The 72,089-nt window shown below is 42.9% G+C and overlaps 2 protein-coding genes and 1 long non-coding RNA gene across 3 annotated transcripts in view; all 3 read right to left on the bottom strand.

Moving 5' to 3' along the window:
* Positions 1-6,479, bottom strand: part of ISOC1 (isochorismatase domain containing 1) — a 10,108-nt gene extending 3,629 nt beyond the window's left edge. Inside the window, exons 1-4 of the mRNA XM_080973047.1 lie at positions 5,650-6,479; positions 1,208-1,327; positions 863-1,066; positions 392-508 (exon numbers count right to left, since the gene is read on the bottom strand). Coding sequence (XP_080829173.1) covers positions 392-508; positions 863-1,066; positions 1,208-1,327; positions 5,650-6,096 — 888 coding nt within the window. The 5' untranslated portion in view covers positions 6,097-6,479. The remainder of the gene's footprint in view (positions 1-391; positions 509-862; positions 1,067-1,207; positions 1,328-5,649) is intronic.
* Positions 3,420-5,628, bottom strand: LOC308458442. The gene is made up of 2 exons (XR_013977417.1): positions 4,098-5,628; positions 3,420-3,847 (listed from the first exon to the last, which is right to left on the bottom strand). It is a non-coding gene; the product is annotated as an uncharacterized lncRNA (long non-coding RNA).
* Positions 6,480-13,439: 6,960 nt separating the features above from the next.
* Positions 13,440-51,942, bottom strand: SLC27A6 (solute carrier family 27 member 6). Its single transcript, XM_080972722.1, has 10 exons — positions 51,117-51,942; positions 44,032-44,238; positions 41,265-41,423; positions 37,354-37,478; positions 32,023-32,217; positions 23,618-23,708; positions 20,894-21,092; positions 19,853-19,950; positions 19,236-19,366; positions 13,440-17,093 (listed from the first exon to the last, which is right to left on the bottom strand). Exons 1-10 carry the CDS (start codon positions 51,595-51,597, stop codon positions 16,917-16,919), a joined length of 1,863 nt encoding a protein of 620 aa, XP_080828848.1. The 5' UTR covers positions 51,598-51,942; the 3' UTR covers positions 13,440-16,916.
* Between the last annotated feature and the right edge of the window lie 20,147 nt (positions 51,943-72,089).

Here is a 72,089-nt window from a genome sequence, read left to right as displayed (position 1 = left end):
GATCGACTTCCCCTCACAAACTTCCAAAAACAATTTCTTATTGAGCTTTCTCCATTGTTGGTCCGGTCTTAATATTAAAGCTTAGTAGTAAAAAACAATAGTGTACAAAACGATCAGCCAAAAGCTTAGATAAATAAAAGAGACTTTACATGTTTCCTGAATGCAGGTAAAGAGAGCAACTCCTAGATATCCCCAAAATGAATGACTTGGACAAAATAAGCAAGACATATGGATCTCATCGGATTTTCTACCGTTTTTGGTTACAATATGGTTCCCACTTCTCTTCCATGTAGTATGAATCCTAAAGTCTATCAGAAAGTTAGTGGTTATGCCCATCTTGTAACAGTTAAAGAGATGAATCTCATATACATCCCCATCTCAAAGTATTTACCTCTAGGGCAAACATTCTGTCCATCATACTTCTTGAAGATGTTGCATCGGCCACAATGTGAACTTCGAGACCTCTGCCTACCAATTCCAGAGCTGTCTGTTGGATACAGACATGAGTCTTGGAGAAAAACAAAAATTAACTTCATCAACTATCACATAAACAGAATATCAACAACTTCAGGACAAGCTAGCTGTTTGTGTATTTGTTTTCACACAGTTAGACAAAATGATCCGAATATAAGTGTATATAAGTGATTAGAGCAAGTTTAGCAAGCTGTATTTACAGATAGCATGTAACCTATTTGTTCTATTATGGAATAACATTGGTTTTCATATATCTGTTCTTCTCTATGTATATAAATATTTTATAGGATTATTGCCGTAACACTAAAAAATACAAAAACGTCACTTTTATCTAAATAATAATCATTTTTCAGAAAGTCTATAGGCAAGTTATGAATGCAGTACTTACTTCTACCCCAAATAAAACAACACTGCGAACTCCAGGAATCTCTGCTATTGCAGACTCAACTTCAGGCAATACCATAGAAAACTTTGTTTTTGGTAAGACAAGTTTAGCTGCAGTTAAATCTATTTCTTGCACTGTGCTTCCAAGACCTTTAGGATACTGTTCCGTTACAATAACTGGGATTCCTAAAATTCGTGCACCTTGAAGCTGCAAATGGAAAAAGCCGACACAAGAATTAAACTTTTATTTAAGCAATAAAATAGTCCATAACAATAAAAATTATACAGCAGCAGCAGCTGATAAAATTAGAAACCAGGTATGTTATACTAAGAAACCAGGTAAACTTACTAATCGTTGTCCTACGCTGATGATATCTCCAAAATACTTGATAGCAGGTCTAAATCTCTCTTGCATATCACAACAGAAAAACACAGTGCTTGAAGGTGTGAGGTTGCCCAATGTAGTTAACTGAAATAAAGGAAAAATCAGAAATCACAGGTCAAGCAAGTCCTATTTGAGGGGGGAAATTTTACATTGGCTAGGAGCCAAATACCCACTTTAGGTGAGCCCAAAGGGCTAGGTGTGTCCAGCAGGATATTGGACTTTTTTTTCTTTGAACAGCATGCTCCCATGTCATACAGTCAACTCACAAATCCTCTGTTTCAAAACCAAGATGTAACAGCAAGAGGAAAAAGAAAAATCAAAAGCTCCTTCAAGTGTGTTGAACTGGTTACACAATTCTTTGGATCCCAGTCATTATCTGCTGAGATAGCTCTGACATGCAGTCTTCCAGCACCTGAAGACATGTGCAATCTAAACACATTTCAAGATAAAGGTAACAGGCATTGACATTGAGATTTGCAAATACAGCAACACCGAACATGACGTATTGCAAATACTTGATAAATTAAAAGCTTAATTTAAAAAAACAACTAAGCAAAAAAACAGCATTCTAAAGTGAATCGCAGTGGGTTCTTCCCCTATTATGTGATCCCAAATTCACTATTTACATTCAGACTACTAGGACTGGAAAATTGTTCCCCATTCTAAGGAGCTGTGTCAACCCACCACTTTTGCCTCAGGCAGACTGAACCCTTTCTTAAAGTTGCTCTTTTGAAGTAACACACAGAGACACAGACACACACACCCTTCACCATAATGAAAGCCCCCCCTCCCCCCCCAAAAAAATCACAAGAAGTTTAAATGCAAAAAACTGGCACTCGATGCAGAAGGCTTCTCTCCGAAAATCTACAAAACAAGTTTTTCATTTCCCCAAAGCTAGCACAGGACACAGAACTGAAGGAGGGTGGGGATAGCACTCTAAAACCATCTTCACCATCCTTTAAAGCACTGTGAGTCTTTATCCTTACTAATGTCACTCTGAATACGGCAATAACCTCTGCTGACCTTTACTAATACAACCATGTTAACCCCTATGCATAATTCTGCAACTCACACTTTCTAATGTACATCTATTTAAGGAGAAGGGTTGCACCTCGGTAGTAGAAGTCATGTTTTGTGTGTGGAAGGTCAACCTTCAGCAGTTTCTGGAAAGACTCCTGTCTCGAACCCTGGAGATCTACAGCTAGTCAATTCCCAACTAGGTAAACCAATTGTCTGAGACAGCTTCTTTTGTTTCTAAAACATAGGGTGGAATCCAGGGAACTGTGAGCAATATTGTCCTCATGCAATGTGGCTTTCCCAGCTATTCCATCTCACTGCAGCCCCTTGCACCTTCCCAGGGGCTGCAGTTGGAAGAAATCAAAACTCACCTCCCTTATGTTAGTGGAAGTGGCTCTCCGGACTGCACTCGTAATTTTTCAACAGTGTGAGCAACTACTTGGGAATTATTTTATGTCCGTGATAAGCATACGTAAAGTTGCTTAAAAGATGAAAGTTTAAGCTGGAGCTGACTCACCATCAGTAAATGCAGTGTGGCTTAACTTTGAAAAATTCTTTCAAGTACCCTTTTTGTGCACACTGGCACAGTTTGTACATGACATTTAGCTAAACTTTAGAAGAAACTATGGTTTGAGATAAATGAGAAGCAAGCTGGTGCCTGCTGCTCAAAGGTTCCCTGGCACTGCAGACAAAGCAAGCCAGCCTGACTTCTTGCGATGTCAAAACACAGGTTTGTGGCTTATTTCCCTCAAACAAACCATAAGCAACAGGCCCAGAACAAACCTTTTGGTTTGTCTGAAGAGAAAAACTACAAGCCTCAGTTCAAAGGACAAGTCAGACAGAGCAGCAGCAGGAGCACTCTGAGAACTTGTTTCAAACTACGGTTTTAATGTGATGTCTGAACAGGGCTAATGAATGTGTGCTATCGAGTAAGGACAGCAAACCAAACCAAATATTTAGCATGGTCTCCTACACTCAGTCTGTTCGGCATCTTTCAATTCAGCCTCCCTTTCATGAGCAGCAGCACACTATTGATTGTTACTGGGACTTAAAGCTTGCAGCCGTGACAGGATGAGAATGCCTAAATACTGATCAAAATTGGGTAGGGACAAGTAGAGGAAATGAGCGCTTGCACCTCTATTTTGAGCAAATTTGTGGGATAGTTAAGTGCAAGTGATTTGAAGCAATATATTTAAACTAGTCTGTTTTTTCAATAATACGGTGCCTGACTCTGCACAAGATCAGGCTGTTATTGTTCCTCAAAACACGTTCCCTAACTGACAAAGAGGCATTACTGAATGTACAGTTTGTACTTGTATGCTGTGGCGGTGGATGAAAGTTCCCCGCATTCTCCTGAGGTTAGATGCCCTTACACACTTGCTTTCTAGAGACGTATTCTGCACTCAGCTATGTTTCCAAGTGGATGCTTTGCGTAGCTTTTTTATATAACTAGTCTCACATACCTAGTTCAAATTGAATGCATTACCAAATGGCCTTTCCTAAATCTGCAAACTCTTACTTTAATTTTGGACTGAGAATACTTTCCTTGCCAGCTTCAGGATAACATAAGTCCAAAAGAAGGCTCTCCTTCGTACAGTGGTACCTCGGGTTACATACGCTTCAGGTTACATACGCTTCAGGTTACACACTCCGATAACCTAGAAATAGTGCTTCAGGTTAAGAACTTTGCTTCAGGATAAGAACAGAAATCGGAATCGGGCTCTGGCGGCACGGCAGCAGCAGAAGGCCCCATTAGCTAAAGTGGTGCTTCAGGTTAAGAACAGTTTCGGGTTAAGCACGGACCTCTGGAACGAATTAAGTACTTAACCTGAGGTACCACTGTATTGCCTTTGAGTCCATTTCTGGCTTTCTGGGGCAGGAGGGCACTTCGTCCCTGGATTATCAGATGGGTGAGGTGAAAGGCACTCCCAATTCTCAGCTGGGGTTAGATGAGAAGCCCTTACCCTCATCAAAATTGAGTAAGCCGAAGTGGAGACGTGTCAGGAGAGTCATGCTCCACCTGCCAACATCCTGCCTTCTGGAGGTGGGAAGAATCCGATTTCTCCTCCCATCTTCAGGGGATTTCTTGCTACTCTGCCCAGTATTTTAAATGAGGAGATGGAAGCAAGCCCCACTGAAATCACTGGGTGGCGTGGTCTTAAAATTAAAAATGCTTTGGACCAGATTACCTGATGTGCTGTGCAATAGAGCCCCCCTTCACATCTCACCTGAGCCAGAAACACCTTACATGGCTCTAGGAGGAAAGCCCTCCTTTCTTTTTGCCTCTGCTACCCAAGCGCATACCAACACTTCTCTGATGAAAATAGGAAAGCCCTATTCCATGATGATGATAAAAAATAATATATTTATACCCCGCCCATCTGACTAGGTTGCCCCAGCCACTCTGTGCAGCTTCCAACTTATGTTAAAACCTAATAAAACATTTTTAAAAACTTCCCTATATGAGACTGCCTTCAGATGTCTTTTAAAGGTTGTCTAGTTACTTATCTCCTTGGCTCCGGGGTCGCATAACTCCATACCCTTCAACGTTTCTCTGATTAAAATAGGGATGTCCTACCATACCCGCCAATAAAAATAGGGACGTCCTAAGGAAAAGTGAGACGTTCCGGGATAAAACCAGAAACGAGGACGGCTTCTGTAAATCCAGGACCGTCCCTGCAAAATAGGGACACTTTTAGGGTCTGCAAGCACCATACTGGCATTGGCCTACCCTCCAAGGTTGGCGGTAAGGATCGCTACACATGGGAATAGCCAGGATTTTTGTTGGGGGGGGGGGAACCAATGTGACGGGTCAGTTAGTTATTTCCCGTGCTTTTTTTCTCGGGGGGTACGCAGACCCCTAAACATTTTGTGCATCTAAGTTCGGCCTCAACGAGGGGCAGTATTTTTAATATCAATAGGAAAATGAGAATACTCCTAAACATTTTTTAAAAGAAAAAAAGCACTGAGTATTTCTATTGTTTTACTTGATCTGGGGGATGGGGCAGCTGCCCCCCTCTGCGACGCCCATGTCACTACCCACTTCAGACCTGCACCTGGCAGCTGTTTTTATAAGAGAAAAGGAATGCGAGAGAGAGAGAGAGAGAGATTTATGCTTTTCTCTCTGGGCAGGAGGCAGACCTGGAGTTTGTCCCGCGTGTTTGGGCGGCAGGGAACCAGCAAGCTGCCAGCCGGGAGAGTTCACCACCTCCTCCTTCTGCAAACGAGAGAGGATGGTGGGGGCGAAGGGATCTCCCCCTTTCCGTGACGGGGAAAGTGAGCAGGGGAGACCCACCCCGCGCCCCCCAGCCACCCACCCACCCACCGCGCAAAGAAACGGGTCTGGGTGCGCAAGGCTCGCCCCGCTCCCGGCTCCCCCCCGCGCCCACCTGTATCTGCAGCGGCACCAGGCGCACTTTGCAGCGCTCGCCCACCAGGAAGCCCTTGGGCAGGTCGATGTACTGGCTCCACTCGTCGGAGAAGAGCTGCACCACGAACTTGCGGTGCATGTCCAGCTGGTCGCCGTAGAGGCTCAGGAACTTCTGGATCAGCACCTCGTAGCCCGAGCCGTGCGGCACCGTCGAAGGCCTGGCGAACACCGAGAAGCAGAACAGCACCGGCACCGAGCCGGGAGACGAGCCGCCGCCGGCGGAGCCTTCCACCAAGGGCTGCTGCTGCTGCTGCTCCGCCGCCGCCATGTTCGCGGGCAGCCGCTCCAGTTCCGCGCCTCCGCTGCTCCTCCTCCCGCTGCCGCTGCCGGTGCCGCCTCCCGGCCAGACGGGGCGCGCCGGCGGCTCCCAATCGCGGCTCCTGCTCCTCCTCCTCCTCCTCACCATGGGAGCCAGCCCTGCCTCGGCTCGCCTGGCCGGGGCGGAGCGCGCAGGTGGCCGCCGCGCTTCGCTCCCCCTCGAGCCTTCCGCGCCCGCCCTCAGGCCGCGTCCCCGTTATCGCCTCGCCGGGAGCCGCTCCGTCGTCTCCTTCGCCCCCCACGCAATCCACGCGCGTTGTGCTGGCTGGCGCGGAAGGATACGGGCTTGCGCTGTGGAGAGAGGGGGGGGGGGATCTGAGGTGGCCAGTGACGGTGCTTAGAGGCGGTGGCCGCGGGGAAGCAGGGCTATGGCGGCTGCTGCTGCTGCTGCCGCCTGGCAGTCTGAGGGGAAATTCGGGATGGGGTGGAAATACCCCTTCCCTCGTTTCCTCTGCTCTTGTGGTTTCCATCTGCCGGCACCACACCGCGCCAAAAAGAGAGAGAGAGAGGCTGTGCCACTTTGGGGTTTTGGCCAGTCAAGTGTTTTCAATCCCTCCAACATTTCCCTGATGAAAATAGGAACGCCTTATTCCAGAGGTTTTTGACTTTTGGGGTCCGTGGCTCCCCTGCCAGTGCCGGATTTACCCATAAGCTAAACAAGTTATAGCTTAGGGCCCCGCTCTCTTGGGGGCCCCCAAAAAATTAAAGGGGGAAAACTGGATGTACATTTCCAAAATGTAAGATAAAAAAACCAAACAAAATAAAACCTACATGCAGCAATAGTGTTTTGTGTTGTGTGGGCTCCTATGATGGAAGTAACAGGCCCCACCTGCTAGCTTGCTCCCTAAAATATCACTGGTTTGCTCATTTCTGTATATAGGGTGCCTACATTCTGCATGTGCAAATGGGTTTAGATACCTAATAGGTCCATAAATTACCATATAGCATATTGTTATGTACTGAAGTTCTCACCCTGGGCCAGCAGGAGGATACTGTAGATAATTTACACTCAAGTCCACATATGCAAATAAGGGATTGAAAGTGACGTTCAGTGATTGGATAGTTACAGAAAGTGGTTACTGTTGTGTTGTAGTGGAGTTCTATATAAGCAGGCTGGCTGAACCCTTCAGTTCTGTTCTGTTCTGGCCTGTGAATAAACAAGAGCTGTTTGAAGAATTGCTGTGTCGTCTGATATGTTCACCCACAACTTAACACATATAAATACAATAAACAGAGGCAATTTGTTGTTGACAAAGGACAGCTGGATATACAAGGTGAGTCTTTTAAAAGAGGTCCCGTGGAACATGTGTACTTTGTATCCACGGGGCCTCTTTTAAAGGACTAACCCTGTATAAAGGGCCCCATTACCTTCAGTAGCTTAGGGCCTCATCAAACCTAAATCCAACCCTGCCCTTGACCAACTGCTTTCTTTCTGTGGCACCCCTGTGGGGCAGTTATGCTACCCCTTGCCTGCAGAGTGGGCAGCCTCTTGCCCTTTTTCAAACACCCTCCCTTGGGGAGGGTTCCCTCAGCCTCCTCTCCATGGGAGTCCTCTGGGCTAGCGCCCCTGGTCTCTGAGCTGCCCTTCCTGCCCCAAAGAGAGGTGCCGCCTCGCACTGCCCCACAGGGGCCTGGGAAGCACCCCCTGGCCAGCCCCAGAGGCACCATTCGCCTGGGGAGCTTGTAGCCAGGGCTGCTGTAATAAACAGCTGTGGAAGCCTTTGGGAGGCAGAGATGCAAGAGGGCATTAAAGGAGGGAGGGAGGGAAGGAAAGAGGGGCAGAGGCCAATGTTGCCCGTGGCACCCCTGACCAAAATTCAAGGCATCCCAGGGGGCCACAGCACACTGGTTGAAAACCACTGTCCAGATTCCATTATTATTATTATTATTATTATTATTATTATTATTATTACCCTGCCCATCTGACTGGGTTGCCCCAGCTACTCTGGGTGGCTTCCAACTTACATAAAACATAATAAAACATTAAACATTAAAACTTCCCTATACAGTTCAGATGTCTTCTAAAGGTTATCTAGTCACTTATCTCCCTGGCTTGTGGGCCACATAATTCCATGTTCTTCAAGGTTTCTCCGATGAAAATAGGGATGTCCTAAGGAAAAGCGGGACATTCTGAGGACAAATCAGAAACTGGGGTGGCTTCTGTAAATTGGACTATCCATGGAAAATAGGGACACAGAGTCTGAAATTTTTGTCAGTGGCCAGCTTAATTACTCAACAAGGCTTATCCTAATGCTGATTGAGTTCATGACTGCAGCCAATAATTTAATGCTGTTATGACAGAAGCTCCTGAAGTGGTCAGCTGTATGAGCTAGTCATTAACCAACTTGAATCAATTCCAGTTCCTTAATTAAAATATGATAGTGTCAATCCTATTTCGCTCATTTGATTTAATCAGTCTTAATTTGCCATGTGTTACTTTTAAAGACTACTGTAGTAATTTAGCATTCAGGATGGCATAGTAATGACCAGCATTTTACAGTTTTATTGTACATCTATTGCAATTCCTAATTGCAAATAGAGTGTAATGTATTTTGTTGCTTCCCCCCCCCCCAACTTTTCTAGCTATGATGCTAAAATTTTGGATTGGATGCAATGTATTGTATCAGTGCAACAAGAAGTCTGGAATGACTCAAGAAGGGCTTGGTTAAACATAATGTACTGCAGAGGCAGTCTAGGGCTGTGGCAATATGAAGTATAATCCAATCCATGCTAACCAGCCCAGGACACCCTTTGCACTTGTGCAGTGCTATTTTCACAAGGGATGTTTAACTCAGGATCAACTTACCTGGAGCTAATAACCAATGACTCATACATCACACAAGATTGGCACCTCCCGTTCCCTGGGGACAGCTTTCCACAAAACAGAAATAAATGTGGGATACAGGATGGTGAACGAGATGAATCTTTTGTCTGTTCCATCGGGATTCATGTTTTTGATTTTGACAGCAGTTGAACTGGGAGCAAATGAGCCTCTACAATATTTAGGACAGATAGTCAACCAGCCCAGAAAAGTCCAAGAAATAGTGGTTCTAGAAGTGTTTCATATGGGAATACCTATCTCTTATTGAGCACTCTATTTCCAGGTCAAGGTGGGTGGTAGAAGGGATTGCAGACATTGCCCAGCATTAATTCAATAACATGGGTACCTATTTGACCAAACAGACTTGCTCCTCTGCAAATGCTGATATAGCAGCACACACATGGATATGTTTGTTCCTGAGAAAACACTTGCTTGCATCATTCATCTCAATTGATCGCTCTGTATTTGTCTATTGAATACATGTACTAAAATTTTTTTGCAGCAGAATATTTTTATCCAGCCCGCCTTCCTCCTAGAGTTTAGTTTCTTAATCAGTCTTTTCCACAAGTCAGTTAAATTGCAGCCATTGAGTTTAAACCAGCTTAGTTTCATGGTGTCTGGTCTGACATCTTCCTTACACACGTAAGTCTCCTACAAGTATATTTTTTGTATAGCAAAGTACATGTACATTATACTGTGAAGGTACATCTCTCTCCCCCCTCCCCTGCTTTCATATGTGATGGTGTCCACACAGGACATGTGTTTTCCCTTATCTGTCTTGTGAGAAGCAACCCTGACAAAATTTTGTTCCTTTGTCCAAGAAAAACTTATGCAATCTTGCTGAGATATTCTTTTCAAAAACAGTCTTGCCTCCTTTTTTTCTTCCTTCCACACATTCATGTCTAGATTCAGAGTTATTTGCTATTTTCTGCTTTAGTACTGCTGAACCACTGTGACCTACTCTTCTTCCTTCCATCATTCAATGTCAGCCGAGGTCTGAATTGATATCCTCATTTTGTCTATAGTCTCTGGAGACCTGTCAAGAGCTTCCTCAACAAGCTAAGCTCTGCTCAACAAGATTTTCTTCCACCCAGTTTCTTTAGTGTCCTGAATTTTGAATGATAGATAAAGCAGTGACTGCTGTCGAGCTTATTTCCCCAATTATTGTATATTCTATGTATTGTATCTGTTTCAAGCCTGTAAGTTACCTTACATTTGCCCTGCTAGCTCCACTGAACTTTTTAAACCATGTGAACTTGTCAACTTGTTCTACTGAATGGTACTTCTGCAAACTTTTCCTCATTAATTTCAGCCACTGTATTACCAGCTTTTATTATGAGACCACAGTTGTATTATCCTCTCCATCCAGGTAGGTATATTATTGTGATGGGAGCACCATTAGGTTCTTAAAATTAACATTGCCTTCTGTGCCCCAAGATGTGGCAGCTGGGCCTTGGTAGATTCTATACATTTTGTTTAATTGATTACTGCATTCATTATTTTGCATTGTATACCACCTTGGGAGTTCAATCTGAACTTGCAGAGCCACTGGCTGGAGGAGATTTGGATGGTGTGGAAGTATTCCTTTGCTAGCAGAGAAAAGTGCTGCTGGGAAGGCAGATCTGTGGCGGATCTCAGCACACCTATGGAAAGCTTAGTGGGTGTAGATCTACCACCGGTGGTTTCTACTAGCAGCAGGCCCTGAAACAAAACATGTTGATATCTGTTGAGTCCAATACCCCTTCATTCCCCCATCTACTGTTGGCAGAATGCTTCTGAATACAGTCGTACCTTGATTTTCAAACAGCTTAGCTCTCAAAGGCCGCAAACCCAGAAGTGACTGTTCCAGTTTGTGAACTATTTTTGGAAGCCGAATGTCCGATGGGGCTTCCATGGCTTCCGATTGCCTGGCAGGAACTTCCTGCAGCCAATCAGAAGCCTCACTTTGGTTTCCGAATGTTTTGGAAGTTGAATGGACTTCCGGAACAGATTCTGTTCAACTTCCAAGGTACGACTGTACTACTTTGCTAGGAATCACAAGTGAAAAAAGCACTATTGCGCTCAGGTCCTCTTACAGGCTCCCTATATGCATGTGATTGGCCACTGTGGGACCAGAAGGCTGAACTAAATGGGACTTTGACCGCATTCAGCCCTTCCTTGGCTTCTGGGCAGGGGGTTCAAAACGAAGTTGGAAAGGCTTTGGATGCAGCTGTAGCTCTGCCATGTCTCTACCCACCTACCCACTTCTGATTGCTGTGAATGTGTTGTCCTCAAATGCAGTTTCAAAATTCATAAACAAATAACTGAAGTTTGTTTATTGGAGGGATTTTTACCTTGCTCCTCAGCCAGAAAAGGGTCCCGGTTATGTTCCCACAAGGGCCAACAGTGATGCCGAAATCCAGCATCACCTGAGCTCTGTGACTGAAGTGCAAAGTGTTTGAGGACTGCGACATTCGCAGGGAAACCCAAAATGCTTGTTTACAAAGCTGTTGTACTACCAACCTTACTGTATGCTTGTGAAACATGGACCACTTATAAACGCCATCTCCAACTCCTCGAAAGATTCCATCAACGGTGTCTCCAAAACAATTTACACATCACTTGGGAAGACAGGCAAACTAATGACAGTGTACTGGAAGAAGGAAAGATAACCAGTGTCGAAGCAACGATTCTTCAACATCAACTTCATTGGACTGGTCATGTTGTTCGGATGCCTGATTGTCGTCTTCCAAAGCAACTACTCTATTCCGAACTTAAAAATGGAAATTTTTAAAGTGTAATGCTGGTGGTCAACAAAAGAGGTTTAAAGACTCTCTCCACGCAATTCTTTAAAAATGTAGTATAAATACCGATGACTGGGAAACACTGGCCTGCAAGTACTTCAATCGGAGAACAGCCTTTACCAAGGGAACATGCACAAGCTCTCTACAGTAGTTTCTAATTTGACTGAAGTGGTACAGAAATCAAAATTGTTCCTGAAATAATGTGTTTTGTTAAATCTGGCCTTATCTTTAAATTTTGTGCATCACTTTAGGCAAAAACCAAAATGTATTGTTATTTTTTGAACATGGAGATAGAAAAGGGAAGCACAGTTCTTAATTTGACAGCAGGCTTCTTGCCTCTAGAAATATATTATAATTGGGAGCAGGAGGGTAATTGCTTTAGGGATTTTGTGTAGAAAGCTGAGTTGCTGGCTCATATCAGACTCCTGAGCTTGAATTACTTTTTAATACATATTCCTGCCTAACACATTAGCAAAAAGAAAAACTCTCATGCATGCAATTGGTGTACTTCTAAAACAGCTTGCCTATTTAGTGTTAGACATAAAGATCCACCACGCTGATTGTTTCTGCAATTATTTGGGTTTTGATTCATTCATCTTCAACTACTTTGCATTTCTTATCATTTGAATTGATCTAAAGGAGTTTCATCATCCTAACAAAAACACATTTATATAAATAGATTGGAACTGGGGGAAAAGGAAGAAAATAAAGCATTAACAGAAGGGATTGTTACAAATGTGCTTTATATCTGATGATCGCATTGTATTTGTACAATTCTTACTTGTACTAAATGGAAATCAGATTATCTTCTAGCTTTTCCTTATAACCATAATGAAATGAATGGGGGAAATCCATTAAAACAGAACTACTGAACAGCCTGCAGATGGACAGCAGGATGTAACTGTTTAAATAAAACAGTGTAGGCATGATCCAGTCAAACATAAGCACTTTTAAGTCCCATGCTTAACTCTCTTCCACTAGAGTCAACACGACTCTTAACTTTGGCTAGATAGTGCCACAAGTATTTTCTTCTTACCTTGGGAATAAAACAACACATCATGGAGATATAAACTGGTATGCTGATATGCATAACATAGAATTACCATTAAGAATAGAAACTATTTGTAGAAATGTATTAATATTTGACTTGGTCATTATTCAATAATAACTTGACTCTCATTTTTATTGACTGAAAGTCTAGAGTTCTCCCAACCAACAGATCCGCTGTTCCATAACATGATATTTCAGGGAAAGTTTGCACATCATTAAAGAGGGGCATATTTTCCTCATAACTAATCTGGCAGTTTCTCTGCTCAGAATTTGGTGGGAATTTCCCATATATTCCCGAGCCACAAAATTGTAAACATACCATAAGTGAGAGCTGGACCATAAAGAAGGCTGAACGCAGAAGAATTGATGCTTTTGAATTATGGTGCTGGAGGAGGCTCTTGAGAGTCCCATGGACTGCAAGAAGATCAAACCTCTCCATTCTGAAGGAAATCAGCCCTGAGTGCTCACTGGAAGGACACATCCTGAAGCTGAGGCTCCAATACTTTGGCCACCTCATGAGAAGAGAAGACTCCCTGGAAAAGTCCCTGATGTTGGGAAAGATGGAGGGCACAAGGAGAAGGGGGCGACAGAGGACGAGATGGTTGGACAGTGTTGTCGAAGCTACCAGCATGAGTTTGACCAAGCTGCGGGAGGCAGTGGAAGACAGGAGTGCCTGGCGTGCTCTGGTCCATGGGGTCACAAAGAGTCGGACACGACTGAACAGTTAAACAACAACCACAACCGTAAGTGCATGATTAAAACTGAAACAAAAATACGTTACGTTTTAAAAATTCTGGTCCTTTATTATTTATGAAAGCAGCTTATTAATACATTTTGTATAATAAAAAAAAATCACAGGAACACAGGAAGCCTCATACCAAGCTGGACCATTTGTCCATCTTCGTCCCATACCACCTACTCTGACCAACAGCATCCTTTCTCAAGCAGAGAGCAGGAAACATCATCCTTTTAACCGGAGGTGCCAGGGAATAAACATCAGGCCTCCTGCCTGAAAAACATGTGCTCTACAACTGAGCTATGCTCCCACTCCTTTATGTTCTACCTTTATTGTTTATTTAAAAAAAACCAGTTAATGTGTGTGTAAAATGAGAAAGGAACTTGCTTTTAATAAAGTCAAGAAAAACAGCATTTACAGAATTGGTATTTTAGTTTAAGATCTCGGAGATCCATTGTTCATCACTTACAAGGAGTTAATGGGCACTTCTGACTTAACAGCACTGGGCCAAGGGTACGAGGCGTTTCTATTGCCTCTCATGCTCTGAAGAGCTTACAAAGCAATCACTGTAGAATGGTAGGAAGGGAAATGCAATATACTTCTTTTTAAAAGGTGCTGAAGTTTGTGCACGGGTGTCTTCTTACTGTCTGTGATTGCTAGTTCTATGCTGCACTCAGGGATTTTGGCCTGGATCCTAATTTTCGTTCTGTGAATGAAGCTAGATGTTCCCAACAGCCCCTTTCCTCTTAAACCCTCTCTATCCTCTGAATCTCTGCTTCTGAGGACTGGGGGGAAACAGCCGAAACAGAATGGCATATGGCAGGTGGGGATGGCTAGCAGCAAGAAAGGGAGGCTGTGTGGGCAGAAGAGCCTCTTTACTCACACAGAAATCCTTTGGATCCATGCCCTAGTTCAGGGGTAGGCAACCTAAGGCCCGGGGGTCAGATGCGGCCCAATCACCTTCTCAATCCGGCCCCCAGATGGTCTGGGAATCAGTGTGGTTTTACATGAGTAGAATGTGTCCTTTTATTTAAAATGCATCTCTGGGTTATTTGTGGGGCCTGCCTGGTGTTTTTACATGAGTAGAATGTGTGCTTCTATGTAAAATGCATCTCTGGGTTATTTGTGGGGCATAGGAATTCGTTCATTTCCCCCCCAAAAATATAGTCCGGCCTACCACATTGTTATGTACTGAAGTTCTCACCCTGGGCCAGCAGGGGGATACTGTAGATAGTTATGCAAATAAGGAATCAAAAGTGACATTCAGTGATTGGGTAGTTTTAGAAAATTGTTACAGTTACATTGTACTGGAGCTCTATATAAGCAGGCTGACTGAACCCTTCAGTTCAGTTCTGTCCTGGCCTGTGAATAAACAAGAGCTGTTTGAAGAATCACTGTGTCGTCTGATATGTTCACCCACAACTTAATACACATAGTCTGAGGGACTGTGGACCGGCCCACAGCTGAAAAAGGTTACTGACCCCTGCCCTAGTTTCTAGGGCAATAGAAATTTAAAGGTACAGAAAGTGGATCAGATAGCTAGTTTCTACAAGAATGGGACTGTGTGCCAGGTGGAGTGTCATGATGCATAGTGAAGAAATTTTTCAATCATTCATTGTGCACTGCCATGAGTCTGGCACAGAAGAATGAGACTTAAAAATGTATTAAAATAAATAAGAAGTACTGCTTTACAACTAGGAACACCTTCAAGCGAGGGCTGCTTTACAAATGGCAATTCTCTTAGGGGGAAGGGTTTTGGTTTTTTTAATGAACGAACAAAAACGCCTGTTGCGTACATGTAAAAAAGTTCTTGTTTTACTACAGGTATATGATAGGAAATTCCTAATGTGCAAGATACAGGTACCCAGTGTGCAAAAGACATCTGCACAACCTTCTCGTATTATTGCAGACAAAGGTATTCTTCCTGTATATTTGCATAGGAACAGAAATTAACATGTTATCTTTGTTTCATGCTCAAAAACAGAACACTAACAGCACAATCCTATGTGTGTCTAGTCTGAGGTAAGTACGTACAGGACTGCAATTTAATTTATTCAGTTTTGGAAATAAAAGCATTCAGAAGAGTTCTGTGCAGAGAGGGACTACAAGCTGGTACTAAGTTTTTAAACAAAGAATACTACTGTGGTTCAGTGGCCGTTAAGATTAGAAAACATTAAAATAAGGATGTGAATAATTTCTGTTTCAGTAAAATAAATATTATTGCAGTCCTGCGTGTCAGAAGTAATAGCACAATACTGAATATGTCTACTCAGGAGCATGTCCCACTGTATTCAGTAGTGGCTTGGCCCCAGGTGTACAGAATTGCAGCACAAATTATCACAGAGGCATGATTTTTGCAGAGTTAACAAATCAAGATTGTGGCATGATTCTCTCTTTTCAACTGTTTATTGTTTTTAAGAAATAAATGTTTATAGGCATAACTTGGATATATGGTAAGTTCCGTTCCAGACCACTGCAATAAAGCGAATATTGCAAAAAAAAGGGAGTCACACTGTTATGTACTGAAGTTCTCACCCTGGGCCAGCAGGGGGATACTGTAGATAGTTCAGGTCCACATATGCAAATAAGGGATTGAAAGTGACATTCAGTGATTGGATAGTTACAGAAAATGGTTACTGTTGTGTTCTAGTGGAGCTCTATATAAGCAGGCTGGCTGAACCCTTCAGTTTAGTTCTGTTCTGGCCTGTGAATAAACAAGAGCTGTTTGAAGAATCCCTGTGTCGTCTGATATGTTCACCCACAACTTAACTTTTATTTTGTTTCTCAGTGCATATGAGTGTTATGTTTACACTATTAAGCAAAGACTCCCTAGCTGCAGGGGCGGGAGGGGAAAAACTTGGCTCCAGCCCTGGCCAGCTCCATTCTCGAGAAGAGAGGCAGTAGTAAGAAGGCCTCCTTTCCCTGGCTGGGCTTCTTGCAGCTGCACCGACATCCTCACAATGATAAATTTCTGTAAAGCACAATAAAGCACTGTGCAATAAAAAGAGGTATGCCTGTGTAGTTAGGAGGTGGCCATTAGGAACAACGGCCATCTACTGCTAATAGTGACCAGTTTTTGTCCAGCAGAGGGAGATTATACTATAAAATATGCAGCGTAAGACCGCGGAAGATAATTTCGCTGTAGCTTTGTTATTCTCTCAATGTCATTTGTTTATGCTGATCATAAACAACATTTAATTAGGAGATATTTATATGAAAACTATAAAATACTGAACCAATGATAGTCTAAGGCTAGCCTTGGAGTAAATCTTACTGAATTCGATAGGACTTACTTCTGAGTAGACATGCCTAGGATTGCACTATAAGAGGTAGATTAGTATGCACTGATGGTCAAAACAGAGAAAGATTAATAAAGCATAATCCCTCCCTAATATTTACTGTAAAATTCAACAGTGTACATCTCTTCACCAGGAGACCATACAGGATATAGCTGACAAACATGTTTAAAGTTTTGTCTTGTCTTGTGAAGCAGCTTGTAAAATCCTTATTAATAAGCACTAAAGTTTCACTTGTCCAGATAAGATTCTATCGTGCAGTTCTTTAGTTAATAAAACGTAAGACTTCTTACAATTGTCCAAAAAATATAGTGGGTCACTGATTTCAGATGGATTAAATCCTTCCTGGACCAACTGAAATTTTTGTTGCTTGAAAGTTCCTGTGACTTCCATTACTTCCTACAGGCAAAAGAGAAGATTTTTAGTTTGTTTGCTGTAAACAAAACAGGCTCACCAAGAGATGTGTTACATCTTCATTTGGGGGGGGGGGGAGATGAATATCTTCAGAGGCTGAGGCTACCGTTGAATAACTCATGAAACCATGATGCAGCATGATGCGAATGAATCACGATGACCTTGGGTTGCTTATAAGGCCAAGAATCTGGGAGGTTTTGCCTCTGCTTTTAGTTAACCACAATTTGCCATATCCTCCAGACCCTGAATTTTGATTAACACCAACTGTAGTCAGTTTCAACAAACTAGTTCCATAACCCTTGGTTTGAATTTGACATGTTTGAAATTAACAGTTAACGTTAATGACTTTTTAAAAAAAAATGTCCCATGACATTATAAACCAGAAGCAAAACTAAATGCTTCTTAACCCCTCAGCCACAATGCTGGAGGAGAGAGAGGGAGCACATGATCGCAAGGTTTGTTCTTGCTCATGTACATCACAATAAACCATGGTTTAACATGAAATGCAAAATGCAGCTTCATTAACTTGGTTCACGCAAGAAGGAAATCCAAACTATGGCTTACTGAGACCACGTGAAAGTCTGAGCTATGAGTTGTAGTCAATAACAAACCTTGACCACAGCTTGTGATTAGTGAGGAAATAAATCCTCAGAGGTTGTACACACATTTGAACTGTTTCGGTAAGCTATAGTTTGGCTCATTGTGTTGTGTGAACCAACTTAATGTCAAGCATGGAGTTCTGAAGCTTGTGTATGGGATCTTTGAAGTAGAATTTATAAAAGTAGCTTTATAATACACCAATATCCTATAATTTGCTGAACTTTTAAATCTATAAATTTGTTTGGAAACTAAAGATGATATTACAAAATTTTTAAGAGATAATATTTGATACAAAGATTTATACAAATGGTTTTAGCTGCCCACATAACTTTCCTCTGACTCATACAACTGTCACAGAAATCAAAGATGGAAAAGGCAGTGAGGCTCATCTCTATAATGACACACGGCTTATTCAATTTTTAAAAATCCTTTGCCCAACCAAAAAGTGTTCTGCAAAAGCCAGTAAGGACAACTAGGTATATCTACCAAGGCATGTGGTCATATATAATTTCCCTGATCTTATTTTTCTGCTCTTTCTCTTTTTCCTATTGCACTGTGTGAGGAAATACACAGAGATGCATTTGCTCAATTCAAAAGCAATTCTTAACGGTCTTCCTATTAGAAGCACAGCAAAGCTAAAGTCTTGCAGGATTCAGTTCTTAGTATGTATCTTTCAGTCTCACCCAAGAGCAGCCTTTATTACCTCCCAGTACCCCTCCCTACCAGATATTGATGCAGGCAAGGACCCCCCAGTCCCCCTGGCTCACAAAATCCAGTTATGAAACGTGGTGGCCAACAGATGTAAGCTGAGACTGTATTTATTTTATGGATAGCCAACACAGTGCATTCCATACGTTGTCGGATGACAACTCACTCCTGCCCATTGGCCATGCTGGCTGGGGTTGGTGGGAGTTGGAGTCCAACAACATCATCCAGAGGGCACCATGTTGGCCAGCCTTGACCCAACACTACAAACAACTGTCTAACTGACTTCACTTTTCAAAGAGTCACTAGCAACCTGGTGCCCCCCGCCAATGTTGCTGGAACTACTGACCATTGGCAATGCTGGCTGAGGCTGATGGGTATTTTAGGTCAAAGGATCTGGTGGGCACCAGCTTGGGGGGGGGGGAGTCTGCTATTATGTAATTTCTAATATGCTCTGTTCTAGATGCGGAATCTCTACATTCCAACATTATTTCTTTTGCCAGTCGAAATTTCATTTTGTTATTCCTGATTCATGTTTCTAATCCCACTAATCCCTTTATATTATCTTTCCTGGGGTACACAACTCTTTCCAATTTAGCATAATCTGTAGTTTTCATTAGTGTGCTATCTAATTCCAACTTGTTAATGGAAATGGTAAAGAGGACTAAATGTACAACTGATTTCTGAAATACCCATTAGGTAGCTTTCTCTGAAGTCATCACTTAGTGTTCAGTATGTGTGGCTTAGTAGATTGCTGAGCTGATTTCCTGCTAATGATTAAGAGGCTTGGAGACATGCCTACGGTGCTTCGTATATTATTACCTGGAGTCTTAAAAAGAGCGGACAGGCATAGCTGGGCAGATACATCACCACATGTTGATAAAGTTGTTCCAGATCTAAAGACTTATTAGGCTTTAAGATGACAGAGGCCATTCCTGCTTTTCCTTCATAACCTGTAGGGGATTATTAATGTTATATCCATTAAAATTCAAAAATGCCCAGCTATCAAATGATATAGACAGTGCTTCTGATATCACACCATAGTATGGCTTTTGGATAAATGAAGAAAACGCCATAATAATTCATGGTTCTGGTTGCACATCACCACACTGTTTGTCTGAGGTTCTTTCCATAACTGTTTAAACCAGAAAGCTGTATGGGTCACTTAAATCTGTGCTTGCTACAGTGAAACATATCTGGTTCAGATTCCAAGCTAGCAACACAAGGACAGACTTGCGTTAATAGCGTGTACAGTCTGTTGTTTCTTTTTCCAGAAGAGCCCTTCTAAATGCCTATTCTAGTTTTCAGTATTGGGAGCTAAAAAAATGCATTTTACATTAAATAGATGCTCCTGAGCTTGAGGAAGAAAAGGAAAAAAATTGCAGATGCCATTTGCATCAACACTATTTATGAAGTAAAATGCGGAATATATTCCTTACCTTGTACAGAAACCCCATACACGTTGGCTTCCTGTATGAAATCCAACATACCGATGACATCAGAAATCTCGGTAGTGGCAACGTTTTCCCCTTTCCATCTAAAATGAAATGTGTGCAGATAAATATGCATGGTACCTCATGATTGCTTGCAATTCTGCTTTTTTAATTTTAACCATGCAGAAAAATACCAAGCTTTCAGGCATATGCACTCCCCTCTTCCTTCACGGTCATGTGAAGATTGGCTAATTGGAAATAGATGGGGGGGGGGGGAATTGAGAGCTGAGTATTCATGTTCAAACCGTAAACTGTGGTTAATAACTATGGATTATTGAAATAAATTTTGCTTAATTTTTTAAAAAGTTGGCTTGTTTCAGTAAACCATAGTTTACTGGGCCACAATTGATCTGGTCCAGACATAATGCTTAACTGCAGTTAGCTAAAAATGGAAGTGAAAGCTTACAATCTCCCAGAGAAGGAGAGAGAATGAGTGTGTGGGATGAAGGCTTGCCCAGGCTTTTGTGAATGTAACAAAAAAACACAGTTGTAGCCAATGTCAGTCCTACTCAAAGTAAACCCATTGAAATCAAAGGACAAGTTATTTTTTAATTGTTCTACACTGAGTAGGACAAATACCACCATTTATCATTACCAATACACCTTTTGACTTCAGTATCTTGAGGAATTAAACTTACAAAGGTTACCTGTGAATTTAATTGTTAGAAAAATCAACCTGTAAACTTTAAAGCAAAGCATATTATTAGAGCATACAGGTTGCGTAGTAGGCAAATGTATTCCCTGCTTCTTACAATTATGGTAGCTATTTCCAATGATTTTTATTTTTAGGTAAAATATTCCCCCCGCTCGGTGAAAATGTTTGTAGTCAGATGTAGGGTGCACTGAGCATAGAACAAAAGTAAGTGTAAACAGCACTATCTGTTCTCTCTCTCTCTCTCTCACACACACACACACACACACAGAGAGAGAGAGAGAGAGAGAGAGAGAGAGACACTCAGATGGTTTAATTTTTAATAGTAGCTGTACCTGAATGTATCTCCTGTCCTGTCCCAAAAATAAAGAAAGTTATCTTGATCTTGAAATATCAGGTCCCCTGTATTGAAATAAAAATCTTCCTTCTTAAACACGCCACAGAGTAATTTCTTTTCTGTGTCTCTCTTATTTCCAGCATAGCCAAAGAATGGATTCTTTGAGTGTACTTTGGATATTAAGAGGCCAGGCTCACCTGTGTGTAAAATTGTGGAGAAGAAGACAGATGCAAGTTAGCTCAGCACAATCTGTAATTATTTGCCAAGCTGTCTAAAGCTATCAAAAGGACAGAATGCCTCTTGAAGCATCGTAGCTAAAAGTGTTTGTGTGTATGCGAGTTTCTCTTGCATTGCCTCTCTTGTCAATCCAAAGTGATCACAAAATGCTGACCAAAGAAGCATGTAGATTCACTCTAAAAGATCCTAAGAAAAATATAAATGCAGCTTTATTCTAAATTATTATACTATGGCCATTATAAATCAAAAGCAGACTGTAGTCAGCATATAAACTCAAGACTTCTCAAGAAGGAAAATATGATGCCACCCATGTACAGAATCCAACTGGACTAGGAGTTAAATCTCACTTTAACACTGGTGATGGGATAACATCCTCTACCAAACCTGAGTGCAGCAGAATAACTTAGGGAGCAGAGAGAATGCTATTTCGGAGGACTCTGGGAGAATGGTTCTGTCACCTGGCATTTAACAACTGAAGCAGGTGCTTCATTCTGCCTACTGGTAGGGCAGGCCATGCCAGAACTCTCACATCCAGATGTTCTGCAATTTGATAACTATGTCTCTGATACCTTTGGGCCAAAAAATTGGGGGGGGGGGGTATTTGCAGAGAAATAGAACTTAAGAGGGACTGCTTATCTCTAAGCCAATGTGGTTTTAAGGCCGCATTTGGGTTGAAAAAATAATAATTCTGGGCCATTTAGAAAAACTAAAGGCTCTTTCCCCATACAGGAGTTTGAACCTCGACATTTCAACATCCAAATTTCAGGGCCTGTGCATTATGCATGCTACCTTGGTCTTCACATAACTGAGTATGCCCTTGCAGTGTTGTTGGGTTTTTTTTTGGGGGGGGGGAGGAAATAGAACAGAATGGATATTATAGACATGGATTTCCCAATATCAGGTTGTGTATATTAAGCAAAATCAACATACAAAAGGGAAATTCCAATCTAGCCAAAAAAACCATTCTAGTTTTTCTAGCAAAAATGTCAAGTGGAAGCGTTATGAGATTGCTTTCCCATGGTCTCATTATTTTCCTTAAATATGGATTAAAGAAGAAATAACAAAGAATCCCAAATAAACTGAAACAATATGAGCTATAAGCTTGTTAGAATTAAATAATTGTAAATATGTAAATAACATACAAATAAAAAGAAAATTGTTTCATAATCTGACCACCAGATGACAGCAGTGGCTTGGCGTTATCTGATCCTTAGCTATGCATTTTAAAATTCTGGAGACTTTTCTAGCAAGTACAATAGCAACCTCTCTAAGTATGAATAAAGAGTAAGGCTTTATATCAGAGCAACTGTTAAGAATTTGCATCGCTGACAGCATGGAAACTGTGACAGGCTTGGCAAAGTACTCAACGCTAGGGTCTCATAAGCACATTCAGTTGTGATGCCATCTTCGCTGGAAGTAAACTCATGGAACACAGTGGTTGCAATATAACTGAGTTACACATGGACTCCACTAATGCTTTTCTAGTTTATTAAGTTCAACAAGCAATGTGACCACAACGTTTTACCGGAACTCCACAGTGTTTTTCTGATATTTCAAATCTGTCAATTTCTGTCTCCTTGTGCTACGGAGCAGCACTTACCGTATTTTTCTGTCTATAAGACGCCCCCATGTATAAGACCCCCACCTATTTTTGGGGACTCAATTTTAAGAAGATGAGGGGAGATGGCCCAAAGTTGGCCCTCCATGCAGCTGCAGGCAGAAAACACTCCCTAGACTGTTTCCCGCGCACAGCGGCATCAGGTGGAAGTTGTGATCCCGTCAACTGGCTAGTTGGCGAGTGCACCACGTCTCCCCCCCCCCCCCATGCCACTATCCATGTATAGGACAACCTCAGTTTTTTGACATGATTTTTGAGTCAAGAAACCTCGTCTAATACACGGAAAAATAGGGTACAGAGGTGCCTCAGGTTACAGACGCTTCAGGTTACACACGCTTCAGGTTACAGACTTCACTAACCCAGAAATAGTTAGCGGGTTAAGAACTTTGCTTCAGGATGAGAACAGAAATTGTTCTCTGACGGCGCGGTAGCAGCAGGAGGCCCCATTAGCTAAAGTGGTGCTTCAGGTTAAAAACAGTTTCAGGTTAAGAACGGACCTCCGGAATGAATTAAGTACTTAACCCAAGGTACCACTGTATAATTGTGTTGTAATGTCTATGTGCATCTCTGTGTACAAACAAGCCCTACACCTTTAGCAAAATCTGCCTTATAATATTTAGGTTTTTCTCAGCAATCCTTAAAAATTCAAGCTAAGATTCTCAGCATCCTGAATGATACAGCTTGGTCCAGGGATTCACAGTACAACAATGGCCAAGGTGGTTTCTCTCGATACGACTAAGGAACAGTGACTATGCCTGTTAAGAAACTGCAGTCCTATTAAAGTATGTGTTCTTGTTTTCATTTCAATTAGGCATCCAGTACCTCTGGAGTATCTATTGCCCTCAAAATTCAGGATAAAATCCTTACCTTTCTTGACTCTTTCACACCATCCATGTTTGTTTCTGATTGGCTCTCCTTTTTGCAAATCATACTTGATTAAGTCAAAAGGGAAAAAGAGCTTAAAGTAGAAAGAAAAATGGGATCAGTAATGTTTAGACAGTGACATCTTGTGGCAACATTCAATAATGTACATTAAATGAGTTGTGTGCTCTACTTAATGATTGTACTTACCTAAAAGTAAGCTTTTATGAAGATGCAACAAATACATTTTAATTGTAATATTCATATTGTAAACTACTCATAGTGCTTTTGTTATTGTCTGTATATTTGTAAATAAATAAACATGGGGAATATTTAAAACCTTGGGCACCAATGCTGTAAAATGAAGTAATTTCATATACCACTTTCAAAAGTTCTAATGTGCTTACCAAGTTATACAAAATGCATTTCAAAACTTTCTCAAATGTCAGATTGTGAAATTCAAAAAATGTTAGAGGTAAATCAGGGGTGGGAAACCTGTGAGCCTTCAAACATTGCTGAACTACAAACCTGGTCATTAGACCATAGCTGTCAACTTTTCCCTTTTCTTGCGAGGAATCCTATTCAGAATAAGGGAATTTCCCTTAAAAAAAGGGAAACATTGACAGCTATGCATTAGACATGCTGGTTCAGTCTGATAAGAGTTCAACAACATCTGGAGGACCGCAGATTAGTCACCCCTGGAGTAAAGGAATATATAAAATTGTGGCAGTCAAAATATAGATCCACTAGCTGTAGAAAACAGCATTCTCATGTTACATTTGCATGTGTTTCTACACAACAAAGTGAAGAGGCTCTTCAGAATATTACAAACGGTTATAAATAGTCAATGAGTCAAAGTATTCCTTCAATGACCACCTGTTGACTTGCTTCCCTCCTAGCTCAACAGGAAGGCCACTTTCAACCTACACAATTACACACACTATGAACAGGGAGCCACCTTCCAGTATCAACGACATACAATAAGATATATATATGAATAAGTTTCAGATATAACATGCAACTTTGGATCCATGTTAATTTGCAGAATATATCAAAAAATGTCCTGTTTCACAACTCATGCTAGATTAAAACAAAACTAAATCAAAAAATGTTCTTCCATTTGCAGAAGAGGATGTGCAATTTCCCCCCTCACAAATGGAATCCTAACAACTGTTACAGAACTTCCCTCTCATAAAGGTAAAGGTAAAGGGACCCCTGACCACTAAGTCCAGTCGTGACCGACTCTGGGGTTGCGGCGCTCATCTCGCTTTATTGGCCGAGGGAGCCGGCGTACAGCTTCCAGGTCATGTGGCCAGCATGACAAAGCCGCTTCTGGCGAACCAGAGCAGCGCACAGAAACGCCGTTTACCTTCCCACCGGAGCGGTACCTATTTATCTACTTGTACTTTGATGTGCTTTCGAACTGCTAGGTTGGCAGGAGCAGGGACTGAGCAATGGGAGCTCACCCCGTCGCGGGGATTCAAACTGCCGACCTTCTGATCGGCAAGTTCTAGGCTCTGTGGTTTAACCCACCACCGCAGCATGTAAAATCTTCTGCAAGCTCTTGTGCTGGTATTGCTAAATAGCACTAGCATTTATTTTCCTTCCACTCATTCTTTGAATCCAAACCATGTTTGTGAATTGGTGTATAACAGCATGAAAACATGCCAAGAACTATGTTACCTCCATCTTTAGAAATGAAATTCTAAACACACTTTCTAGGGAGCAAGCCCCATGAAACAAAATGTGACTTACTTTTGAGTAAGCATGCACAGGATTTCACTCTAAATCTATTAGGATTGTAATAAGATATTACATCTCAACCATCTGTGATACATACTACAATATTTAAAAAAAGTTGCAATGGCTGCATTGGCATGTTAAGGCAAGCCATGGTTAATGGTTTCTGTAAATGTGCAGAAGAAACCTTGGCTTTGAGATGGCCTGCCATAACATGTAGATACAGCCAGGGCATTCTCCCACCTAACACAACTGCTCTTCTTCTGGGTTCCTGTTGCTATTCCACTCCCTTTCCTTAAAAATAAAAAAAAAAATCAATTGACATCTCATGATAACTAATTCACTTGTTGTGAGCATGTGCCTTATTTGCAAAGTCATAAAAATGAATCTCATCATTTGACAAATGGAAAAAAGATTCTGTTTTGAAAGTTCAGGGTACCCATTGTCTTCCAGAACTTCAAGCGCTTTCCGGAGTCAGAAAGCCCTTACATCTTGGAGGTTGAATTACTCTCTTTCCTTCCTGCTTTTCATTCCAGTAAAATAATTTTGTCTGTTTGTTTTAATCTCTATTACTATTAATTTTAATTATTTGTAAATGCTTTAATTGCTTTTATTGATAATTTTAATATTTCCTGTAAACTGAGTTATAGGTATTACTACCATCAAGAGTTACATAGGTAAAGGTAAAGGGACCCCTGACCGTTAGGTCCAGTCACGGACGACTCTGGGGTTGTGGCGCTCATCTCGCTTTACTGGCCAAGAGAGCCGGCGTTTGTCCGCAGACAGCTTCCAGGTCATGTAGCCAGCATGACAAAGCCGCTTCTGGCAAACCAGAGCAGCACATGGAAATGCCGTTTACCTTCCCGCCGGAGCGGTACCTATTTATCTACTTGCACTTTGACGTGCTTTCGAACTCCTAGGTTGGCAGAAGCAGGGACCAAGCAACAGGAGCTCACCCCGTCGCAGGGATTCAAACCACTGACCTTCTGATCAGCAAGCCCTAGGTTCTGTGGTTTAGACCACAGCGCCACCCGCTCAAGAGTTACATAAATTATGTTAAATAAAATGATCTTGTCATGAATCTTTTTTTCTTTTTCACAATGAAAATCCAGTTAGGAATCAAGCTTCAGGAACATGTTTCAGATAACACAAAACTGTAGGATCACAGACATAAAACATGCTTTTCCAGATGTAAAAGCATAAACGTTTGTTTTGCTGTTACTAAGTGGAAAAGTACCCCCCCGCACAACACTGTGAAAACTTTTGGCTATCCACTTCCATTTAACAGTTGCTGTCCAGAAAGTTGCAGCTTGTACTTGTTATCCAACACCATCAAAAGAGGTTCTTCTGCGGATGTGTGTGTGGAGGATCAAATGGAGAACAGCTTGGATAACACTTTAACAACTGTAACTCATCATGGCCTTCAGATGCTAGCAGAACATTTTTAAAAACACTGAAGCTGAAGTCAATTCCTCCACAGCCAGACCCTCTTTCACCAGTGTCAGAACAGGGAAGAAGAGGATTGTTATCAAGGAAATTATATCTTCCAAGCAACAGCACACAGCAGCTTGAGTGCTGAACAAATGTAGTTCTCCTGAAGCTGATATACCATCTGGGAAAAGACACCTGGATTTTCCCATTAACAAGGCATTGAAGAATGACCCAGTTCATCTCTCTGAATACAGCAGTGGGAGTTACTGGACTGGTTGGCATGCAGGGCTAAGGTAAACCATGGCTTAGCGTAGGGGTGGGAAATCTCTGCCCAGTGAGCCAAGATCGGACCGCCAGGGGTCCAATTTAGCCCACAAGGCCATTTCCCCTAAAACACGCCTAACTTGCCCATTAGCTGACATCACTGGTGATATCAGTTGATGGGCAGGAGGACAGGGTTAAATTCTGCATTGATTATGCACAGCTTGTTATAGTTATACTTTACGGTTTGCCTCCATCTTCCAAGTGGTCAGCCCTTTAGATATTTAAAGATGGCTATCATATCGCCTCTTGGTCTCCTCTTTTCTAGACTCAGTCCTTTTGTATAAGGCTTGGTTTGAAGGCCCGTTATTATCTTGGTAGCCCAGGCTTGAAAGGGGTTAGTTTAATCTCCGGTTCGCTAGTAAAACTGAATTGCTGTGTTGTAAAATATGATGCATGTCCAAAAAGTGTGTCACCAACATGAAAAGTCTGGAAAGCTCTGCCTTAGGATCTCCCATCTGAACAAAATAATTTAACATTTCTTTAAGCTGAAAAACTAACATTTTGGAAACAATGTAAATAAAAAAGAAAAAGAACTGTTTCTTGCATTATCCACAGGATGGGGTAAAACTGCAGTGTTATATTTGGTTGAAATATAATACTTATTAGAAACTCAAGAAGCCCAAGACCCAAATGATACAGCTGTCACTGAAGTCTTTTAAGTACCCCCTGCTACTAATAATGTCCAACAGACAACAAAATCAAATAACTAATATTTTAATTCATAGAAAGCCTCAGCTGGCATAAATTAATACTCCCAGATGGGAACTGACTAACCCACTAATTGAAAAACTAAGGAAATAATTATTCCTGTTTCTGCTTTAGATGATGGGAAAAGGAAATGTAGCATGACTAAACTATGCTACCAGGATATTTGGTTTGAAGAAAAGCAGAAGAGTTGTGCCATCCAATGGCCTTGGGAAAGAGAAATGTTTATTCTTGGGCTCAAATTTTCTCAATTTCTGGTGTTCTGGTGCTCATATAACCAAAACTGCACCATCTATAAACAATAGGAGGGTTACGAAGCAGCATGGTAAACATCTAGGAAGTATGTGTCTACTCAGAAGTAAGGCCCCCATTGAGATCATGGGAACACACTCCCAGGTTGGTGTATTTAGAATAGCAGCTGAAGGGGAGAATGTCTCAAAACCAGCCTAATGCAAACTGAGCATGCTCAGTGGCCATGGAATGATGACTAACTGGGGCAGAGGGCAAACGGAGAGAAAGAATGGAATGGAGTGAACAGCAGCACTCCACACTGCAACATTTCATTGTAGATCTCACTTGTGTTTTCACAGCACACAGGAACTGTTGTTGTTGTTTAGTCGTTTAGTCGTGTCCGACTCTTCATGACCCTAAGGACCAGAGCACGCCAGGCACCCCTGTCTTCCACTGCCTCCCGCAGTTTGGTCAAACTCATGCTGGTAGCTTCGAGAACACTGTCCAACCATCTCGTCCTCTGTCGTCCCCTTCTCCTTGTGCCCTCCATCTTTCCCAACATCAGGGTATTTTCCAGGGAGTCTTCTCTTCCCCTTCATGCCTTGCCGTGGCGAAGGGGCTTGAATAACTCAGAGAAGCTATGAACTATGCCGAGCAGGGCACCCAAGATGAACAGGTCATAGTGGAGAGTTTTGACCAAATGTGATCCACCTGGAGGAGGAACCGGCAAGCCACTCCAGTATCCCTGCCAAGAAAACTCCATGGACAAAGACATAGGAACTACCGTATTTTTCGTCCCATAGGACGCTCCGTCCCATAGGACGCACCTAGTTTTTGGGGGGATGTTTAATATAAGTTTTTTGCAAGATGTTTAATATAAAGGAAACATGGAGAGGACAGGAAGTCATGGGTTCGTGTAGAAAGCACATAGTTAAAACTGCATGTATCATTTGTGATATTTTTATTGGATTGATGATAGTGAAGATGACTAGGTGTTGTATATATATGAAAAATGAATAATAAAACTTGAATAAAGACTGAAAAAAAGACTAAACTGGTAAACTTATATCAAGAGAAAGAGCAATACATTAATTTAATGTGAGGGGGAAAATATTGCTTCTTTTTTTAGAATGCAGAGAATTTAAATATTATGAATAATGTATGAGTTCTTATTTCAGCAAAAGTCTGGCAGCCTTATAAACTCTCAAGATTTTTTTTTTAAAAGCACAAAAATACAGACGTTTTAGAAGTGATCTTGCACATACTGGATTCAATGGGAATGAGTTGTCAATGATATGAGTTGGCTGCTACAATCCTTAGTTCAGAAACATCTATTTCACTATTTAGCTTGTAGTGCAATGTATTTCCATACAGGACTTTTCAGTAGAAGTAAAAAATTACTGAACAAGCATGATTGTCCAGAATGCAGACTTCTCAAATTTCATTGTCAAGCTCTTAGACCACGTTTCTCAAGCCCTGCAATTACTTATCCCTTTTGGACTTTCACAGCTTGTCACTTACTACACAACAATACCCATTAACTGGGAAGAGATCCAAAATGAAAACTAGATGAGTAACTGTTCAAAAGACTTGTACTACTCCAGGAAGTCAAGACACTCAGAATGCCAAGCATGTTGCTGACTCAATCGGTATCTTCTTTTCAATTCCTTTGTGAGAAGGGGGAACACACAAAAAGTACTAAGAGCCTTCCATTGGACCAACATCCTTTGAGTGTGCAGTCTTTCTTGCTTCACAAAAATGAGCCACTTTGTAAAAGAGGCCCCAGGAACTTTAATCCTTATGTTTTATCCACAACTAAAGTCATTCCAATATTAAGCCATTGCAGGGTGTATAAAAATCAATGTGTTTAATGAAAAACTCTTTGATTATATGATTGCTCCCTTTGAATGGAAGCAGGGGTCTAATTTTCTTCAATTCCTGCTTCCCTTTGCAACTCCCTGTTGTTGTTGTTTAGTCGTTTAGTCATGTCCAACTCTTCGTGACCCCATGGACCAGAGCACACCAGGCACTCCTGTCTTCCACTGCCTCCCGCAGTTTAGTCAAACTCATGCTGGTAGCTTCGAGAACACTATCCAACCATCTCGTCCTCTGTCATCCCTTCTCCTTGTGCCCTCCATCTTTCCCAACATCAGGGTCTTTTCCAGGGAGTCTTCTCTTCTCATGAGGTGGCCAATGTATTGGAGTCTCAGCTTCACGATCTGTCCTTCCAGTGAGCACTCAGGGCTGATTTCCTTAAGAATGGATAGGTTTGATCTTCTTGCAGTCCATGGGACTCTCAAGAGTCTCTCCAACACCATAATTCAAAAGCATCAATTCTTCGGCAATCAGCTTTCTTTATGGTCCAGCTCTCACTTCCATACATCACTATTGGGAAAATCATAGCTTTAACTATATGGGCCTTCCCTGTGCAGTCCCACAAATCTGCTCCAGAGTTTGGGGAAACCCTCCAAAACAGTATGGTGAAATAAGAACTGAACAGGAAATGGGAGGAAATAATCTCCTTGTTTTCATAGAAACATCTGCTGGACCAAGGAGCCTTCTGTTAATGGATTCAGACTTTTCATAGTTAATTTTTAACTCATCAGGGCAAGGTTGTGTCACCCACCTTAGATAGCTTCTCCAGAAGAATACCATAGGTGATGGAATCAAACGTTGCTGAGAGTTCAAGGAGAAGCAAGATAGTACGTTGTGTGAGGGAGGGAATATTGACTTCAACATGTGATGTTATTCCTCGTTTGGTTGGCAATGCAAAATGACCATTCACTGGCCACCATCTGAATGATAGATGGTGGGAACACCCACCCATTGGTATTATTACCTTAGCTTTTTGTTCTGATACTGTTGTACTTTCCACCTCACTGCTGGGAGTGCAGAGGATTAAAACTATGGTACATTGGCATCGGTCCGGGCATAGTAGCTGTTAGCACAGCAGAACCACATTATTGCTCTGTTAGTCATGATCACACAAAAATAAGTGGATTTTTGAAAGAGTTTCACAATGAGTTGTTGTAAGTTGGGCTTGTTTACTGCTTGCTATGCTATTGCATGCACTGACAACTCTCTGTTCTTAGTATTCATACATCCACACAAAGGGAGCTTTCTATACACTGATCTAAATGTATTCCTATCCCACAGGAGTCATGCTACTGGAGGGTTTCATTTTATTAAAGCTAAATGACAGCAAGCCCTGAGAAGAATTTCAGTGATTTATGAGCAGAATCCCAGTTGTCTACAGACATGGACAAAGTATTCAGTGATCCCCAAACCAAGTTTTTCAGTGAAGCATCACTAGCAAACAATTTTTTAAAAAATCCACCTCCCCAAAAAAGGAATTTAGAAAGGGAAGGGGAGTAAATATTTAGATCTGTTTCATGGTTAAAACCATAAAGCAAAGATTCAAACAACTGCATATATCATAGGTAAAGGTAAAGGGACCCCTGACCATTAGGTCCAGTCGCGGACAACTCTGGGGTTGCAGTGCTCATCTCGCTTTACTGGCCGAGGGAGCCGGCGTACAGCTTCCGGGTCATGTGGCCAGCATGACTAAGCCGCTTCTGGCAAACCAGAGCAGCGCATGGAAACGCCGTTTACCTTCCCGTTTACCTATTTATCTACTTGCACTTTGACGTGCTTTCAGGGACCAAGCAATGGGAGCTCACCCCGTCGCAGGGATTCGAACCGCAGACCTTCTGATCGGGAAGCCCTAGGCTCTGTGGTTTAACCCACTGCGCCACCCGCGTCCCTGCATATATCATATCTGACCAAAATAACACAATTAATAACTAGATTATGGATTTACGGCTTGATAGAGAGCTAGGTTTAAAGCTTGATTTTGTATGAACAGCAGCTTCCCACCGAGTGATTCAGATTCTGAAGTTGCTATAAAAAGTTGCTACTGTGCTATAAAAGTCATGTTAATCTGGCATTCCTTCACACAGTATATACATGTAAATAGTCACCTTATAAAAGAAATTAGTTCGACCCACAGATCCAATTTTGCCCATGTGATTCATGAAGCAAATGTTTCCTTCCGTTGCACCATAAAATTCACATATCTTGATGTCACCAAATCGGTGTAAAAATTCCTTCCAGATATCTGTTCTTACTCCGTTCCCAACTGCTAGGCGAACTTTGTGATTCCTCTCTCCCTCTTTCTGAAAGACATTTTAAAAACACACATAGACATCCTTAAGATGAACCCATCACATTTTAACCTACAGCAGATTCCAAGCTCGCATTTAAAAAGAAAATTAAAATCCAGCCCCCGTCTTGAGTTTATCTACAGATCATAAACCAGCTGCAGTGTGACCCATCATAAAAATCACAACCAATTCCTTGGAGGTTCCTGAGGGCGGTCCTGGTATGGGATGGCTCCTTGTAGAGTTGGAAGGGACCCAAGGGTCATCTAGTCCAACCCCCTGCAATGCAGGAATCACAACTAAATCATCTATGATGGATGGCCATCCAACCTCTGCTTAAAAACATCAAGCGAAGGAGAGTCTCCCACCTTCTAAGGGAGTCCATTCTATCACTCTGTACCTAAGGCTAGAGGCAGACAATAGGAGTATATATTTGTGTGTGTGTGCATTTGTGTGTGTTGAAGTTAGTATGGTGAAAACACCATTCACAATGCTATGTACAGTCATACCTCTTGTTACGTTAGTTGATGTTGCGTCTTTTCGGCTTGTGAACACGGCAAACCTGGAAGTGTATACTTTTGGGTTTCGCCGCACCCACATGCGCAGACGCGTTCTATGCGCTTCGCACATGCGCAGAAGTGTTCTATCACGCTCTGCACTTGCCCAGAAGCACCAGTCTAGTTGTGGACTTTTCGGGGTTTGAATGACACCCCGGAACATATCGTGTCTGCAACTAGAGGTACCACTATATACTTATTCCGCTTTTTGGTTTCTCAGGTTTTTATAGTGTTTGAGAACCTGCAAAAACTCTTGGATTAGAGATGATATCAAGACCAAAAAGAAGTATATATACATCACTAACAATGTAACCTCTGTTTCAACCACAATCAGTTCTTAGGAACAGCCTATATGTTTATGTACTTGACAACTCATCAACATTTTTAATGTGGTTTTTTTATCGGCAGAATTTACACTGCATTTGGCTATGACAAATGGCCATAAGTGACAACCAGCTTTTGCATTTTTAATCATCACCACCCCAACCTAGCTAGTTAGCTTTAAATAAGGGCTTATCCACATCTACCTTTTGCTGCACTCTTTCCAGGCACAGGTTCACGCTTTAACGCTCTTGCTTTCTTTTCTTTTTTGGCCTGAGCTCTCCCTGTGAAAACTCACTCTTTAAAGCTGAATAGGAGCAAACGTCAATTTGGGTTTTCTGCGGATTGACCTTTGCTCCGATTGAGCTTTAAACAGCCGGGCAAAAAGGAAGTGTGCATATGCCCTAGGTCCGGCTGTGAGCAATGAGATTATAGTTAGTTGTTTCATTGGTTTCAATAAAGATTTATGCTGCAATTCTAAACACGCTTACATGGCAGAATGACACTTATATGGCAGCAAGCCCTGTTGAGAACAATCAGACTTGTTTTTATGCAGACTGTGCAAAGAGTTGCATTCCTAGTCACAATTCCCTTTAGCTGGATCAGGGCAACCATTTTTAAAATGTGCAGAAAAGCCATTTAAATCATGTTGCTTTTTTGTTTATCCTGCTTATTTTCCTCCAGGCAATCAACTAAAATAGACTTGATTTGAGCACCTACTTTTAAAAGCACCTACCTTCAAAGGAATCTGATTCCTTGCTAATTTCAAATTGGCATGTCATCTGCACCACTGCACCTACCCTTTGCTGAGGTCACTGAATTCTCTGTTATTGAAATGCAAATCCTGGTAACACCAGACTAAAAACAACAACAAAGACTTTTATTGTGACCTTTTGTTCAGTGATGAAAAAAGACCAGTAGAGAAACCCGCTCAATTCAGACTGAATGGTTTATTCATATCCCTGCAGAAACCGAAACTCTCTAGTAGCCAGTTTGACATGCAGGTAAACTTTGTTTCCATTTATCCTTTTCATTAACAAAAGAAAGCTTTGTTTATTGTAGATATCCCACATAAGGAGACAGATTAATTCAAAGCTGCTATGGCATTGTTTTCTTCCTTAATGGTTTGCAAAATCACAGTTGCTATCACAAGTCCGTGCAAAGTAACTAAACCAATTCAACACATCTCAAGGCAGAAAATACTTTTGAGCCAACAGCCAGGGCCAGGGGCCAGCATTTGGGATTAAGAATGTAGAGTAAGGAAACAGACCTATAGAGGCAAGTGCAAAGTTGCAAACACTGGAAATACCCTGAGGACATCATGGAAACCTTATACAAATCTGAGAGCTATTAAGTGAGCTTAACAAAAGTTAAGCAAGTTATGCATAAATATAATATCAATCGACTTTAGAAACTTTTTTTTAGAGCAGCTTGGTTTTATTGTTTATGTGAATGCACTGTTACTGCAGTAGTTTGTCATTATTACTTTCACCCTAATATCCCATGGTGGGTTACAACAATTAAAATACACTATTAGACCAATTGTATGCTTTGGGCAAGATTCATCTAAAGCAGGGGTCAGCGAACTTTTTCAGCAGAGGGCCGGTCCACAGTCCCTCAGACCTTGTGGGAGGCCAGACTATATTTTGGAAAAAAATAAATGAATGCATTCCTATGCCCCACAAATAACCCAGAGACACATTTTAAATAAAAGCACACGTTCTACTCGTGTAAAAACACCAGGCAGGCCCCACAAATAACCCAGAGACACGTTTTAAATAAAAGCACACGTTCTACTCATGTAAAAACACGCTGATTTCCAGACCGTCCGGGGGCCGGATTGAGAAGGCGATTGGGCCGCATCCAGCCCCCGGGCCTTAGATTGTCTACCCATGATCTAAAGAACACCGTCAGTGGGAAGTCCTGCACTCGGACTTCGGCAATGAGGCTTTCCTCCTCTCCTGTGCAGTGGCGTAGCGTGGGGGGTGCCAGGGGGGCCGGCCGCACCGGGCGCAACATCTGGGGGGGCGCGCTCGCTGCCTCCGGAGTCGCCGAAGAGCCTCGGGCGCAGGCTGTAGCAGAGCCCCATGTCTCGTGGAACCGACGAGCTGTGCGCGCGCCCGGGCTGAAGGCGTCCGGCAGGCAGCGGCTCTCAGCCCCGCGCGTCAGGGCCGCGGAGGACGTGCCAGGCAGCCCCTCCTCACAGCCCCGCCTCCGCTGCTGCTGCTGCAGCTGCTGGGCCATGTTGCATTTTCCTCGCCTCTCTGCCCCCCTCCTCCTCCGGGCAAGCGGCGTGGTTTGGGCGGCAGCGCCAGCAGCAACTCGACTCAGATCGGCAGGTTAGGGGTTGGGGGGGGCGCAAATTACTTGCCTTGCCCCGGGTGCTGACAACTCACGCTACGCCGCTGCTCCTGTGTGCCCCCTGGAACTGGCTCAGGGGAACAACCCTCAGACCAGCATGTGGGAGACGGGGTGGGGGGGGGTGTTGTTCCATCTGGCAAGCTAATAGGCTTGTGTAGACAGAACATTTGTAGTAGCATGACGCTGAATTCTATCTGCCTTCGTTGTTTTAAATTATACTAGTTTGTTTCTTTCTACTCTGTTAGCTGCCTTGGCAACATACATTATGTTGAAAGTGTGGGATGTGTTGTGTAAATAAATAAATAACACAACATATTGTTGTTGTTTCTCCTTCAGCTGTTATGACGGCCCTAATAAGAGGGAGGCAGCTATTACAAAACAAAAAGAAAACTGGCCTTGAACCAAAGCTTTAGCACTCCCAATGAGACCTTGTTTTATTTTCTGCACAAACCCCATCTTCAATCTGTCAATTGCTATTCTCAGTTCTACACTGAAAAATATATAACCTAAATCAGGCAGGGCTCATACCAGGATGTCAACAATCCAATCTAATCCACAACTTTCTGAATATAATAGCATAGTAAAAAGAATGGGAACCTACTGATGCTGATTAACACTGGGTGCATATTAGGAATTTGTCTGGCTGGAGTGGCTGTGACTTCAAATATTTTTTTGTAATTCTTCATCTGCAATATGAATTTGTAGGTGCTCTTACACATTTATATAGGACGGTGGTGAGAACCAACAATTTGTATTTCTCTTGCTTTGAACTTCCCTATTGTTCTCTCTTGATTTATCTTTTACAGATTTATCTTCTTAAGTTTTTACTTACTTACTTGTTAGATTTATAAACCCCTCTTCATTAACAGATCTCAGGGCCGTTCACAATATAAGATGACAGACAACACATTTTTCGGATGTTTGTGCATGACATGGCAGTAATGCTGTCAGTCCCAATACTGGCATTTCCATAAATAACTAAGGAATTGCCATTTTGTGGGGAAGTTGTGGAGCCAGAAACTAACTATGAGAAGTCTGAATCGCTCTGCTTAAATATTGGCCCCAAAGTGCAAATGCATATCATGCATGCCATGGAGACTGCATCTAACTCTGCTTTCACGTGTAATGTATTTTTCCGTGTATAACACAACCCCGTGTATTTTGGGAGCCCAAAATTAAGAAATTTTAAAATTAAGGAAGTTGTTGAGCTTTTTGGGGGAAATCACAAAAACAGTTGTCGAGCTTCTTTTGTAATTTTGCTGAGCTGTTGAGCTGTTTTTCGATGACCTCCCCCCCCCAGCAACTGTTCCCTGCTACCAACAAGGCTCCAGCCCTCGTTTACTTACCATATTAACCCAAGTATAAGATAACCCCCAATTTATCACTAAAATTTTCATTAAAAGGTTGTCTTATACATGGAAAAATACTGTCCTTTAGAAGCAGGTAGATTTCTTTTAGAAGCAGTAAGATAAAAGGAGGCAGGCTATCCTTTCAAAGAGTTGCCTGCCTCATAATACATTTGGCTGGGATCCTTGGGTCAAGAGAGATTTATACATGCTTAGAATGACTGAAATTCTTGCAGCACCCATTTTTCCTTACTAAAAATATGTTGGCAATCTTGCAATCTTGGGGACAATTCCAACGCTGTTTACCCAGGCTAGAAACCCAGATAGCAGGAGTGTTCCAACTCATTCAAAATTGTTCAGGTAAATCGCAACCATTAATGGAAGTCAGAGTTTTGTGCTCTGAGGCTTTCTGCCGCATATGTTTTAAGCATGGTTTTAATAATTTTATGATGGTATCTGACTGTGTTTTGTATTGTTTAAAACTATCTTTCGTAAACTGCTCATTAGATGAAGAGTGGGCTATACATAAAACTAACATATAAATATATTATTTTAAATGGACTTACCACAGGCTGCTTGCAAAGGTAACGACACAGTTCCCCAATGTATTGAATAACTGTAATATTATACTTTTTGCAATCAGTCCAGAACTGGCTAGCTGAAAACTTCTTTTTTAAAACACATGTCGCACCTTGGGGGAAAAACAAAACCACAGTTTCAGGATTAACTTTTGGCTGACACTATGCACAGTACCTACTGGATAATCTTACTTAGGTCTAACATCCTTAAGAACAGATTTGAATTTAATTGATACACACTTGGTTTAATTTAAAAATCTATGTACACGTTGCAATACATTGGGGCAGGGAACCTCAAAGTCTTGGGGGCTGAATACAGATCCCTGTACTTCTCCGTCTGGCCCTTGTACTCTCCTCAGGCCACACCTTTTAGTGTCTCTGCTTTGCACACTATTTTTGAATGACTGGAATGGGTCTTTGAACTCTGATCATGTGTCCTGCTTGTATGGATGGCTGATAGTGAGGTGAAAGATTGTGTATAAAAACCAGGCTCCTGTAGAAAGGTAAAGTTGACATTTGTTGCCCTACCCACTTTCTTTTTTTTTTAATATAGATTTTTATTGGTTTTACAGCATTTTTTAAACAATACAAACAAATAAAAAGACAAACAAACATGTATAATTTCACAACCTTTTTTCCATAATCTTCGTTTCTCAGACTCCCCCATACCTCCCCTTTCTGCATCCCTGTTTGCAAAATTATTTCAGCAGCTTTTAAGCAATTTTATCAAATATATGTCCTCTTAGTCCTTTCTCTAACTTAATCTTATGTCACTGTTTCCCCTTTTCTCTCAGCACCTCGGCATTTTAGCATTCATCAATTTTATAATAGCTCTTAAGATAAATTTTAAATTTCTTCCAGTCCTCTTCCGCCGTCTCTTTCCTCTGATCACGGATTCTGCCAGTCATCTCAGCCAATGTCATATAATCCATCACTTTCATCTGCCATTCTTCCACGGTGGGTAGGTCTTGTGTCTTCCAATACTTTGCAATGAGTATTCTTGCTGCTGTCGTTGCATACATAAAGAAAATTCTATCTTTCTTTGACACCAATTGGCCGACAATGCCCAAGAGAAAGGCCTCTGGTTTCTTAGGGAAAGTACATTTAAGTACCTTTTTCATTTCATTATATATCATTTCCCAGAAAGCCTTAATCTTCGGGCACGTCCACCAAAGGTGATAGAAAGTACCTTCGGTTTCTTTACACTTCCAACACTTATTATCAGGCAAATGATAAATTTTTGCTAGCTTGACTGGGGTCATGTACCACCTGTAGATCATTTTCATAACATTTTCCTTTGCCCTACCCACTTTCACCTCTTTACCCACCTACCACTGGCATGTGGCCTCAAACGGCTTAGAAGGGACTATGGCCTCAGGCTGAGATGGACCCCACCCCTAAAACACCCTGTGCCTTTGCATGAAGGCTGAACTGGTCCCAGTGACTCCACTCTGTTGCCAGAGGAGAAGTGTGTTGTAGCAAAAACAGCAACGGATTTATTATGGCACAAGCTTCTTCAAAGCTTAATTGGATGCATAAACAATAAATCTATCCTTCTCTTGGACGTTTTCACACTGCTGGCAGGCCACGATTGGGGCAAGTCCTTGATATCAGGGGAGCAGGGTGAACTGGGCTGTGCATTTTGAGCCTTTTATGGTTGGGGGGTTGTCTCTCAGGAGCTAACAGTGCTAGCTAGGCCTGTGCACAGCACCCTGTCTCCCACAACCAGATTGATCACCATGCCTGAACAACATGTTCTGTGTGCCTTTGAAGTAATTTATTCTACCACAACACTTGTAATGCTAAATATCCCTTAAACCAGGATAGGCTATCCTACTGGCATGGCCAGATCCAATAATAATAATAATAGTAATAATAATAATAATAATAATAATATATTATTTATACCATGCCCATCTGGCTGGGTTGCTCCAGCCACTCTGGGCAGCTCCCAACAGAATATTATTATTAATAATAAAAAGCGATAAAACATCAAACTTTAAAAACTTCCCTAAAAAGGCTGCCTTCAGATGTCTTCTAAAAGTCAGGTACTTGTATATTTCCTTGACAAATGATGGGTGTTCCACAGGGCAGGCGCCACTACTGAGAAGGCCCTCTCCCTGGTTCCCTGCAATCTCACTTGTCGCAGTGAAGGAAACTGCCAGAAGGCCCTCAGAGCTGGACCCCAGTGTTCGGGCTGAATGATGGGGGTGGAGATGCTCCTTCAGGTATACTGTGCTCCCAGGCTGTGCTCCGCGTCCTTCAGGGGCACAGTTACCCCATTCAGGAACTAGGGACAGGCAGACTGCAACCATGCAAAACGTATTTCTGATCTTAGCAGTTATATATCAAGCTGTGCTCTGGGCCAGGCCATATTGGCTGCCGCCCTTCTGGGAAGTACTGGTAAATTTCCCTTGAGGTGAAAATGCCTGTTTACACAGAAACGTGCAGAATGCTATATGAACCCAGAAGGGATGTTTAATTTGTTTGCTGCTCCTTAGAGTTTGGATGCCCTGCTTATCCAACTGCACCAAAACTGAAACTTTTTTGTGCATCCAGGAGTCCTCTACGTATCAGAAAGTTACTACATGGTATTAGTCTGAACTTTCATCCATTTTATGCAGAGGAAAAACCAAGACCCAGCTTTTCAGAGTAATTCGTTTGGCTGATTAGGAAAAAGTGAAACTGCAGTAAGTCCCCTCCCCCTTTTTTTTAACAGAAGATGCTTTCATCTCTGTCTTTTTCCCAGTGGATCACGGAAACAAATTATGCTTATCACCATATGATCTGTAGCCAGTACAGAACATAAAGCTCTCAACAACATAAAGCTATCCTCAGAGACCTGTAATGGAAATTCTATGAGAGCAGCATGTATCAGGTGGAAGAGGATATTCTCCACAGCTTCTTACAGCTGCCCTTTCCCATAACCCAGGGCTCTGACTCTCCATCCTTATAGCACTGGGCCCTTTTAAAAGTAGCTCTGCTCACAAGCAATGGGACTCAACTGCTCAGAGAAAGCAGCAGTCCTATTTAAGGTTCAGTGTAGGGTTCCTGGTTGTCATAGGGATATTAAGGCCTGCATTGACTGACCTGCAGCCCTAAGCTTCATTTGGATCTATCCAGATGATACCTGTACTGGTTGCCTTTTTGGAACTTGACCTCTGCTTTGCTTGACCTTGCCTTGATCGAACCTAACCTGTGATGGAACCTAACCTGTAACTTTGCATTCCTACAATATGCTAAGCACGCACCCGAAACATAGAGTAGAAGCTGTCCCCTGGCTAGGACAGAATGCACCCCCTGCACATAATTCTGTAATAATCAAGGGAATTACTGAGCTTCTCTAAACTGGTACCACTGCAAAATGGCAGAATGAGATTTGAAATGTGACTTAAAGCAACTACAAGGCACACCCCATTAATGTGATTATTGATTGAGGGTCTTTTCTTGGCTTATTCTAACTATTTCAGTGTAGAAGTTGATCATTCATCTCCTTTAGAAACACTTGTACACGCTTTCCATAAGCATGACTAAAGACTGTCGACATGCAGAGGGCCGGGAGGCCAACTGGCAAGCCCCAGCTGTGCCATCTCCTTCCATCGGCCCATGCTCAGACATAAATCAGCGACCAGGGCACGCTATTAGCAGAGTGTACTGCGCACACAGAATAGGCGTGAGGCTTATGAAATCATTTTACAGTTACAGATTTCTTAAACATAAATCAGGATAAAGAAACATGTCGTCTCTCTCTCGTGTCATCTCAGAGAGAACAGCAAAAGCAAAAGCTATGCACAAACGGAAGTTCCCAGCAACCTGTGCTGGAATGTAAACAGACATGTGACATGCAACAATCTCATGCCTGTTCCTTAAGGTGGAACGGAAATGTCAACTTGCCTTACCCAGTTCAATGCATCCACCTATGCCAAGTAGAGCGGCTGCACTGTGGTAAAGAGGGAGAGTAATATAAATTATGTCATCAGGAGTAGCACCAAATGCCCATAATCCAGCAGCTCCTTTTAGAACTTGCAGATGACTGATAATTGCAGCCTTTGGTAAACCTGAAATAAAGAAATAAAATATACGCAAACATATTTTTTTTCTTTCAAAGGAAGTAAAAAAAGCTTAATTACAAAATCAATGGCTGCTTTTTGTACTCCAGGGTGAAATTTTCATCTATATGCTAAAATAGGTTATGTACTTTGCACAAATTGTTCTGGGATATTACTAAGTAACATCCAAAATAAATAAACAAACCAGTTGCTCCTGCTGAAGCCCATTCACTATGTATTCTGCGAAAAGATTAAAATAACAGGCAAGTCAATGCATTAAGAAAACATTATTTTGAAATGGGATATTGAAATTTGATGTAAAATTATTTTATTGTTTGAAGAAAAATGAAACATATTTTTTTTTAAAGAAAACTTCTTATTTCAAAACAAGTAGCCAGTTTATGGAAGCTATATACTCCCTGCTACCCAGGTATATAAAACAAAAATCATCAATGTTTTTTCCCCCTCAGAAACTATTACAGCTTTTTACAGATTGGACATCCTGATGTTCTTTCACCTATGCCACCTTCTTGATCAAAATTCAGGCATCACATCTTGAAGCTATAGGCATCAAAGGCGTTACAGGCGTGAATTAGATTAGGAAAACTGCTTGGTTGGTGGAGGGAGGGGAACAAACTGTTAACCAGCTCCCTTTCCCCTCAGCTTCATTTGAATAAAAGGGAAAAAAAAGTTTGGTGATCCAATCTCCGATATTCTATCACACGTATAGTTGTAATAATTAGATAGTCTAATTATTTCCTTGGGAAAGAGCTTCTCTTCTGGTCACACCACCTGCTTTGCTTGAATTATAAAAGTTGCAAATTTTTAGGCAAATGATGCTATTGCAAATTCTATATGTAACTAAGTAAGTTAATTTTTATTTATACTTTGCCCTCCCCGGCCAAGACAGGGCTCAGGGCAGCTAACATCTAATGTCAAAAATATTAAAACACAATCAAACAACTGATTACAATACAGCTTAAAAATTAGAATCAGGATCAAATTAAATGACTGCCCATGAAATCACAACCATAGGGGTCGGGAACCTCAAAGTATTCATCAGGGCCAGCTATCTATGTTGGTCCCACATGAGCCGATAAAAGGGCCAGAGGTAACTTACAGGGTCCCGTAGAGGGGGGTCAAACTGGGCCTGGACCGAAGGCCAGGCAGAACAGCTCCATCTTGCAAGCCCTGCAGAAGGATGTCAAGTCCCACAGGGCCCTGGTCTCCTGCGACAGAGCGTATATATGCAGCATGAATTAAACTGACTTATGCTTCAACCTGATCCTGGAAGATGTGAGAGGTCGTTGTTGTTTTTTTCCATTTCAACATTCTGCATGTGCTGCTGCATTCATTTCAATAGGGACCATGAACACAAGTGTGGCTTTACATGTGTGTAAAATTAAGATTAAGATCTAAGCACTTGACACTTGGTTCCAATAACACAAGTTAAAAGGGGGGGGGATGTGTGCTACATCATTGATCAGGAAATATTATAGGTAACGGAGATAAGGCATGTTCTGCAAGCATCAGAGAAGAAAACGAAAAGGCATCTATAATATTGGTATATGACACAGACACACAAATTAGCCTTTGCTGTTAATCAAAATGTAAGGAAAATATGGCAAATAGGGCCTCTTAAATAATATTTAATACAAAAATAATCGTAAAATTTAACAAATAACAATAATACTATGAGTGGAACATTTGTTTTTAATCAGCTATATAATGTTGCTTTTCATGTCCTCTGATAAGGAGTGTTGCAAAACAAGCACATAAAGATCTTAGCTTCTTAGCATCTGTACCAATGGCAACAAACCTGGCCATCTGCTTCAAAACTAAAGGGCTAGTTAGTAACTTAATCCTATTTTCTTTCTCCACAATGACCTGTAAGCTCAGCAAGCTTGGACAGGAAACATTTCATAACAGATGTATAACAACATGCTAAGAAAGGAGATTATAAAGCTCACGAAGCCAAATTCCAAAGCTACGTCACATGATCAGAAAATATGCTGCTATTTGTTCCAATGTTCAAAGTAGAATTAGTAGGTGATGGGTGTTGTTTTGCAATATTAAAAGGTAAAACAAAAAGTAGTTATTTCTTAAATGAGTAAGTTTAATGTCCTGGCCATCTGGAAAAACTGAAAAGCTTACTACGTACTATATAGGTTTATGGGGTCAGAAGTATACAGTAGACAGCTGGCCTTAAAAAAGAAAGAAAGAAAAGTTTTAACTGTTTTCCAAGCCAAGAGCTTTTCGAGGTGGGGCCCTCCCATATCAGTGTAGATTTGTAGTGTGTTTGCTCTAGGTTAATCATTAACCTAGTTAATGAGAAGAGAAGAGAAGACTCCCTGGAAAAGACCCTGGTGTTGGGAAAGATGGAGCGCACAAGGAGAAGGGGACAACAGAGGACGAGATGGTTGGACAGTGTTCTTGAAGCTACCAGCATGAGTTTGACCAAACTGCGGGAGGCACTGGAGGACAGGAGTGCCTGGCGTGCTCTGGTCCATGGGGTCACGAAGAGTCAGACACGACTAAACAACAACAACAATCATTTTTTTAAAAAAAGCACAATCACTTCTGACTGTGTATCGAAAACCTTTATAGAATGTTGTACCTGTTGTTCCAGAGGTAAAAATGTAGAGGTGAGGATCCTTCAAGTTATTAGCAACACAGAGATTAGCTGGTACAGGATCATCAGAGGCAACTTCAAGCTTGTCCAAAATGGTATCAACATGTGGCAATGTGGATTCTTTCGCCATCACCCAAATCCTGATATCTTCTTGGAGGCTAGGAAGAATTTCCTCTAAGGTTCCAAGCATATCTAAAAAATAATATTGCAACATATTAAATACAATACTGGATTCAATAGATAGATATCAGTAGTGAAATGTTTGTCAGGATCGGAGACTGGGGCAGGAAGCAGGTCAGATATGTGTCCCAGATTACAATCTTCAACAGAACCCAAAAGGAGCCACTGAGAACAAAATATACTATCATCTAGAAAGCACCATTCTGCTTTTCATTTCTTCACTGCACTAGGGTATGAGAAAGACATGATGATTAGCTTTACGCAACACTAATCCAAAGTTTGACAAAAGGGTAACTAAGCTATGCCTTCCCCTAGATGTTGTCTGACTACCTGACCATTAGCTATGCTGGCTGGGGCTGGTGGGATCCAACAACTTTAGCAGGGCCACAGGTTAGCTAGTCCTGGCTTAGCATTATGGGGAAAAACACATGAAGAAGAGTATGGATTTGTATTTGATATCCTGCTTTATCACTACCCTATGGAGTCTCAAAGCGGCTAACATTCTCCTTTCCCTTCCCCCCCCCACAACAAACACTCAGTGAGGTGAGTGAGGCTGAGAGACTTCAGAGAAGTGTGACTAGCCCAAGGTCACCCAGCAGCTGCATGTGGAGGAGTGGGGATGCAAACCTGGTTCACCAGATTACGAGTCCACCGCTCTGAGCCACTACACCACACATGCACATGCACGCATCCCTGCTTCTCCTCTGATGTGGCTGTGAAGAGGCCAGAGGATTCTCCTTGGCAAATAATAATAATAATAATAATAATAATAATAATAATAATTTATTATTTATACCCCGCCCATCTGGCTGGGCCTCCCCAGCCACTCTGGGTGGCTTCCATAGAAACCAAAAATACAGTAAAATATCACACGTTAAAAACTTCCCTGAACAGGGCTGCCTTAAGATGTCTTCTGAATGTCAGGTAGTTGTTTATCGCTTTGACATCTGCTGGAATGGCATTCCACAGGGCGGGCGCCACTACCGAGAAGGCCCTCTGCCTGGTTCCCTGTAGCTTTGCTTCTCGCAGTGAGGGAACCGCTAGAAGGCCCTCGGCGCTGGACCTCAGTGTCCGGGCAGAACAATGGGGGTGGAGACGCTCCTTCAGGTATACTGAACCGAGGCCGTTTAGGGCTTTAAAGGTCAGCACCAACACTTGCCTTAATGTCTAATTAAGATGTGGTACATCTTTCAAAACTGGCACAGTACCTCTACAGCTGGGTGTCCCACTAAGCACTCTAGCAGCTGCATTTTCAGCTGGCTGTAGCTTGCAAACCAGATGCAAGGGTAGCCCCATTTACAGCACATTACTGTAATCTAATTGGGAGGTTACCAATGTATGGACCATCTATGCAAAGTTCTCAGTGTATAGAACTGGTTGTAGATGGAACACCAACCAATGCTGGTAATGGGTGCTTTGAGCCACTGAGGCCACCTGGGCCTCTAATGAAGGCAATGAATCTAGGAGAAGCCCCACACCTGCTCCTTCATATGGAGTACAACCTGCTCTAGAGCTTGTACGAAACTCAGTTTCCAGACATGGCCACTATCTTGTCAAGATTAAGTTGCAGTTTATTAAGAATGTATTGTCCCTCCCGATTCAGATGTTACAAAGAAACAGAGCTTGCCACCGTCGGCATACCAGTGTCATCTTGACCGATAGCTTTTAATGACACTCCCAGTGGCTTCATATGGACATTAGATAGTACTGGGGACAAAATCATGCCCTATGGCACACCACAGAGGGTCAAGGCACAGTCACCCAAGAGCATTTTCTGGAATCAATCCTGCAAGCAGAACTAAACCCACCATAAAATGAGGCACTCATCCTGTGACTCAGGGACATCCCAGGAGGATACCACGATCAACAGTATCAAAACCTTCTGGAAGTACGTAGAGTTCACAAAGAATTGGCAGATTGCAGCTGCTCCCATTGTCTTGACAGAATAGCATTTCAATGATGCCTAGTGATTTTATTTCCATATCATCTTACATCACTTCCTAAAGTACAGTACTTTTCAAAGCAAGTTCATTTTGTTAAATAAAATCCATTTCCCCTGATTCTAAACACACATTAGTTTCTCCTTACTTTTTCAGAATGAATTTCATCAATGCAAGAACTTATTCCCATCAATCTTTAATTTAAGACAGCTGCATTCATCTGGTAATATGTAGGCTAATAGAACTTTCATAAGAAAGACTTTTAAAGCGAAATATTAAACTGAAACATGCTAAAAGAATAAACAATCCAAGTATAACTCCAGATGTCATTCATTTCTACTTCAATTTCAGCATAATTTTTTAGAGTACAGTCAGTCTCACAGTGATCCTATAAAAGTCAATTCAGTAATTTTTGTGGAGATTTAACAATATTTACCGAACTGTTCCTTAAAAGACAAATTGAATTATCTAGTGATTTTTAAAAATGCATACATTTTCTCCTGTTCTTAATAACTATCTCATAGAACAGAGGGTCAAGATCCACATAAGCACGACAAAACAAGAAACAAGTCTATTTACCATATGCAACAAATGACACATGGAATTTGTACAATGTTAACAAGGAATTAACTACCATGCAAGACCACTTAGTCTTGTGTTAAGTGGTCAAAGAGACAATGATCAGGATTCTTGAAATACAATTAATCTTCCAGAGATTTTTTACTGGTGACATTTTACAGAAATCTTGGATTTAAAAATTATGTTATTCATGTGTCTTCTATTATGATAATCCATATGTATAGGCCTATATGTAGCAGCTATTTCAGGAAAACATGTTATACATGCTCAGGACCACAATGCCCCAAGGACCACCTCTCCTCATATGAACCAATCTGGACCCTGCAATCATCATCTGAGGCCCTTTGTCATCTGCCATTCCATCTGAGAACAGGAGGGCAGCAAAACAAGAACAGGCCTTTTCTGTGGTAGCTCCCTGTTTGTGGAATGCTCCCCCCAAGGAGGCTCACCTGGCGATTACACATCTTTAGGCACCAAGTGAAAACGTTTTTCTTCAACCAGGCATTTGGCTGATTAACATTCTATGGCTTTTTAAATGTGTTTGTGGGAGGGGTTTATTGGTTTGTTTTTGTTTTATTATGTATTTTGTATTCTTAATTTGTATTTATCTGTGTGAACCGCCTTAGGATCTTCCGATGAAGGATGGTATGCAAATTTAATAAACAATAATAAAGTAATTCTCAAATACTTATGCCTCTCAATGGAAATCAGCATATACTGTTTTCAATAATCAAGATCCTTATTGATCACTGTATTCTTTCCCACTTGGTAATTCTGCATCAGGGAGAGGCTTTCATATTGGAAGGCAAGTATGTTGTGAGTCTGCAAAGCTTCTACGAAGCTTTCTTTAAGAGGTTGGGTGATGGGAGACAATTTAGACACCCAAACTTTTACAGCACTTTGGAAGGGTTTATTTATTATTTATTTGTAGTCTGCCCTTCTCACAAGAGTTCCAGAGTAGCAGACGATAACATTATAAATCATAACTGATAAACATGTAAAGCAAAACAAATCAAAGGGCATCTTAAAATTGAGTAAAAATCACCGTATAGAGGGGTTAACAGCTGCACGCATGTGGGGATAGCTGACACTACAAGGCACCATCCTCTGCATTCTGCTGTCCATGCAACCATGCATAGGGAGCGTAAATGCTGTCTTCAAATATCTGAAGGGTGGTCATATGGAAGATGAAGCAAATTTGTTCCCTGCTGTTCCAGAGAACAGGACTAGACTCAGTGGGTGGAAACTGCATGAAAGCAGATTACAGCTAAACATCAGGAGATGCTTCCTAACACTAAGAGCTGTTCATCAGTAGAACAGGCTGCCTCAGGAAGTATTAACTCTCTTTCACTAGATGTATTTAAGCAGATCTAACCCACTGAGCCTCTTGGGCTTGCAGTTTGAATCTGCAGGACGGTGGTGAGCTCCCGTTGCTCTGTCCCAGCTTCTGCCAACCTAGCAGTTCAAAAGCACACCAGTGCAAGTAGATAAATAGGTACCGCTGCAGCAGGAAGGTAAACGGTGTTTTCATGTACTCTGGAACTCATCACAGTGTCCTGTTGCGTCAGAAGCGGTTTAGTCATGCTGGCCACATGACCTGGAAAGCTGTCTGTGGACAAACACCGGTTCCCTCAGCCTGAAAGTGAGATGAACGCTGCACCCCATAGTCGCCTTTGACTGACCTTAACCGTCCAGGGGTCCTTTACCTTTTTACAGCATTGAACAGGGGAGGTTCAATTACATTAAAGAGAAGATAAATTTCTGTATTGCAGGGGGTTGGACTAGAAGACCCTTTGGGTTCCTTCAGCTCTACAATTCTATAATTCTATGAGTCTATGTCCACAGTGCCTCCCAATTCTACTATTTCACCCTGCAGTCACCCCTCTTCATCCGCATTACCTTTGCAAACCCAGGTTTGGAATTGCCAAAGATATATTTGCTGACTTAACGTGTATTTTACAGTATTTAATAAAAACTGTATACCACTTAATTGTAAACAAAGCCTCTGGCTTATATTCAAGGTAGTGCTAAGGTTCCATAAGTGCAAGGAGTTTCCTTGTGGGATGGAAGCTTCTCCTCTGTCCTCCCTCTGTATGCCCCTAAAATCTGTTCTGGGTTCCCCCCTAGACCCTTTAGAGCAAATCTGGGGATGGGATGGGATGCAGGGAACAGGAGAGGGAGCAATTCCCATTGGGCTAGCAGGAATTGTGCTGGCTCCTGCTAGCGCAACAGGTTAGCTCAATATAGCTTTCCATATTGGAGCCATAACGAATAGAATAAACTACCACTTGTTGGCTCATGCCAGTATTCAACAAGACATATAAGAATAATCAATCCTACGGATTCCTACACATGAAAAACGCTTATGTCCCTGTGGAGATGGCAGTACCAAATCAGTGGTGCATGCCCTTCTGGCTTGCACTCTTTATAAAGACTTGAGGAATGAGATTATCACCCCTCTCTTATTGTCCATTCCAGGTCACCCAACCACTGCCACAGTGTCCTCCTGGCAGATCAAGAGTAGCAGATGACAGCAAAGGTTTCAAGGTTTTTAGCTGGGGCACTTAGAATAAGGTCCACTATTTGACTGCTGATTCAGGACCCGGAAGTGTGTTTTGTATAATCAACTTTTTATTTCTGTTCTTTGTATATTGCATTGCTGTTTTGTTGCTATGGCCGATGGCTGATGCAAATAAAGATTCATTCACTCACTCACTCATTCATTCAAGACTTCTAAATTGGCTGCTAAAGCATAACTGAGACCAAGTAATGTTGAGAATCTGCCCCAAACCCTTAAGATATGAAGAAAATCGCTGTGCATGCTGCATGCAACTTCTAGCAAAACATGGGACTTCTTTGTTGCTAAAGCACCGTGTCCTTGTGATTACAAGTTAGAACACCCTCACCTGCCGCTATAAGTTTATATATTCAAAATAGTGCCAACCCTTTTTCAGGACTCTTTTGTGTGTGTGTGTGTGTGTGTGTGTGTGCATGAGTGCATGTAACATACAGTTTCCACGCACATGCAAAACTAGACTATCAAGGAGAAGGCTTTACCCTATCAAACCATTTTCTATGCTCATAGACCTTTCTACTCTAAGAAGTATTCAAATACGCAATCACTGATCTCCATGCAGCCTGCGTTGGTATCACAGGAAGAAACTCAGAGAGGCTAAGGTCCATTCCCCCCCACCCCAATATTTGAGGGGGCAGGGCTCCCGCAAAGTTGACAGACATTGCCATTCATATGGCGTGCATGCAGCATGTCATGCAATTATGTGGGGCGGAGCTTAACTGCCCGCCCCCAATACTGTATTTAAGTTGGCATCCCTGGTTGGTATAAACCCCCACCCTGCTCCTCTAGATTCTCTAGAATGAAGATGGGTGTAGCCAGGATTTTTTCCTAGGGGTGGCAGAACCAATGTGATTGGTCAGTTAATTAAGGATTTCTCTTGTTTTACTTGATGGGGGGGGGCAGCTGACCCCTGACCCCTTTTGCTACGCCCATGAGAAGGAATAAACTATAGGGCACGTTGAGGAGGGAGAATGAAGTGCACTAGGATAAAGGGGCGGGCAATATGCAAATATCAGGTGCAGCGTTAGAAACAGATATGAAAGCTGGGAGCTAAATGGCGCCTTAAGCTTAGGTTATGGGCGCAACAACGGAATGTCTAGGCACACTTTTTTTTAAGAACAAGAATACAAAGCTGAAAATGAATGAACCACAGCTAAAATATTTTGTTCATTTTTCACATGGTCGATCCCACCCTCCTAATATTCCTCAGAGGGTCTCTTGTGGTTTTTTTTTAAATTTTATTTCGACAACGTAATAATCATAAATAAGAATAAAATGTGCACACCACCACCAAGGCCATTCCATTGTAACTATCCCACCCCCCCAAATTTCAACACCTCTTGTGATGGTCTGACCCCTTTCCGTTTTAACAGTACAAATTCTACAGACACCCTCCATATCTCCTCAAAATCATTTCTCCTGCATATTCCCCATCTTACCTTAATGGCACATGTTAATTTATCATTAATAGCTATATTCCACACCATTTTATACCGTCCTTCCATTTTATATTCTGCTTGCCCCTTCCACTTCCTAGCTATAATGATTCATGCAGCTGTCAATAAATTTGTGAGAGAGTCCTTCATAGCCTGTGAACAGAGGGTGACTTCTCCAGTCTTCAGAGAGCAGCTGGAAGTGGGGAGGCAGAAAAAGCTCCTCCTCTCCTTCCACTCTGCAGTTTTAATCAGAAATCTCAGGGGCAGTGCTGCTCCCAGAAACTGCTCTCCCAAAGGAAATTCCCTTTGGCGCCTAGAACAACGGGGGAGTTTCGAACACGGATCAGGCGCGTACTTTACCTGCTCCCACCACCAGCATCTTGGGCGCGCAGCTGGCGATGCAGTGCAGGAGGGACCTGGCGCGGACGTTGCAGTTGAGGAAAGCCACCACGCAGCCCAGCTTGGCCAGCCCAAACCAGGCGTGGATGAAGTCGGGCTCGTTGCTCATGAGCAGAGCCACGGTGTCGCCCCTGGCCAGCGCCCCTTCCTCGAGGAAAAGGCGCGCCACCCGGTTGCTCCTCCGGTCCACCTCCCGGTAGGTGTGCACCTGCTCCTCGTAGATGAGGAAGGGCTTGTCGGGCTGCCGGCGGGCCAGCGCCCCGAAGCGCTGGAGCGCGGTGGAAACGCTGCCGCGCAGCCTGTAGACCTCGACCCTCAAGCCATAGCGCGCCACTTTCAGTAAGTACTTCAGGTCGGCCCAGAAGTAAGGGAAGAAGAGCTTCTGGAGGAAGTGCAAGGAGACCAGACCGGCCGCCACTGCCGTCGCCCAAGAAGGAAACATGAGCTCGCGCGGATTCTAAAGTCTTTTTTCGAGAGACCAAACAGGCGGACAAACAAGCGCACGCCGCCCGCCTCCGCCCGGCCAAGGGAGCGGGGAGGAGCCAGTCACCCGAGGCGCCCGGGAAGCTTCGTAAAGGAGCCGGGAGCGGAGGGAGGGCGCTCGAAGGGGATGAAGACGCAGCGGCTCTCCTCTGAAGGGGCTTCGGGTCCCGCACCTGCGCCTGCCCCTGAGGAAGCGGAGGGTCCTCGTCCCCTCAGCGGACTTGAGCGAGCGGCAGCGTCTTCCCCCGGCCGTCCCAGCAAAGCGCCGCCGGCGAAGGCGTGGAGAGGCTGTTGCGCGCGCGCCTCCGTCGTCGTCTTCCCCTTCACTACCTCAGCCCTTGCATAAGGCGTCGACTCCGCCCCTTCGCCCGAGGCGGCGGCGGCGGGAAAAGCGAGCGGACCGCTGTCCCTTTCTCGCCTCACGATAAGCCGGGAGCAGAGGTGCCAACTTGAGCGCCTGCGTAGGAGCCAAGGTCCCTTTCGCTTCCCCCCATAAAGTATCTGAGGGGGCCGCCCTCCCCAAATGTTCATGGGCATTGCCGTTCCAATGGTGTGCGCCATCAATGATGTGGGGCGGGGCTTACCTGGCCCACCAATATTTTATTCCAGTTGGTACCCCTGCCTGTGCGCATACGGTCACCCCTCCACCATGCCATGCCCCCCATCTGTTCATGCCACCGTTGCCACCACCGCCCTGCGGGACCCCGCTGCTTGTTAGGATATAGTTCCATTCCACCTTTAGACCAGGCATGTGGAGTTGTTGTATGTCACATGTCTGTTTACTTCCAACGCAGTCTGCTGGGAACTTCCCTTGTATATAGCTTTTGCTATACTGTTTTTTTGCTTGTACACGAAGGGAAGCAGACATGTTTTTCCTTTGTTCCTAATGCTGAAAAAAGGTAAAGGGACCCCTAGCCGTTAGGTGCAGTTCTGGCCGACTCTGGGGTTGTGGCGCTCATCTCGCTTTATTGGCCGAGGGAGCTGGAATACAGCTTCCGGGTCATGTGGCCAGCATGACTAAGCCGCTTCTGGCGAACCACAGCAGCGCATGGAAACACCGTTTACCTTCCTATTTATCTACTTGCACTTTGACATGCTTTCGAACTGCTAGGTTGGCAGGAGCAGGGACCAAGTAACAGGAGCTCACCCCGTCGCGGGGATTCGAACCACCGACCTTCTGATTGGCAAGTCCTAGGCTCTGTGGTTTCACCCACAGAGCCACCCAACGCTTGTAAATATGCTTACATATGCCTCTGTCCGCCACTTCTGTTGTGAAGAGTTATTCACTCTGTTGATTAGAGCGTGCTCAGGTTCTGAAGGCTTCTGAGACTTGAGTTGCTGATTGATGCTGTTCCGAGAACCGAAGTTTGCCCGGCTGCCGGCCGGTGGCTGGAGCCAGCTGGGGGCCTGTCAAATGCCCCCGTCTTCCTGGACACATCCCAACACTGCTCACCTCCCTGCCCCCTCGTACAACCTCACCGCTCACTGCCACTACCCACACCGGTCCACTGCTGCCACACGACCCTGACGCTCGCCTCCCTGCCGCATCTTCCGGACCACGTGGCTCTGCCTTACCTTCACCATCTGAAATCTTTCTCTGCCCGCTCTGCCACCGAGGAGTGCTGCGGCGAGAACTTGCACGCCGCTGCCGCCTCCCACCGCGAGGACTGCCAAGCCACTGCTGCCACATTGTGTAAGGCCTGCCACACTGCCGGCCTGCTTTCCAGGCTGCCAACATCAACACACTTCCGGAAGCCAGCACTCCTCCTGTCCACCGCCCGGTAGGTGTGAACCTGTCCTTTGTTGATGATTTTGACCTAGCATCACAAAGCGCTCCAGCGTGGCATGAATCCTGTCCCGTGGCCTGTAGACCTCCATGGTCAAGCCATGCCACATCACTTTCAGCGAGTACTTCAGGCCGGCCCAGAAGTAAGGGAAGAAGAGCTGCAGCAGCTGCTAACCACCCTTACCTTCACTGGCTGAGCTATTTCTCCACCTGGCGGGTCTGATTTTCCTGCCGCCACCTCCTGCCGCGGCAAGGCCCCCCAGCCCGCCAGCGCAAGGCCTGCCAGGCCACCGGTATGAGTCCTGCCAGGCCGCTGCCAGTGCTGTGAAGCTTGACGGGCTGCTGGCAGGCCTGCTAGGCCGACAACAAGCAGCCTAGCAAGCCAGCCAGCAGCTTGGCAGTCCTTGTGGCACCACTGGCAGCCTGGCATGCCTAGGAAGCAGCATTTTGGATGGAGGCTCCTGTGGGAATGTTCAGGGATGCAGGAGAGGATATATTGTTTAATCATAACCTGTCCAACTTGTGTAAACAAGTTCACAATTTAGCAGAGTAACATTCCCCTTTTTAAACTCACAGCGGATGCATTTGCTCAGGCTCACTAAAGCCTCTATAATAACTGTTCTGGTATTTTCCCCTTATTCCCTCATAAAAGATAAGACATGACACAGTCTTCTTTAAAAGTATAAAAAGAGTTTACTCACATTCTGTTCACAATCGGATACCAGAAGGCAGACTTAGAAAAGTAACATACACCTAGAAACTATCCCATAAAGAGATAGTCCCTTTGTCCTCTCTTGGCTGGAGGCCAAGAGAGCATATTTGGCTAAGCAGATGTTGCTTCTTCGATGCATGTAGTCAAAAAGAGAGAGATGGCTGCCCTGCCCTGTGCTTTTGTCATTACCTGCACAGGTGAGGCCACGCCCACCTCTGATCACATGCAGAGGAAGTCTGTCCCAGCCTAGAAGGAAACAGGAAGTTTACCTGCTGGCTGGACAAACATTCCTCCCCATTTGTAAACATGTTAACACTAGGAATGTTGTACTTAACTGCTCTTGTGTTTCACATCCCACATCTCCATGCTAGGCCCTCAGTATGGGGGGGGGGGGCCTGAGCACCCCGCTACAAAATATTAAGGGGACTGAAGACACCTCCGCTCATAGGAGTTTGTGCCCCTGGTTGAGAGGCAGAGGGACTGGTCCAAAGTCACCCACTGAACTTCAGGGCTGAGCAGAGATTTGAACCCTGGTCTCCCAGGTCCTTGTCTGACCACTACACTGCACTGCTCTTCACATATGAACAACAGTAAAAAGTAACACATTCCAAGCTAAACTATGTTTCTAGTGTAACTTGCGAAATTTCCTTGCTCCTTTCACAAATGTGGTGGTGGTTCTACTCCATAATATAACGTGAGATAAAAGACACAATGACACAAAAGGGGCCTGTGTAATCCCTGAGGGGGTGACAAAAGGCACACCACGGGGGCGGCACTTACCACAGGGCCTGGCCTGCAGTGGGCCCGAGCCACGCGTCTCTCCTGGGAGTGAGGCAGTGGCTTGGGGCCCTGAGCTGCCCGAAATGGCAACATGGGGCTTGCATCCGCCATGCGGACACTGTGGGTAGATCGCCACAGCGCCTCCCTGGGCGAATCGCCCTGCCTCCGTGGGCGGCTTGCCCCGCCCCCAGCGCTCCGGGTGCTGGAGCGGCTAGCTACACCCCTGCCTAGGCATCACAAAGGTATCACTTGTGAACAGAGTATTTCTTAAATTTCTGATTTACAGTCCGTCTTTGAGTAAGATCACTGAGTTGCCGCTTTCATGCTACATTTTCCCTGAAGAAGTCCAGTACAATGTGTGAATTGACCATAAGTTACATATTTTTCCACCCTCCAGGCAGAAATGAAAAGCAGCGAATTGGGTAATGAAATTAAGCGCTTTGGTAAGTTCATTGAATAACAAGGGAGCAGCCCAGGGTAGTTGAGTGGAACTTGAAAAAACAGCTAATTCATACAAAACCTCTTACATATGCAGGTCTGGAAGCTGCTGGCTACATTGTCACACACTGCAGTTTAAAATGTTTGGTTGTGATGATGCATGTGATTTTTTGTGAATATTTATTATACCATCTGACTATCATCAGCTAAATTACCCATTTATCTGATAAAACAGGCTGACCTTCTGTTGAGTATTGGGCAGGTTCCAATGTAACGTTTTACAGTTAGATCATTCATAGATAGCATATAGGACAGTGTTTCAACATTGCCATATTTTCTTGAAAGTAACTGTAATTAAATTCCATTCCACTTCTGTATAAGTTAGTTTAAGCTCCACATGACAATTATTTGTGTATCAGCGGGTCTGATAGTTATTGCAAGAATAACTTGTTACAGTTTTTCTAAAAAGTTCACTTACCTTTTGAAGATAACTTTAAATGGCAGGGTGGTTTGTCCTGTATATCGTTTGCAGTTTGTTCTGCGAAATGTAGGTTTATAGCAGTTTTTTATTTTTTTTAGGTGGGGAGATGACGACACATTATGAAAATGCATCTTGGTCAAGTGTTGAATATAAATATTATTTCCCTCCTTAATTAATACAATTTCATGCAAGTCATGCTGCAAACATATACTGTTTTTCAGCTGCCTGTTTTGAGGTGTATAGGAGGCGTCTGATCATTGAGCAGTCAGGGGCCTCACACTTGAAAAATCCTTTTATCCTCTTCTTATTGTTTAAGCTTCAAATGAAAGAGGGCTCAGAAACAATTAAGCAGATTTTGTTTGTCCATTCAGGACACGTCTTGCATTGTGTAATCGTGTCCCAGTTCTTTGAACTTAAGAAGTATAAATGATAAGGATTTCCTTTTTTGTAGATTATAGTTTTATCTGTAATTCAAAGCCTTAAATGAATATATAAGAAAGTTAAAAATGTTAGATGTTTGTGAAGGTAGCAACATTGCTACCTGTTGACACTGCTGTTTATAGACCTGGCATTTGTTTGGTTCTGAAATAACTAAGGGTAGAAACATCAGGTTTCAAAATGCTTATAACAGGTATAGAGAAAATTAATAATAGGTCACAATGAACCATGGGAGCAGAGATTAAATCAATGGGTATCAATGGGATAATTTTTCCTACAGTTAATAGCTGGAGGCGGGGGGGAATTCCATGACCTGCAGGAAGGTTGTGATGAAAATCATCATCCAACAATTATTACTATTATTTCTTAAAACATGACATAGTTTCTAATAAAGCATTTAGGGTCACAAATAAGAGAAATTTCATTTCCGCCACATCAATATGACTTAAATGTAGTCAGCAACATGAACAGGATGGTCACCTCAGCAATTGTGCAGTGCCTGAACCCATGATAAAATAAACAGTCGCAACATCACAGTTCACAGATGCAAGTGTATATATTTTTCCTACACAGAAATTATCACTGTGCAGGAAAAGTATTATGGGGAAAGTGGTCAGAATCGAAACAAAAGTTTACACAAATATGAAATGGGGTGGGGGTGGGATCAGATAATGGCTTTAACTTTTCATTTTTGATTTGCATAAGTTCAAATCTGAAAACGAAAGTTACATTAACAAGAAGGTAAAATGTGATGAATTTAATGTGAATAATGCTAAATATCAAAAAATGTATTTCTAATGTTACAATATCCAACCACAGGTTTAACTGAGAGTGTTAGAAAACATTCCAGTTAGGAGAATCATAAATGTACATTTTTGCAAGTTCAAATTATGAAAATCTTAGATTCCTCCCTCCTATTCAGTTCATATTAGTTTTAGAAGTGGCATTTTGATTCAAGTACTTCCTGACTTCATTAAACCCAAGGCTGCAATCCTAACCAAACTTTTTCAGGATAAAGTTCCATTGAACTCAGTGGGACTTAACCTCTGAGTATACATGCTTAGGATTGTTCTGTAAGTTATGTTCAGGGGTAGGACAAGCCTGTGTTTTCTTATGCTGAGGGGGAGATAATGCCACTACGAAGCCAGTGGCTAACTCTTTTGCCAGTTGCCATGTTTTCTGGCCCCCATCCTTCATGAACTTTCCTCTACACTGAAGAAGGAGAAGAGGCACCACCTAAGGAACCATCACCCCTCATTTCAGGCCATATAATATTATTTTACACAACATCTCAGACACAGAGAGCCCTGGCACCTCTGTCTTCACTGCCTTGACGCTAGAGCCCCTTAAGAAACAGATCCTTGGCGGGGGTGGGGTTAACAGCAGATCCAGAGCAGGGAGGCCACAGGAGGCCCCAGCATGCTGCTGAGACAACAGCTCTCCTTGGATGAGTTACTGCCAGTCTTTGCCACAGAGATCTGTCCAGGGTTCTGAAAGATCTTGCCCCTTGCAACCCTGCACTTTCATCTTGACTGCTGAATATGACCCTTGCTTCAGCCCAGCATCCCTTAGCTTCCCTGAGCCAAGCTCGGACAGGACACTATTGGCTCATCGGAAGGAGTTAGGGCACAGAGCAGCAGACAGGCACCAGACTCATACTTCAGCCAGTTGCCAGTCATAGATGTCAGGAGTTGCAGGGGGAACACTAGCCAGGCAGAATGGTTGATATTTTGCAAGAGGGGTTCCTAGATTTGAATCCAGGGCCTGGTATAGCTCCCTCTCAACTCAGGCACACCTAAGCCAATTCAGAAAGACCAAATGCCAACCAGTTCTTTTGGCCCACCATTCCCTTTCCCTTTCGGTTCCTCGCTGTAGTTTAATAAAACTGTTTTTTAATATTGGGTAATAGAGTGTTTTGATAGTAAGACTGGGTTTCAATTGTTGTAACCTGCCCTTGGATCTTATGGTGAAGATCAGGCAATGAATGAATGAAATATTTGCCCTTAACTTGGGTTTTCTAATCTACATGGTATCCTCCAGATTATGCTGATCTGCAGCTCTTATCGTCCCTGACCACACCCATGCTAGGTGGTACTTATGGAAGTTGTAGTCCAACACATTGAATACCCTGTCTGAGCTGAAGAATACACTTCAGATAAGCTTATAGGTAAACAGAGACTGTGGGTGCATTTGGGTTGTCCAGGAGCTCTTTGGGCACATTGGAAACATAGGAAACTGCCTTATGCTGAGTCAGCCCCTTGGTGTATATAGCTCTCACTGGTGCCAACTCCAGGGGGCCTGGGCACCTACAAAATTTTTGCTGTGGGTGCCCAGCCTCCACTGCCATCACGCACTGCCCACCATTGCCACAAAGTTGGTGGCTATAATTGCCTCCTATGAGACTGAGTTCTGTACTTTAATCCGTGCTGAACCTTCCAACATTCAATTTCATTGGAAGTTCTAATCTCATGAGAAAGAACAGATCTTGGATTGGCAACTCATACCAGATCAGGGGTGGATTCCTCCTACTGTCTGTACCCTATTGCTTAGGAAAATCCTAGTTGTTTCCTCATCTTGTTTGCCAGACAGAAATTCACAAACAGCTGTGGGTTTGCTAAACTTCCATATAGGCTCTATTTGTTTGACACATTTTTGTAGTTTCTGCATCTGGGTGGATGAGAATTTTATCTGCTGGTATCTTTTAATTCTTGCTTCATCACAAGGGAATGAGAGGCAACAAAGATAACATAAACAATAGGCCTAGTGTATGCAATTATGAGCGATCAGCATTACATTATGAATAAACAGCTACATTTTTGTTTTCCAAAGGATCTTTCTTGCCAAAGAATTTGACTTGGTTTTGGTATAACAACTGTGTTTATATTCTTCATAAATTGTCATGGTCCACGGTGTCTTTTATGACAAGAGTAATTAAAGCTGGATTCCTGTCAAGTGAAAAATCCCGGGTACAACAACCAAAGTTTTGAAAAATGGACACAAACCCTTAAGTACTAAAAATGCATTTATTTGTTTTTGTAGCTGTTTTTTTTAATTTCACAATGTGTTTTATGCATAGGAACTCCTATTCCAGCTTCCCTACAATGGTTGCTGTTTCCCAGAGCCAGGAAAGAATTTCCCTGCTTTGCAGGTTTTGCCTCCCCCGTAGCAATTGTCACAACTTTGGCGGTTTTAGGCCTTGGATGGTATTCTTTAGTCCATCAATGGAAAAGAGGGGGAGTGTGGTTACACACCCCTCATGTGGTGATGTTAGCAGGGCCCCGTTAGAGGGGTTTTCACAGGGAGGCACTAGCCATGAGTGTTTGGTGTATGGTCAAACTCACAGAACTGAACTCAATTTCATTGTTCTGTATGGGACAATGACAATAAAGATAAAGATATTGTATCGAGTGGGGGGCCAGCTGTGTAAACGTCCATTTTGCAGTGCCCCCCATATTTCCTGCCTTGCTTCTGCTCAGCCTCAGTCCCCAATTGGGGGCTGAGAGGGACACCTGCCTAATGCCTAAAGATGCACACCAAACTACAATAGAATTAAACTGAAGTTGGGGAGAAGGGAGTGTCTCTTCCAACCACTGGCTGTTGATACAATGGAACGGGTGATCAAACTAGGTCATACTGAGAGCAGACCTACTGAAATCAATCGATTCAGGCCTAGTAATTTCTATGAGTCTACTCTGTGTCTGGAGAACATTGCATATTACCCAGAGCAGTGAAACTTTGTCTATTGTGGCCAGTGATGAGGGATGTTGAGAGCTGTACTCCAGAAACATCTGGAGGGTTGCAGGTTTCCCACCTAAGGGTCAAGGCTTTTCCCTCAAAATGAAGAAGGGCAGGCGCTGGCCAGAGGCAAAAATACCAACCCACAGAAGCAGCCCTTCCACTGATAGTCATTATTGTTATGTAGTCTGGCATCCGTTTGGCAGAACATCCTAGGATGCACTAGGGAGTTTCCCTTAGTGCAGCCTGGCCTAGTGAGCCCCACTTGTGAAGGAACAATTTGGAGCTCACTTTGAAGCCATGCCCTTCTCTGCCCTACATATATGGCATTAGATGTGGGCTAGTAGGCATGGTTTGGAGAAGATGGCCTTGAGCACTAAATTGGGGCATTATGGATCTTTTTCAGTTTTCCATTTTAGCCTTCTTGGGTCCCAATCGGGCAAAAGGTGTGAGATTTATAGCCTCAAACTGGGTATTACATCTTTTAAGATATTTTATAAATATGAAAGTTAATCACTGATGGCCAACGTGGTCAACCATTTTTCCAGGGTCATAGGCTATAAAAATAAAACCTTGTTTCTTCACTTAATTTTTTTAACCCTTGGCCCATTGCCTAATATTTCCATAGACGCTTACAGTCCTTTATCTAGTCCATTGAGATAGTATACTAAGAGCAGCTTTTTTTCAGCCAGAACTCACTCCAGAGCTTAGTTCTGGCACCTCTCAGGGGGGTGCCATTGCCATTACTGTATAAGAAAACAAGGGAGGCATTTATGAGTTCCGGCACCTCTTTTTCTAGAAAAATAGCACTGACTAAAAGTATTTTCATTATTTGTAAAAGCCAGTTAGAGTAACTTAGGCTTAAAATGCAGCAAGGTCATTTTTAATATTGTGTGTGTGTGTGTGTGTGTGTGTGTGTGTGTGTACACACACTAGAGACAGGGAATGAATGAATGAATCTTTATTTGCATCAGCCATCGGCCATAGCAATAAAACAACAATACGATATACAAAGAATAGAAATAAAAAGTCAATTATATAAAATACATTTTAGGGTTTTGAATCAGGGAATGTTTTCACCCAGTGTGCATTACCCCCAATTCAGTGAAGTTGTCACCTGCACATGTGGAACGGCTTTCTCAAATGTGCACACCTCAGCTTAACAGTGGGTTACATTTTCAAACCTGCCAACCTAGCAGTTCGAAAGCACGTCAAAGTGCAAGTAGATAAATAGGCACTGCTCCGGCAGGAAGGTAAACAGCGTTTCCGTGCGCTGCTCTGGTTTGCCAGAAGTGGCATGTACGCCGGCTCCCTCAGCCAATAAAGCGAGATGAGCACCGCAACCCCTAATTACCTTTTACATTTTCAAATGGGTTGGAAGCCTAAAACAGCAGCACTACAGGATAAACCTGGATTGCAGCTAATGTTATGTGTACTTGGCTTCAAACACCAGCAGTAAACGGCAATGTGTACACTGTGTCAGATGTCTGGACTTAGACAAGTTTTTTGAGGGGAAAGCTCAACAACTCTGGGGCTTGTCTAACAAAAAGCTCAACATTTATGGAGTGTCCTGGTTTTTGCTTTTTGAAATGTGGCAACCCTAACAGTGAGCAACTGTTCCCTGAAGCTCAAAAGCTTCCCTTCTCTTTGGTCAACAACAAGTTTTCAATTATACAGCCCATGTTTCACTTTGTAGTAAGAGTGGGTCTTTTTTTAAATATCTAATTTCAAAATAAAAATGAAGTTTTTAAATACTGCCACCCTGTGGTGGTTGGGAAACTTAACACAACTTTCAGTTCAAGTTCCACAGTATGCCATATTTATTCCAAACTTTCAGAGCAGTTCCTAATTAGGAGTGATGCTGTCTTGCTGATGTCAGCACATTTTACATTTTTTGGCTCAAAGAATCCACACCTGTGTACAATAAAAACTACAACGGATTCTTTATAAACTTGCCCAACTTGCTTGCAACCACCCAGGCCTTTTGCTCCCACAAAAGTTTCAAAGATGCCATTTCATAATATTGCATTTCTACTTAAAAGCCTGTTTCCGAATGTATTAGCAACTGTTCTGTCACCAATTACCTTTTGTATCCATCTTTAATCGAAATAGTCCATCCCAATATTCTCTTAAATATTATATTCATAAAGATAGGTGCTGTTTACTTCTTAAGCAGAGGCAGGGAACCTCAGACCCAAGGACTGGATGTGGCCTTCAAGACATGCCCCCTGCAGGGCATGCCCGCCTCTCCAGGGCTCACACATCCTATCACCAAACAACACCTATGGACCCTGCTCTGTGCCCTCTTAGTGCTTTTGCCTGGCTGGAATGCTTTCTTAGTTTGTGCATGGTTCCATGGAAAATACTGAGGGTATCAGTGGGGCAGGTGGGCCAGAAACCTCTTACTTTTCCATGGCTCAAATGTAGCCAATTGTTGAAAACTAAGGATCACAAAGGTCCGTATAGTTAAAGCTATGGTTTTCCCAGTAGTGATGTATGGAAGTGAGAGCTGGAAGATCTCGGTTTTCCCAGTAGTAATGTATGGAGGTGAGAAGGCTGATCACCGAAGAATTGATGCTTTTGAATTATGGTGCTGGAGGAGACTCTTGAGAGTTTTGAACTGCAAGAAGATCAAACCTCTCCATTCTGAAGGAAATCAGCCCTGAATGCTCACTGGAAGGACAGATCGTGAAGCTGAGGCTCCAATACTCTGGCCACCTCATGAGAAGAGAAGACTCCCTGGAAAAGACCCTAATGCTGGGGAAGATGGAGGGCACAAAGAGAAGGGGACGACAGAGGACGAGATGGTTGGACAGTGTCCTCGAACCTACCAGCATGAGTTTGACCCAACTGCGGGAGACAGTGGAAGACAGGAGTGCCTGGCGTGCTCTGGTCCTTGGGGTCATGAAGAGTCGGACACGACTAAACGGCTAAACAACAACAACAACAAGGATCACATCTGTTCTTCTGCCATTTTTTGCCTCTGGCCACATCCACTTTTGCACCTGACCTGGCATGTGTCCCCCAGATGGTTGCCATAAGGGAATGTGGGTCCGGGCCTGAAAAAGGCTTCCATCCTTAGTTTATTAACAATCTGAATGCACCTCTGTCCAGCCATTCCAACAAATGGTCTTCTGTTTTCCTATGTAAGGTCTGGCTTTAGTTGCTTAGGGATAACCACTCTTACGTTGCTCTGCACAGCCATAAACGCAGTGGAAAAGGAGACCATTTATAAGGAGATGCTGTGCCGCCCTAATGAGAAGATTAGGAACACCTGTATTCCCTTCCTCCCCTTCAACCTGGCTTCTATATATGACACCGTACCATAAATGGGCTTGTATGTCTCTGTGTAAATCTAGAATATGTTAACGCAGGCCTTTCCTTCTCCATTTCCTTGACTGCTGTGCTGAGTCTGCTAATATATTTGCCAATTAGCTCACTTGCACTGGCAGGGTTGTGTGATAAGGGCCATGCTGAGAGAGACCACCCCGGTGTTTCACTGGCTGCTGAACAGCTCTCCATCTGGCCAGCTGGTAATAGCTTTCCATCACTACAAACCTGCGCCGGATTCAAGCATATTACTCAAAGCAGCTTTTGCTTTAGATGCCAACATTATTCTAATGTATTCGCTACTCAATAGAGAAACCTTAATGAGAAATTCCCTCTTAAACATGTTGCTTTAAGCTTTGTAATGAACTTTGCTCTCCCCACTTTATTGCCAATGAGCCCAGCCCTTATGCACCAGATCAGTGACCTTTAACCTTTAATTTTTACAATAGCAGATATAGACTTTATCCCTGATCCTGGTGTGGACTTTGGTATTATGGTGCCCTGAACAAGGACAAAGTTTGGTGCCCTAAATATTTATTTTGTGCACTCTCCCCTCTTACCTTCCATTCTGTGCATCCTCTTAAATGAACCACGTCTTAGTTGTGGCAACTCAGTCATCCGTCTGACTGGGCCTACTCAACAGATAGCTGAAGCCAGTGTTGACAGCGCAATCATCCAGGGATGATGAGGGGAAGTTTGTGGTATCCTTTTCCTCCCAAGGAGATGATAAATATAGATGGAGTGGATCAGTTCTGCATTCACAATCCTGATGCAACACTGGCAAAGTCCAGCAATAATAATAATACTAGATAGGGTTTTCAAGTGTTCAAAGTGCTTCACAAGTATTATGTTGTAATCACTGCACCAATAGGTTGGATTATATTTGAGCTCAGATTTATTTTCTGTGCACTCATCCAGGATTCAAAGGTCTACAATTTATTAATGCAGATGCACATTCATTCAGATACCAGTGCGCTATCACAGTTTTAATGCTGGAATCCTAGAGTATCGTTCAAGTGTGTTTCTAAAGTGGTTTGCCACTAGAGGGCATTGATGTGTTAAAATAAAATAAAAAATGGCATGGTAATGGATATGAAAAAGCCCAATCTGCTTTATTAAGGTGTTGCAGATTTCTGCATCTACAACTCAGATTAACAAATGCAAGGGAATGCAAGCTTTGGCAGCAATTTTTTTTTGGGGGGGGGGGTAGGGATTGCATAATAAAATAAACAACAAAAAATCTTTGGGAATTGTGATGACGACCCTTAATTTTATTGTAGCATGTACATTCCTAGACTTTGTCAGACGGAGAGTTCTGTCTGGTGAAGGTTCATAAAGTCCACTGCACCATCATGGGTCAGTAGCTTCCACTGTCAAATATAAATCAATCGCCTCTGCACCACATCTCTTTTTGAGCTGGTTTTAATCTAACAAGTATGTGAGTATGTGGATACCTTTCCAAGAATTTGCATGCATTCTAGTAATGCTTACTGCCATTTATTGCCACACTGGATCAGGCGGTCCCTGAGTGACCCTCTCAAAGTTGCTTCGCTAATCCAAAACAGTAGTTCCCTGAACTTCAGGAACAAAGCTTTCCAGTGGATGTTGAGCGGAAGCTTGCTCAGAAACCCAATCAAACTGGCACAATCAGACTGGATAACATTTCCGGCCATGTCACCTTTGGCTAATTCAGGCACTGTTCAGTTTCCTTCATCCCATGGCTGGGCAGCATTTTCGCCATGGCTCTTTGGTGTTTGCTTGAGGCTGGAACACTGGCACCCATAAAACAGCTTCAAAAAATGCCAAACTCCTTTGCCTAACTTGCCATTTATTATTTTTTTTTATCAAGAAGATGTTAAAACGAGTATCAAAACCCACAAACACCTGAGCCTTAAAGTTAATATTGCAGATGCTAATCGAGAGGCAAAACGATCAGTTGTAACATTTCAAAGCATTTTTAGTGAGAGGTCAAGCACTGGAGGACGAATGTGGGAGCGGGGGAAGCGGGCCACCCTGGGTGCCATCCGGGGGGGAGTGCCATCGTGGCTGCCCCCCCCGGCGAACACCACTTGCCGCGCACCCCTGGGACGTGTGCCATGCCCTGCACCACGCCCCCGTGACACGCGCCAGCCACACCCCCGCCTGTTTGCTGCTCCGCCATGCCGCTCCTCCACGGAGGTCAAGTAATATTCCGTGGAATAGTTGTGGGCATCCATCTGTTTTGGGAGACAATGGAAGCGTGTGCCTTTGGGAGTAAAGTCAAACCAATGGAGAGATATAGCACCTGGCTGTAGAGACTGAAATGAGAGAGGCATTGTCACGGGCGATCAAAGTCCCGGCTGAGGACGTCGGGACCGGGGGCAAGATGGCAGGGTGGGAGCAGGAACAAGAGTCCAGAAGTCAGGGGTCCAAGGGTCAGGAAGCAAGGAGTCGCGAAGTCAAGGGTCCGAGGATCAAGAAGCAGGAAGTCAAGAAGCCAAGATCTGAGGATCAGGAAGCAAGAAATCAAGAAGCCAAACACAGCAAGGCAGGAAGCGTGTTGCTGTGGCAAAGAGCCAAAGGGAAATGCTGACCTTATATCCCTTCCTGTCTCTTGCCACCAGGTGCAGTGAGTCACCAAGTGGCCTCACCTGTGTGGCCGCGCCTTGCCTCTCCAGAACAAACTTAGGAAGGCCCCAGTCCTGCGAAGCCCTACTGGTCACAGGGCCTGGCTCCTGCACGCACTCCCGACAGGCATGCTTTATTGCAGTTGGGGCAGATGACGGTGTCTGGTTTTGCTGCCACAGATGCACCACGGCGTTGCTTCTCTCTGTGCTGCTCCCAGCAGTAGCGGGCTCCATGTTTTAATGCCGGTCTCAAGCCAAGCGGGGATCTGCTGTTCTCTTTTGTCAAAAGCTTGCATCTTTGATGTGGTTCCACCTTGATTCAACGCTATCTCTGGGGCAGTCCAGTAACCAAAGAACCATTGTGGGCAATATTCTCCATGCTGCTAAAAGGCAGATAGAGCCAATGAACCTGGAAGTTCCACTGCTGAGGGCAGACAGTTTCCTACAGTGATCCAACCCATACTTTGAGAAAATGTGTCAAGGGGATTGCAAGGCTGTGTAGGCCAGTCCCATTCTTGCTTTCGAGGCTCTGATCGGGACAGGGACCTCTGATCCCATGGGGGATCTCTTTTCACATTCCTCAGCATACACACAGAGCCCATTCATATACACACAACACATGGCAGCAGCTGAACTAACCTGTGCTCCCATGTTATTTCAATGATTAGAGGATGTTCATCTGAGTCCTCCCCACTTTTGTTAGCAGTGGGAGAGTTTTTCCACACAGCCAAATATGAATAGAAAATGCACTGTTCTGCTAAGTGTACTGATCTAATGTTTCCAAGAACCAACTGCTAAAGATGTCGCTTAGACCTTTCTGAAAGGAGCGCCAGTATTTGCCAGTGGTTCTTAGGGTTCTTGGTAGTGGTGGTGGTGTGTGTGTGTGTGTGTTTAAACAATCAAACACTATATAAACTATATGGTATAATTAAAGTTTCCAGAAAACTTTGGTGTTCACCCGGTATCAAAGATGCCACCCAACACTTGGATAATGAAACCAGACCATTTAGTGCCAGTATGTGTTGGCAAGTTGGCATCATTTGGCAGCAATGTCATAGCTCGCAATGTCATAGCATTGTAGTGTGATGAGGCTGTGGTGCAGGGGAACCAATAACTTAAAAAACCCAAAACATGATGGGAATTACTAGGTGCTGATGCAGGAGACTGTGTGTGAGAGAGAGAGACAGGTTTGACTAGGTGTTGGTTGATTTCTCATCAAAAAGGAAAAAAAAACCCAAAATTAGTTGCAATGGATACATTTTTACATTTTTTAAAATGAGCGGCTTTGATTCTGACTCTTTTTGAGCGTGCTGTAATCGTATTTTGAAGTTTTTCCCTGTTATAGATATGCAGGTTACATTATAGTTTTAAATGAAAACAGATAGAGTTTTTTTTTTTTTTTTTTGTTTTTTAAGGGAAAAATCACCAGGATTTTAGGCTTTTCGAAGTCTCCAGAGTTATGAGACACAGGAATTGTCCACCCTGCCAATTTGCTTGGATTCTGTGTTGAAAAGCTAGCCTTTCTGTCTGGGTTGTCTTCTTGATGAAGCCTGGTTATAAAAGCAAATAAACGAAAATGCTTTAAGTCTTTTGCCATCTAACATTTTCCTTTCTGTGCATTTCTGCTGGGTGTGATGATGAGGAGAGAAACATGCAGAGGCTGATGTACATAAAGCAGGTTCTTGTGGCGTAATTCTCTCCTGGAATGTATGATAAATATTTTTCCCAATGGCCTACCTTAAGACAAATGATCTATGCGGTTGGATGACATAATTTCTGTAATGGGATGGGATGGGGGCAAAGAAATGGAAAATATGACTGCGGCTGCCAACGCATAATGAATACCCTTTTGAAAATGCGAGGTAAAACAAGCTTGATTTGCAGTCACTAATGATGACGGCAAATGATCATCTTATAAACCTTGCAGTTTCTCTCTTTCTCTCGTATTGAGAAATCTCACGCACGTTATTGAATTTATATTCTGCCTTTCGTCTATCATGACACTCAAGGCAGAATACATAGGGTTCCCAGGTGGTTTCTCATCCAGTCACTGACTGACCCAGATCCACTTAGATTAAGCGGGAGGGGGGGCCACATCGTGTGTCCTCAGACCACGCCCTGGGACCACATGCTGTTACTCTCAGCACAGAGGTTTCCATGCACAAAAGTGACTTTATCAGCAGCTCCCCCCCCCCCCGATGTGTGTACCCTCCCTTGAAAAGAACGAGGCTCCACATTGGGCACAGAATATATTCCGATGAGCGCACAAAGTACTTTCATTTTCCACTTTAAAACTCAGTATTAATTTGTTCAGTATTGTATGATCCAATTCAAATTTCTGAATTTGGCCCACATGGATGGTAGCATGTTCTGAGGTCTGGTTTTGTTTCAATCCCATTATTTATTGTCTTTTTTGAAGCAGTTTTGCTTTCATGTTAACTCAGAGCAGCTAAAATAAGATTTCCAGGTTTTTTCTCTGGGCCTCTGCTCAGGATCACACCTGCTTAGTTTTATCAGTTTCACTGTATCCTGTGCTTCTAGAACATTCACTAGACTGCTCTTAAATCATAATCATAATCATCATAGACAGTCTCTAACTTGTTCCATCAGCTCAATACAGTGGTACCTCGGGTTACATACGCTTCAGGTTACAGACTCCGCTAACCCAGAAATATTACCTTGGGTTAAGAACTTTGCTTCAGGATGAGAACAGAAATCATGCTCCGGTGGCGCGGCGGGAGCAGGAGGCCCCATTAGCTAAAGTGGTGCTTCAGGTTAAGAACAGTTTCAGGTTTAGAACAGACCTCCGGAACGAATTAAGTTCTTAACCTGAGGTACCACTGTAGTATTTTTTTGTACAACAGAACCGCCAGCTCCCTGCCCTGGTCTCCTGTCCCTGTGCATGCACCACACCCTCCCTAAATCTGCTTTGGAGGTTGAGGGAAAGCCCATAACAGATTTAGGGGGCATGGGAGGAAAGGAGCGGTGAGTTCTTTTGCTCAAGCAGAAATCCTTGCACTGATGGAACAAGTTAGTTGGATTCCACTCAATATTATTTATTCACTTATTTAACTTGTTAGTTGCTTGCTGCCCAAAAGGTCTCCAAGCAACCTGCAACAAATTGAAAACATAAACATAAGTAAAAAACGTTATATATGCAGTTCAGGGGAAAAAATCACAAAGCATAAATACAACTATACAAGCAGTTGGTGTAGTCAACCATTTATCACAGTGAGCAACAAATCAATTCACAGCTCCTTTGCGTGGATTGTTTAGAGCCCAGCCCTGCTCCAGTTTAAGACAGTCTTTGTTGCATTTTTGCTTTTATCCAGAATAAAGTTCACTTTCCCCAACCTCAAATTATTCTGATGTAGTTTGGTTTTCCCTTTCTGGGACATAGTCTAAATCAAATAGCTGTATGGTTCTCTGCCTAATTTAAATTCATCACTTTGAAAATAACATCACTACCTTATGTAATTCTGGATACAAAGGGAGATTTGTATTTCTTAGACGTGTCCCATACAGAAATGGTCTTTTGCTGCCGCCATAGAGAAGTTATGTTGTAGATGAAGCACCTATGCCATCACCCAGTCCTCCAGAAGTCCCTCCATGAGAGTTATCTCCATCAAAAAGAGATGGGAAGGTGGGTTGGAATTGCACGAGCAGATCCATAGGGCCACATAACGGATTGTTTTAATTCCTGAGCAGGTGCAAAGGTTAGTGCAACCCAGTACATGTGCTGAAGTCATATTGACTTAGCCATTGATGGTGGAAATGCAGAAGGAGGGGAGGGACCAGAACAGAGGCTCAGGCAACCACACCCAAAATATTTATGTTCCAGGCCAAGCTTAACAGCACTTGCTTAATGATTTTTAAAAACACAGTCCTCCCAGACCTGCAACTGCAGAGGGGAAAGGAGAGGGAAATAGCAGTTCATGCTTTGAACAATGATACACACATGTCCACAGTGTGGTGTCTTAACCTCTAGCTGAATATCTTTCTCCTAATTGCCATTTTCCAGCTACATAGTCAAGAATTATCCACACATGCAGACAGAATTGTCTCGCTTAGAAAAACATACTTTTCAGAGATTCTCTGATTTGGATTTAAAAAACACACCTGCAAAAAAACAAGTCTGCATTACATTCCAGTGTAAACAAAACCCCAGATGTTTTAGCACATGGATGTGAAGTAAAAACTTTCTATTCTTTATTTGCACATTCTAGCAAATATTTTACCAAGAAAAAGTGGTGAATGTTGACTTTACACCACTTAGGCCCCAGTTGGAACAACATCCTGTATGCCACAACGTCAACATTCCTTGTAAAGTTTTCTTCACATAAATCTTTGGGGACAAACATCTGACACTTCTCCTTTTCGGTCAACAATGGCGATTACCTTTTAAAGCACAATGGCAAAGTGAGCCCAAGAACAAAATAGCTTCTCTCATTCATTCTTTCCCCAATGTTATTTCACCTGTGGGGGAAAAAATCTCAGCCTGGCCTCAATTTCTCCTGTTAAAATCCTTTCCCACTGTCTGTGAGTGTATGGAATCTGATAGGAAATGTTACTTTGTCAGATTGCGGTCTGCAGTACATTTGCTTCAGAGGAGGTCTGTTTAAGTGAAGGATGCTATTAGTCTCTGAAATGTCCTGTGCTCAAAAAAGTGAGACTTTGGGGCAACGGTAGCAATGGCAGACCTCCTTCTGTCTTAATAGAAACACATACATTGCATCCTGAAAGACCTACATTGGCTCCCAGTAGGTTTCCGAGCACAATTCAAAGTGTTGGTGCTGACCTTTGAAGCCCTAAATGGCCTCGGCCCAGTAGACCTGAAGGAGCATCTCCACCTCCATCGTTCTGCCCAGACACTGAGGTCCAGCCTTGTGGTGGTTCCCTCACAGCGAGAAGTGAGGTTACAGGGAATCAGGCAGAGGGCCTTCTCGGTAGTGGCACCCGCCCTGTGGAACGCCCTCCCATCGTTTTTCAAGGAAATAAACAACTATCTGACTCTTAAAAGACATCTGAAAGCAGCCCTGTTTAGGGAAGTTTTTAATGTTTGATCTTTTTTCGTGTTTTTAATATTCTGTTGGAAGTTGCCCAGAGTGGCTGGGGAAACCTAGCCAGATGGGCGGGGCATAAATAATAGTATATTTATTATTATTATTTATTATTATTATTATTATTATTATTATTATTATTATTATTAACAGTATCATTTGCCATCATTGAGATAGAACCATGGACAAGGTATCATGTCTTGCACTCGGAGAATGTGATGTGGGCATATTCACTTTCTTCCCATGACTATAAGCACTTGATGATATGACATCAACCATGCAGACTTTTGACACAAATGCTAGTAGTTACACACAGGCTCGTACCAACAAAAGTGACAGTTAAACAAACGGCACAGCTAAAACCTGAATTTCCACCTTTGATATAGCTCTTAAGACATGTTGTAGGAAAAGAAGAAGAAGATATCAATTTTATTGAAGGGTAGCCATGTTGGGCCATTGCAACAAAAACAACCCAAAGACTTGTGGCACCTTCAAGACTAACTCATTTGCTGTGGACCTGCATTCACTTCTTAAGATGTGCATCGGAAGCACATGTGTACCTGCAGCCATGGGAAACAGAGAAAGAAGAAAGGAAGAACAGCAGAATTCTTACAGTTATAGATATCCTCATTATGAGTATGCTCACAGCAGATTATTTCGTTATTTCTTGCTCATAGCAGTCACCTGAAAATAATTAGATGGAAAGTTCATTGGTTCAAAGTCCACTTTATAAATACTTCAGATTTCAGCGTATTTATTTATAAAAGTATGTCTATACCACCATATCATAAAATATCAAGGCAATGAATTTCCAGGGGAGAGATCCTGGCAGAATGGAGGGCTTCCATTGGCTCCTTACTGACAGAGATACCAGTGTGGTGTTTGATGATAGCCAGACAAAAGTTGGGCTGTCAGCTTTCACTTCTGAAAAGAAGCTGAAGCGAATGGATTGTCTTCTTGTCATTTTGAAAAGTTGCAAAGGAATTGGTAAAGGAAATAGTGGTGCAGCCGATGCCCATCATCATGGCAAAGGTATGGGACAGCTGGGGAAACCTGTGGCCCTCCAGATGTTCCCAAGCTACATA

Source organism: Podarcis pityusensis, assembly GCF_964106645.2.
Source record: "Podarcis pityusensis genome assembly, chromosome: 11".
In the NCBI taxonomy this organism is placed as follows: domain Eukaryota; kingdom Metazoa; phylum Chordata; class Lepidosauria; order Squamata; family Lacertidae; genus Podarcis; species Podarcis pityusensis.
This window is presented reverse-complemented; position numbering and strand designations above follow the sequence as displayed.

Bases quoted from the DNA above. Each gene is read 5' to 3' on its own strand.
- SLC27A6 (XM_080972722.1), bottom strand. From the start codon at position 51,597: ATGTTTCCTTCTTGGGCGACGGCAGTGGCGGCCGGTCTGGTCTCCTTG. The intron at 37,479-41,264 runs GTAAGGCAAGTT...TTTTCCCCCAAG, and splicing joins AGGTGGATGCATTGAACTGG to GTGCGACATGTGTTTTAAAA. The intron at 32,218-37,353 runs GTAAGTCCATTT...AATGTCTTTCAG, and splicing joins ACCTTTGCAAGCAGCCTGTG to AAAGAGGGAGAGAGGAATCA.